Source organism: Ostrea edulis, chromosome 7 (assembly GCF_947568905.1).
Source record: "Ostrea edulis chromosome 7, xbOstEdul1.1, whole genome shotgun sequence".
Taxonomy (NCBI): Eukaryota; Metazoa; Mollusca; class Bivalvia; order Ostreida; family Ostreidae; genus Ostrea; species Ostrea edulis.
The window spans coordinates 19,053,681-19,125,769 of record NC_079170.1 but is presented as its reverse complement, the minus strand read 5'-3'; the positions used below and the strand labels follow the sequence as shown (position 1 = coordinate 19,125,769).

Below are 72,089 nucleotides of genomic sequence, written 5' to 3'. Positions count from 1 at the left end.
AAACAGACTTCCTGTTCTGCATAGCTACGCTAAATTCTAATATCACCAACAGTATAAAACAAGATGTGTTCCTCATAGCACCCACGTTCGCAGAAATCAATCGGCCATTTTCAAATTATTCAAACTACATGTATATAAAGGACGGAATTAGAAATCTATCAAGTTTGATCATCAGACGAGTGGTGAGAATTAAATACACAAGTGTTTGATATGTATACATGGTACGTAAATACTATTAAAGGTAGAACATGAAAACCCGATATAGAAATTGTAGTTTTTTTCTTACCAATTGATATCGAGATTAAAATACCACTCATCCAAAGAGAGGAGACTGTCATCTTCTTCCTATTAAGTCAGCAATGATTTTTAGATGTTGTCGTCAGATTGCGTCTACCAATGTGTAGTTGTTATGGAAGGTTGTGATAAAATTGAAAGATGTAAAAATCGATAAATTGATTGATTAAAATGAATTCAACATGGGTACGATTTAATCATGTGCTGATAAGAACACGGAACACGATGCCTGTCTGTTTAGTACTGTTTACACGGAAAGTAATAAATGTTTTCCAAAATCAAGTTATAAATATTCATGAAGACAAGATTGGGATCAAAATAATGTGTATATAATCAGATAAATGTATATGCATACATGTTTATGATAAGCATTTATGTCATATCAATTCAACACCTTAGCAAACGAATGTATTTACTTTCCAAAATTCTAAACAAATTTATTATTTATACAACTGATCAAATGACTTGGATAATGAACCTGTTCAAAATAGTGTATACGTTCGCTGGTAAAAGTAATTTTAGTGTATACGCTAAACGCTTACTGCCTCTAACGGAAATACCCGAGATGTTGCGAATGATCATTCACTTGACTTTCTAGGCTTACTTTGCAGAGGCAAAACTTTTCCGTGATTAAGGGAAAATGGTTCTCAAATATTTCATTCACTGCAAAATAAGATAAAAAGAATGGAAAAAATATATTGATATGATATTTGACCATATTTGCGTTCAAGGAATTAAGTTAGTTCTTGAGCTTTTGCGCACAACTGCACAGGATGCTACAACTAAGTATTCACTGGTTCAATACTGATTCCATTGGTGCAAACATATTACACATCTATTACAGAACCCAAATCAGTTGTAAAAAAATTAAATTCAAATTTTAAAAGAGTATTGAAGGGACTATATTTTGTGGCAGAAGGATTGATTAATCAAAAAGTTCCAATTCGGCATGATTTTACAGTTTCTGTTTCATCTAATATATCTTCTATTTTTATACCCCTATACGTGTATTTCAGCTTTATAAGTTATGAATACAAGTAGTTGAGACTTGGAACTAGTTCAAATATTGTAATTTATCATTAATTTGGTTGGTATATTTTTCCAAACAGAACACCGATTCTTAAAACAGTTTAAATTAATTCACTCGAAGTTTTATGTAAAAATGCAGTATTTTCGCCAATGATTTAAAAATTTGATCTATAATCCCCACTTTGTTAATTCCATTTTAGATTTTAAGACAAGACCATAAAAATTATGCGAAATTTTGGAAATTGACATTACTCCTCTATCAAGTGCAATTAAGTCATTATTTATTTCCATCACTAGTATTAAACTTTTTTTTATTTGTATTGTTAGAAGACATGATTATGTATCTATTTATGTTGTGTTGACACAAACAGACGACCCATGTTTAATTGAATAAATCTTTAGTCAATTTTAATTGCAAAAAGGTTATGTTTAGAACACTGTAGTTCAATAACAAGCATTGTGACCCCAGGTTTTCTTATTAATTCCTAAATCTCCTTCCATGTAGAAATTAAAAATACCCCCCCCCCCATGACATTACTCCAAATTTCAGGTGCCAACCTCTTCAGCGTTTGTTGAAGATTATCGAAGTAAGAAAGCAGAAATATCGTAAATGTGTGATAATGCCACGGACCAGAGCATAATCACAATAGACTTGCTTAGATAAAATACTGAGCCCTCGTTGTTGGTTGGTTGTGTCTTGTTTAACGTCCCACTCGAGAATTTTTTACTCACATGGAGACGTCACCATTTGCCGGTGAAGTTAGGCCCATGTTCGGCGCTTATGGCCTTTGAGCAGGGAGAGATCTTTATCGTGCCACACCTGCTGTGACACAAGGCCTCGGTTTTTGCGGTCTCATCCGAAAGACCGCCCCATTTAGTCGCCTCTTACGACAAGCAAGGGGTACTGGGGACCTATTCTATCCCGGATCCCCGTTGTAGATTAGACATTATATACATGTAGGTATAATGTATATTAAGTCTGTAATGTAGATGGTGCACGCATTTTGTAATATACCTTATAGTACTAATTGTAAACTATAGCCAGACGTACATTTTCTTAATATTAGATATTTGAAATATTCAGGAACACAACTTGTCTGACGTGTTTCATACCGATTGTTAGGCCGTTCTTGGCACACTGATTTTGACTACGGATAACTCCGTTTACCTGATCAGGATATAGGGCTCACGGTGGGTGTGACCGGTCAACAGGGGATGCTTACTCTTCCTAAGCACCCGATCCCACCTCTGGTGTGTCCAGTGGTCCGTGTTTGCCCAACTATCTATTTTGTATTGATTATAGGAGTTATGAGATTAATTTATGAGAAATTAAAGAGAATATCTATGAGACAATGAAAAGGATGCGGTGAAAAACTATTGAGAATATTTTTGAGAAATAACTGGTAGAAAATATTTAAATGAAATTTTAAGAATATTAAAGTAGGGTTTGGGACATTTTGACATGATACCAATATGTTTAGTAGAAATTTATCTTTTGAAAATTGACTTTAAAAATAAAATGCCTGTGTCGTTTTTTGACCAGATGGGCTTAATTTTGTGCAGTCTAATTAAAATAAGACTTCTTAGATCCGCGTCGTATACTTTGCGTCAGAATAATCCTATTATAGCGATTGTGAGCATATGCTAGGATCTGATTTTAATTAGATTGAATTTTGTGATGTTTTACATTTAAGGGATCTTTGTACAAAAGGGAATAGTAGTGGTATAGAAACTACACGATGCAAACTTATTGGTAAAAAGCTGGTAGAATTTTTTAAAAATAGTATTATCATAAGACTATACTAATTGGTAGAAAATATTTATTTTAAAACACAAAATATAACTTTTTATATCTAGAATCAAATTTAGATTGGTTGCCATGGTAACAAAAATGCATATTGAGAATCTTTACAAGGTCTACATCAGAAAAAATTCACTTTAAACATAATATATAGACGATAAATATTTAAGAAAGCATATAAAATTACTACCCACCGGGCTTTGTTTCCATGGTAACAAAGAATTATTTCATTTATGCGATTGGTCACTTTGTTTTATAATTGTATAACTTTTAAAGGGTGCATCGAGCATTTTCATAAACGAAATACAATCCCAGCCCAAAAATGATAAATGATATTTATATTTATTTGTCAAGTATTCTAGTATCTCATTTATTAGAAATAAATATGCTGAATTTTTTTCTTTTCTTCTAAATTCAATAAAATACAATATTTCCCGGCGGGTTTTCCACGGTCCCGCATCGTCATAAATTCCTTGTTTCGGTAGCCCGAACATGTCTTATATACTATGCCTTTGAAATAAATTCCCTCTTTTTGTTCCATTGCTTGATGTTTGTTTACATAGTTGATCATACGACTGTAACCTTCGCGACAATATGAAGCCCGGTCAGTGGTGGATCTAGAGGGGATGGGGTGTAACGTAAAGTTTGTAAACATGACACTGATAAATCTGTTTTATGTCGACAAGATCCATGGCGTTATGCAGATGTTCCTCAGACAAAATTCAGAATATTATAAGATATACTAGATATATACTAGAGAACTTTTATTCTTATGTCAGTCGCGTTTTCTACATTTCAAAGTTCATGTGATGAATCGCTCGATCGGCGCAAGCAAATTCTAGCTTCGTTAATGTCGAACTTTGTCAAATTTGAGGATACTATTCACAAACAATGATCGATTATAACAGCATCAAAATAAATCCTACCTTCCCCTAGCAAGATTCGCAGAGATTACATGTGATCATGTAAAACTTGTACGGTACCAATTTTGATGCACCAGATGCGCATTTCGACAATGTCCCTTTAGTGATGATCATCTCATGGTTTCACACAAAATATCAGCAACCGGTACCGATCATCATCTTTTACCAGAACCATGCCGTTGTTTACAAACAACTGACTTTCTACAAGTATTCCAAATGCCGATGTCAATTAGGTTCGATTTTAAGGTCACAACATACTTTTAATGGAACTTAACCGAAACGCATACTATGTATAAAAATTCTAGACTTTTATAATATCAAAGAAAATAATTTATAAATGATCATTTGAGAAACAATATCATTATTTTGTCATGGAGATATACACATTTGACGTTTGACAGCGGTAGTAGATAACAAGTAAGTATTATGATATTCCCTATGGCGTGACGTATTTTTTCATTGTGACATCATAAAGCGCGAAGTGCGTTGGAGGACATTAGGAGAATATTTTGAAGTTTTATGAGAAACTAATGAGAGTATTTTATTGTGAGAATATCCCGAGTTAAAAAAAAAAAGCAATTTGTTGTAATAATACTTGAACATTTGAGTAGAAACAAGACTATCATGATCTTTAAAAAAAACCAAATGTAAGACTATAGTTTAAAACAAAATATTATTGATAGCCTAAGTTATGAAATATAAATGCAAATTGCTTAGCATTGCTTATTTTGGTGAGTTCGATCCTTCCTTCTGTAATGTTAACCAAACACTCGGCAGCTAGAACTGAAAGTCACGTGTCTTTCCGATATCACCTTAAAAACGGAGGTCACGTGTCGCAGCAGGCGTTTGCACGATAACGAACCTTCACTGCTATGATCCTGAGCGCTAAGCATAGGTCTGAATTTGTGGTACTTTACCTACAGCTTGTAACGTCTCAATATGAGTGAAAAATTCTCAACGGGACGTAAACAATCAACAACCCGTTATTAGGGCGAATGCTGTCTGACGTATTTCATACGAATTGCTTGACCGATTTTGACTTCGGGTTATTCCATTTACCTGCTCAAGATATAATGCTCACGGCGGGTGTGACCCGTCGATAGGGAATTTTTAATCCTACTCGGCACCTAATCACATCTCTGGTGTATCCAGTGATCCGTGTTTTCTTAAATCTCTATTTTCTATTCCTTATAGGAGTTATGAGATTAATTACTGTTCGCTATCTTTGCCTGTTCATCTGAGGAGTGACTTACCTTACAAACAAGTAATTTTAATTTCCTATTTCACCCATAAATCATATATGCATGATATTGATTATATATATAGAACAATTGAACATTGAAAAATGAAATATCTTGACAAACGTGGATACTAAATTACAAATGTACAAGTAATGTATCTTATATGATTTCAGTATTTTTGACCACCATAGGAAAATTGATCTCCAACTGGCTGTCCGAAACCGTTTTGTTGTCCGTACTGCATTGTTTGACCGTATGATGGTGGTGGTCCTCCGTACTGCGTCTGTCCGAATCCTGATACGCCAGGCTGACCATACTGCTGTCCGGGAGGTGGCACCACTGTAAGTATGCCATTCAAAAGTATGTTTAACCCGATTTTAATGCTATAAATTGATTCATGAAAAGGTGTTTTAGTATTGATGGTACATGTAGATGAGGAATATTGTTGACAGCCTTAAATATGTTTTTATATCACAGTAATGATTCATTTGATTTACAATAGACAGAAAATGTTATCTTCTTATTTTCTTTTTTAAGATATGAAAAACAATATATGAACACAGTCACGAGGGTGAAGAAGGCTATGTCATCATTACAATATCACTCAAATAAAAACTGAACATTTTTACGAAAACCCTTGCCGATCAGTCTTAATGATGACTTCTCTGTCATGTTATCACGATTTAGTTGTCTCATTATCAATTGTACATGTCTTTCACTTAGTTGGGGGTCTTACAGGCTTCCGTAACAAGTACATACATAATCCCGTTGATCATGTGCTGTCTTTCATGCAATCAAATACAAGTAAGTAAGTCAAAACACACACATGTTATAGTGCAAACAATTTTATAGGTCAAGAACAAATTTCACATCATTTTAGGTGGAGGAGCGAGGAAATAAACATCACTAATATTTTCCTTTTTTGTACTTTTAAAAATACTGTTTATTAACAGGTTAACTCGGTGAGCTCAAACGTTAATTAAATTTCTGATCTGTAGATCATACATTTTATCAACAGAATTCACTATCTATTGACGCTTTTTACATCATGACCATAATGTTTTGCCAAATAAGGTTGATTTTTTTCATACCCTGAAAGGTGGAGATAAGGAACAGTGATCAATCTCATAACTCCTATAAGATAGATCAATCTCATAACTCCTATAAGATAGATCAATCTCGTAACTTCTATAAAATAGATCATTAGATTATTACACTTATTCTTTGCCTTCTATGTTTCACATTGTCCCTTCTTAAGCAAGATCATTTATCGATACATCATATGAACAGTGTTATTCTCATGAGACTGTCATATTGACATTGGTTTAAGTATATAATGTTTTTGATTGGTTGAGATATACATTGTGAAACATTCCGTCATGATACTGATAATACAAGTCCTAATAAAATGTATGCTACTTCGCCACATCTGAAAAATATATATATCATGTTATGTGAAAGGTGAAGATAACGAACACAGTTATCAATCTCACACCTTCCACAAGCAATACAAAAGAGAGTTGAGCAAACACGGACCCCTGGACACACCAGATGTGGGACCAGGTGCCTAGGAGAAGTGAGCATCCCCTGTCGACCGGTCAGACTCGTCTTGAGCCATATGTGTATGGTGCTCAAGTGAAAAAAGATTCAAAATTAATTATGTAAGATATGACGCATTGATTTCAGGCTAAGAGATTCAAATTTAAACCAAACTGAACGGTAAAGGAAGCAAATGCGTATAACTTTATCCATCAAGTATACTGAGAGAAACAAGAAAAGTTGACCGACCACTCTAAATACGTAAAAAAAATCAATCTGAAAAGGGACCAACCTGTTGTCTGCAAAGTGTTCGATTGTAGAACTCCGCCGGCTCCCACTGTACCCCTGGGTTTACACAATCCACATTTGACACATATTATGATTGTTATAGGAATAGACAGCATCACAACGAACATGACCACTATTCCAGCGATGAATCCCGCATCACTGTTCATTGAGAAGTTAAAAAGATGAATTAAGAAATAACTTTCTGACCTAAACATAATTCCAGGAACAGAAAGGATGGCTGGGGTAAATTGGCTACAGCTTTGTTTTCGCAAAATATTTCGGACCAATGTCATGAAATTAATATATATATATATATATATATATATATATATATATATATATATATATATATATAACATATAAGCAATGGAAATAAAGGAAATAAATTTAGTGGAGAAAGCGTAAAAGTTACAGGAGCAAATCCAATGTTATATTCAAAGCGTGAAAGTAACCAGAAATAAATTCAATGTTGTATTCATAGCGTGAGAGTAACCAGGAGCAAATCCAATGCTGTATTCAAAGCGTGAAAGTAACCAATAGCAAATTCAATGTTATATTCAAAGTGTGAAAGTTACCAGGAACAAATTCAATGTTGTATTCAAAGCGTAAAAATAACCAGGAGCAAATCCAATGTTACAATGTATATTCAAAGCGTGAAAGTAACCAGGAACACATTCAATGTTGTATTCAAGGCGTGAGAGTAACCAGGAGCAAATTCAATGTTGTATTCAAAGCGTAAAAATAACCAGGAGTGTTATATTCAAAGCGTGAAAGTAACCTGGAGCAAATCCAATGTTATATTCAAAGCGTGCAAGTAACCAGGGGCAAATTTACTGTTCTATTCAAAGCAGGAAAGTAACCAGGAAGCAAATTCAATGTTGTATTCAAAGCGTTAAAGTAACCAGGAGCATGCAAATTCAATGTTGCATTCAAAGCGTAAAAGTAACCAGGGGAAAATTCAATGTTGTATTCAAAGCGCAAAAAGTAACCAGGAGCAAATTCAATATTATATTCAAAGCGTGAAAGTAATCTGGAACAAATCAGTTATATCCCAAGCGTGAAAGTAACCAGAAGCAAATATTAAAATTATCTCCCTTTCTACTAAAATAGTGCTTTATTCTGCTGATATTTCACTTACTCACTAAGACTGTAGTAAGACGTCCGATATCTAGATCTGTATGTACTTTCACAATATGGTATGCCTGAAAATTCATATACAATTAACCATTATGCATAAAAATTTAAACTTTAAAAAATAGAAATATACATGCATGCTGTTTGACGTGTTTCATACCGATTGTTAGGCCGTTCTTGGCACACTGATTTTGACTACGGATAACTCCGTTTTCCTGATCAAAATATAGGGCTCACGATGGGTGTGGCCGGTAGACAGGGGATGCTTACTCCTGCTAGGACCTGATCCCACCTCTGGTATATTCAGGAGTCCGTGTTTGCCCGACTCTCTATTTTGCATTGCTTATAGGAGTTATGAGATTGATCACTGTTCGTTATCTTCACTTTGCATATACGGGTCGTTTTTCGTTTTACATATGAAACTAAATTGTTAGTGACAGGAAAATGATTCACCATATCTTTTTTCTTACTCATGTGTAAAAGAACAAAGATTGTCGTTAGATATTTCCGGTTTATTGATTCTCTGTCTTATATATTCATTCCGTACCTTGTTTATATATTGCTTTTTGACCCTACATTGATTCCTAGTATCATACTGATTTCTAAGCCTAGCCTATGTTTATTCCTAGGTATCTATCGTTTATTTACCCTCTATCGATTCCTAATCTGCGCCAGCATTCATTATGAATTTCTTTTCCCTCAAAATGGCTCTAAAACTTCATTGTTATTTCGGATTTCAAACATTTCGGTTGAGCATCACTGAAGAGACATTGTTTGTCGAAATGCGCATCTGGTGCATCAAAAGTGGTACCGTATAAGTTTTACATACAGTTTATATCAAGTTTTTGAATTGAATCTGTCACAAAGTAATTCGTTTTGTTATTGATGCTTAATGTGTAATTAATTCGATTCCTTTGAATTTCAATTTATATAATAATTGATTTGATTAAAATGAAAACAAAAATAGCGTCGCAGGTGTATATTTCCACGATCTTCCCTGGTAATTCCCTTAGTGGATCCGCCCCAATGACACCGATATTGTTGTATTTAAATCTCTGATGTAGAACACACACAGTACAAAAAAGTCTTGTGGGGTTTAATTCTTGGGATCATTAAAGGTTATCCAAGAGTGCAAAATCATGGACGGATTTCAGTTCGTGATGTCACAAGTACTGATATAAATACATTTACATTACAACATCTGAGTTATAAACTGTAATACACATATTTATCGTCTTAGTGACTTGGATTTATAAAACAATACTTATCCCTTTTCTCTTTATTGCTCAATATAAACCACGGACGCCATCGAGATCGATATTGTATTCCTGGCAGGTGCGACAATAACGTGGATTGACCGAAATGAACATGGAACAAATGTTTTATTTGTTATATTTTCATTGAAATCAAAGTGCTATAGTTATTGTATTATTTTTTTATCACTGATGATTTTCACCACTTTGATATCACTCTAACTGTAATGGAACAAACCTAATTGTCAATCACCCCCTCCCTTTAGAAATCCCTAGATTAAATTCCCTCTAGAAATCCCTAGATTAAAACGAAAATCCCAGATAAATGTACTTACACGTGGCTAAAAATAAAGGAATAACAAATTTCCACGCCATGTCACCTCCAACGTTTGTGATTTCTTTATAACTAGCACTCTTTAGATATTTTTTTAAATAACAATGCACATTTTCAATAGCCATTTAAACTTTCATTGCAAAATCGTGTATACATGTACTATGAAGTAAGTATTAAAATTTTATTTCGAAATTTTTTTTTAAAACTGCGGATTCTTTCTTAGATCTCCAAGTGACAGAAGTACATGTAAAATTCTAAAATGATATATTCATTACTACACAGGGATCTGCCGATAAACTCATACGGTATGTCACGAGAAACTCCAGGCCTAGCCAAGTCAACGCTGTAAGGCACAGTGGGGTAAGCTATACAACAAGGCAGATCAAGGAAACGTCCAAAGGATGGACAGACACAACTTTGCCGACTCAAAGAGGATAGCAGAGGACGAAATCAGATGACGAAATCTGGTGACCTATACACGTGTACGTCCCCATCTCCTTTCCAACGACCGCGCGATCAATGGATAGCCGAGGTAGGGATTTATATTGAATATTTGCTTCGAAGTGGATTTTTGTCCAGGCATATGAGATATCACCGATATTAATGCGATATACATATTCTAGGACTTCTTCCCTGCATCAAAGTAATAACTAAGAGTATATGAGATCCATATGTAGGTGTAGAATTATATTACAAGAATATTTTACAAATAACTGCATTGTACAATGTTATTTGATTTAAGAATTTAAAGAACTTTAATGTCCGTTTGTAAAGATTTATTCTTTATATTCCAGGACACTCAATCACTATAGGAACAGCGTCATGCTTTGTGTGAACTAAGCCCTTATCGTATCCAAAACCTGCAAATATCCGTAAATCTTAACAAGTCGTAGCTCAAAGGATGATACACCATTGATACCATCAATCACCCTAACCATAATCCATTATTCTTAACCTATCAAAACACTTTCCTATGGCCTTAACTTACATGTATCAAAACCTTTCCTTTTATCCTATTACCAATCCATACGTTTTCCTTTTTTTCCTTACCCTGTCTAAACGCATTTCCTGATCGCTTAACCTACTTGTATACTTAACTGATACATTTGTATATATTTTTTTTCCCTTCCTCAACCTTTTCTTTTCTACTTTTCTATATGTTTTCTATACCCAGACATGTGTATGTATTTATCTACATGTATATGGCCTTGATGCTGCCCTATCCCTTTCATAATTTGTGCATAAAATTATTGTAAATTGAATATATAATTAACTTATCATACACTTCCCTCTATCCTTAACTTATTCAGAGATCTCCCTCTATTCTTAACTTATCCAGACATCTCACTCTATCCTTAACTTATCCAGAGATCTCCCTTAATCCTTAACTTATCCAGATATCTCCCTCAATCCTTAACTTATCCAGACATTACACTTTATCCTTAACTTATCCAGAGATCTCCCTCTATCCTTAACTTATCCAGACATTACACTTTATCCTTAACTTATCCAGACACCTCCCTCTATCCTTAAATTATCCAGAAATTACACTTTATCCTTAACTTATCCAGACATCTCCTTTATCCTTAACTTATCCAGACATCTCCCTCTATCCTTAACTTATCCAGACATCTCCTTCTATCCTTAGCTTATCCAGACATTACACTTTATTCTTAACTTATCCAGATATTACACTTTATCCTTAACTTATCCAGACATCTCCTTTATCCTTAACTTATCCAGATATTACACTTTATTCTTAACTTATGCAAACACCTCCCTATATCCTTAACTTATCCAGACATTGCACTTTATCCTTAACTTATCCAGACATCTTGTTCTATCCTTAACTTATCCAGACATCTCCCTATATCCTTAACTTATCCAGACATTACACTTTATCCTTAGCTTATCCAGATATCTCCTTCTATCCTTAACTTATCCAGACATCTCCCTATATCCTTAAGTTATCCAGACATTACACTTTATCCTTAGCTTATCCAGACATCTCCTTCTATCCTTAACTTATCCAGACATCTCCCTCTATCCTTAACTTATCCAGACATTACATTTTATCCTTAACTTATCCAGACATCTCCGTTATCCTTAACTTATCCAGACATCTCCCTCTATCCTTAACTTATCCAGACATCTCCTTTATCCTTACTTTATCCAGACATTACACTTTATCCTTAACTTATCCAGACATTACACTTTATCCTTAACTTATCCAGACATCTTCCTCTATCCTTAACTTATCCAGACATTACACTTTATCCTTAACTTATCCAGACATTACACTTTATTCTTAACTTATCCAGATATTACACTTTATCCTTAACTTATCCAGACATCTCCTTTATCCTTAACTTATCCAGATATTACACTTTATTCTTAACTTATGCAAACACCTCCCTATATCCTTAACTTATCCAGACATTGCACTTTATCCTTAACTTATCCAGACATCTCGTTCTATCCTTAACTTATCCAGACATCTCCCTATATCCTTAACTTATCCAGACATTACACTTTATCCTTAGCTTATCCAGATATCTCCTTCTATCCTTAACTTATTCAGACATCTCCCTATATCCTTAAGTTATCCAGACATTACACTTTATCCTTAACTTATCCAGACATCTCCCTCTATCCTTAACTTATCCAGACATCTCCCTCTATCCTTAACTTATCCAGACATTACACTTTATCCTTAACTTATCCAGACATCTCCCTCTATCCTTAACTTATCCAGACATCTCCGTTATCCTTAACTTATCCAGACATTACACTTTATCCTTAATTTATCCAGACATTACACTTTATCCTTACTTTATCCAGACATTACACTTTATCCTTAACTTATCCAGACATTACACTTTATCCTTAACTTATCCAGACATCTTCCTCTATCCTTAACTTATCCAGACATTACACTTTATCCTTAACTTATCCAGACATTACACTTTATCCTTAACTTATCCAGACATTACACTTTATCCTTAACTTATCCAGACATTACACTTTATCCTTAACTTATCCAGACATCTCCTTCAATCATTTACTTATCCAGACATTACACTTTATCCTTAACTTATCCAGACATTACACTTTATCCTTAACTTATAATGTTTCCCTTGTATAACATATCTAGACATCTCGCGTTATCCTTATCATAACGTTTTTCTTTTATTCTTACACGTCACATATCCAGACGATTCCTTCTATCCTATTCACGTTTCCCTTTATTCACAAACCTCTTCAGACGTTATATATTATCCTTTGACCTACCTGAAAGTTGCCTTTATCCGTATATTGTCCAAATTAACGCCTTAGGTATGCCGCTTCGCCGGGATTGAGAATCGAATTCGAGACCTCCTGGTTGCTACGCAAGTTTCGTTATCACTAGTCAACTGCGACCGTTCCTTTTGACTTTGCAATGCACCTGTACACAGTGAATTTCAGATAAGATCGCTGGGTTTTTCACATTGACCAATGGGACGACCAGTTTCCATTATCAAAATGCTGTTTTAAGTTGTTAGAAACAACTTTCAAAATCTCGTCAAAGATCTATATTGATGTGAAAATCATATTGCTAGAATTCTGCAACTTTCAACGCCATTTCAAAGACAATGGCGACTAGCTGCAAATTGCAATCGTGGAAGATTTAGGTCAGATTGACCGAGGTATTTCTGAGGAGTGGGTTGGTGAAGACTATTTCCTCTTTCATCGCGTAGCTCCTTCCTCGCTCTCCCTCCTTATTCAACCCTTCCTTTCTTCCTTCTCCTTCCCACTATCGCTCTTTTTCTTATCTCTTTTATTCTACTTGCCATCTCATTACTGGCTTTTGCAAATCTTCGAACATAACACTTATCCCAGAATATGCTTTCCCTTTTCTAACTCATTATAATTTACAACAATTTGAAAATGAGTTCATAAAAAGCAATAACCACAATTTGCAAACAAATCTCCAGATATCTCGGGCGTAAGGAATTGAACTTTGAAAATGTGGAAACAAAACAATATTTTTATATATTGATTGATAGTTTACTGTTTTGAAGGTAAATAGATTTTTATCCATGTAATCAGATTTTTGTAGTATTTAATCTGTTATTTTAATTATTAAAGTCATAGACAACGTAGCTCTGGATTTTATTTCCTACATGTATCTCCGCAACGAAAGAGTTCCGTTACACAATAGAAGTGAATTATTAATATGTATATACAGTGTACGTGCATTGGAAATATTTACCTTTCAAAAATTTGTTTATGACATATCAATCAAGCATTTTGCAAGACGTTCAGTTCTATCACCTGCAATCATGAATATGTCTAAGAAATGAAACCTATAATCATTTCCTTGATGCAAGTATCAAAGGAAAAAATGGTCGAAAATCTTCATATGAGCATCGATCAAAATGTTTTCCGTCCAATGTTTTCTTTGATACCTGTTTCAAGAAAAGAATTATAAGTTTCATTTCTTACGATTTAGTTATGTTTTAGATAGTGAAACAAATAGTTTCTCACATCGAAAAGTTTTAATTAACATTTTTGAAACGGTGCGAATGAATACATGTACGTCACAAACATAACAACAACAGTAATGGCTGTGTGTTCATGTCAGACAGAGTTACTAGACATAATTAAATGGATTAGAAGCCGAATTAAAGATGTAATGGTTAAAAGATGAACTAAATAATAAGAAGAGAACAAGTGGTAACTGGATGTATGCTGCATTGTGTTGGAGGAGATACTGAACATTGGTTTGTCGTGGGAAGTGTGAAATGCGTCATTTCAGTATCAAGTAAAAAGCTAAACACCTTGTTCCCAACATCACGCAGTTCAATTTCATTAATATCTCCAAGATCAAAAGTAGCCACTTGCTCCGTCATGTAATCGAACTGGTAAAACAGACGATATATATATACAGATTGATCACTGTTCGTTGTCTTCACCTTTCATCGGTAACTCATGTACCGTGTATCTGTGTCATCACTATATTTGTTGTTTCTTAAAAGTAATTTTGTATATTATCTACATGTTTGGTTGTGTTTATTTTTGGTAGCTATGAAACATAAAATCAAATGCATACATTTTATTTGCAATGATTTAATGGAAATCTCCGTTCTATAAATGGCGCTAAAATTAGAACGGCGAAGACGCATTCTATAAATAGCACTAAAATCAAATCATGGAAGACGCATTCTATAAATAGCACTAGAATTAGAACCGAAAGACGCATTCTAGAGATAATTAGTTCCACGTGCTATGTGTAGATAAACTCCGGACGCAATTTTTTTTTACTAAGAAAGCAAACGAATTTTGCACTCCATCAGCATATTTGTTAAGCCGTCGTTTTAAAGATATGAAGTGATTTGGAAATTCTACTACCATAGTTTCTGATGTTCAGGAGTCGCTTAAGGTCGTGATGTTCTCTCTTCAAAGCACTGTCTCTTTCTACCTTCTAAACTTCATCCCAGCTTCTCCATCCTGCCCTTCTTTCTGTTTTCATTGTCATTCTCCGGGTTGTTTCCTATCTCCATCGTGCTCTTTTCCCCTCTGATATCCACCTTAGCGCCGTCTTACATTGGTTGTCACCTTGCTTTCGTTGCACGTATCCTATTTAGTTTCATTGCCATCTCCTCAGCTCATCGTTTACTGCATTCATGTCCGCCCTGCCTGCTACTTCCCCGTTTCTCACTATCTGCTGCCACCTCATCCCAAGGATTTTGCGCAAAGATCTTAACTGAAATGCATCTTGTTTCTTCACAGTCTTTGTCACCTGCTGTTGTCACTATTGCTACCAGGTAAACAAACACTACCATCTCATCTTCCTCTACCTTTACCTTAGTGTCTCCCTTTCCATTCATCCTCATCATTTATCACTTATTGCTATTCAACCTCGGTCCTACTCTCTCTGCTTCCACTTTCACTCTTGTTGTCCCTGCTATTCAGCCTCAATCTTACTCTTTCCGCTTCCTCCTTCTCTGTTGTTGTCCTTGCTATTCAGCCTAAATCCTACTTCCTTTCCTTCTGCCTTCTCTCTTGTTGTCTTTATGTTCGAACCTTTAAGATATAAGTGCCAAGTCGTTCACAAAAACAAAGTCTTCTAACACTTATTAACTTCCACCTCACTTGTCATATAACTGATTATGAAGTATCTTTCGTTGTGTGTTCGGGATCAGAGTGCAAAGTTGAGGACAGACAAAAGGATGGTATACTGATATCGGGAACACAGAAATACCCTCATCGACAGAATAGAGATACTTATAAGTAAATAAAAGAGAACTTTGCAAGTCAAAATTACAAAGTTTGCCTTTACATCAATCATAATCTTCTATGTTAACAATTATTCGTAAAAGTGGGTTGTCTAAAAAAAAGTTTACTCAAACATATATTATCAAATTTATTTTTGCTTTTAAGTTTTTTTCTTTAATTATTTATGTATTTTTTGCAAATCCATCAAAAGAGAAAACAAAAAGAATTAATCGCATTTCGAAACTGTAGAATTTTCCACTTATTTTCGCACAATCTTGTGGATGAAAGGTGAAGATACAATCTGTATATCATATTTTGTAACAATTTGTGTCTAAATCTGCTGTACATTTGTTCGCAAAGAAACATTGACTGAAAATAACTCCACCATATCGTTGTAAACGTTTATTTCTAAGCCCAGACCAAATCACCCGGACAAACAGATGTGCCTTTCATATTTCGACCCTAATTACTTATAGTTCCTGAAGGAAATATCAGCATTAAAGTGCAAATAAGTCACAACTGATAACACAAGAACAACAACAGGGGTTAGGAAAATGTTCTTAATTAGATTTGTTAACTTTTAATTATTTATATCTATTTTATAGTACATTTATTACGGAGATTTGATTTGATTATGTAATAGTAACAGGCATAGTTGAAACAGCTGAATGATGAATTGGAAGGTCTAAAGGTCAAATCCAATGCAAATTTGCTAATTCAGAAGCACATAAGCCCACAATTTTCTCTCTGATTTCTAATTTATCATATCTGGAATAAAACTCATTATACTATGGTACATATTTATTTTGATGACTATCATACTAAGGCGCAAACATAAAGAAACCCTTCAGAAAGAAGTGAATCGTTTGACTGGATACGATCTGAAGATTGATCACTGTTCGTTATTTTCACTTGTCATATCAAGAGAGTATAAAATATTGTACACATAGAAAGGAAACGAAATTTATTTCAAATGATTAACAATGAAAATCAAATGATTGAAAAATTAAATCAATTAAGTCAAATGATTAACAATTTAATCAACACAACTCAAATGATAACAACCAAAACAATTAAGTTGAAGAATAACAAGTCATATGATAACAATTAAATGAATTGATTCATGTGCCCAATATATATTTATAAATTAATTAAGTCAACTTATTCACAAATCAAATCAATTAAATCAAGTGATTAACAATAAAATTAATTAAGTTAAATAATCAACAATTAATCAAATCAATCACGTCAAATGGGCAGCAATCAAGTATATATAATGTCAAATATTACAATTCAAATTAATTAGGTAAAATGATTAGCAACCAAATCAATTAAGAGATTCACAATTAAACCAATTACGTTGAATGACCAACAATTAAATCAAATGATAAACAATCAAATCGATTAGATCGAATTGGTAGCGGTCAAGGAAGTAAACATTTTCCTGGTTTTATTGTCTGTGTCCCAAAGACATTCTATCTATATAATGGTGTTTCCTAACCATGCAGTATCGCGATAGCGAAACTTTCCTTGCAAAAAGCGTCCGCTCTTTTTTGTGATGGTGAGTGTCATCAAATCATCGCGCTAACGCTTACACAGAAGCTTTCTCCAAAATATTACCTTCATTGACAATCACTGATACTGTACAGCAGTCACCATATACGATGTAAGCCGGCCATTAAATGTCAATCTTCCATTGATATCAAATATACATGTACCTCTACTATGAATCTGAAAATCTACCCCTGTGCGTGCTTTGTACTCAAGTTTAATTCGAATTTAAGCTGTATTTGATATTGAGAGAAACTGCACACTTATACATTTGGAGAGAAGTGCATATATCTTTCTCTCAACCAATGATAGCTCAGTACATTGTATGTGGCATGTGTTTGGGTTAACAATTATTCAATTTAAAGAAACAAAATCCGATTCCTCAATACTTTTCCCCTGTAGATGGGGGGTAGTTATACTGAGAGGGAGAGGGAACAGGTTGGGTCCCCATGTATCCAAACTGATTTCCATTCGCCATCGTGTGACTGGCAGTGGTGTTGTAGCCATAAGGTGCATTATACTGTTGTCCGGGAGCTGTCACCATTACTGAAACGTGTAAGATTAGATCACTGTCACATTCATCGAAACACATTCTCAAATGAATCTTCCAAATTTTAATTGATATGTCATATATTTCACAAATTTAGAAAACGCTTAAAACGTCCCTAAAACCGGAGAAAATTAATTTCCTGATTAAGATAAAACGATTGTCACCTTTCACCTTGGACTACCGTACCGGTTACTAATTAAGAACATACGGACATATACATGTTTAGATCGCCAATGCTCTGTGTTTTTGATGTAAAACTTATACCGTACCAATTTAGACAGTTCAATCTATTTGAAATTCAAGGGAGAATTTGAATATCCGAATCTATGATTTGTATGAATTCGTTTGAAAGAAAAATACCCCCTTGTTCGATTCGATGTTACAATTCAGTAACCCTTACTAAAGTTTCAATTCATGTTTACTTTTTTTTCTTTCTTTTTTCTTTTTGGAGTTTGGTCAAAAGCTTAAAGATAAAAGCAGTGAAATAAGCAATGAATTCTTAAACAGATGATGCCTTGATAGTCCAGTCCTTCCGTTACTTCATCTTGGAATCATCGTTTTGCATTTCATCCATATTTTTTGAACATCTTTGACATACCCTGCACCTTGTGTAAATAATAGATTTGTTGCCATCTTATTGCTGTTTCCTACCTAATGTTCAGGACTCAAATTATGTATGTTCCACGCCACGACAGTTACGTGATTCCATCGCTTATACAATGCATGATAGAGGTATGTATATGTATGTAAAAGATTGAGAGTGAAACTTTAAGTAAGGTATTACATTTAAAAGCAAAGTGTTTATTTGAGAAATAAATTCATTTTTGAAAATGCATGACTTAACGCTTTATGTGAGTGTAAAGCATTCCAGTTTATACCCTTCTTTATTTTGAAAACTGAATTTTATTTCTTATATTTACATTCTGTTCTAATTGATATCTGAATTCTCGTTTCGTCGTTAAAATAGACGTACTATATCCATCTGTATTCATACGCGCATTGATTACATCTGCATTGTATTCGTGTGGAAATGGCTATTATTGCAGTTTGTATAGATATCAAAGGCAAAACATTGGGAATGCAAATTTACAGTAAAGAAACTAGACATTTCTCTACTTCCGGTTCCTACATGTACAACAAATCTCCCTTAACAACACAATTTCTTTATTGAACACGACTATAGTATTTAAGGCATTCAATACACCTCAAATCACAAATTTTCTTTTTCTAAAAGTGATAAATTGGTTACATTATTTTAGTGTCGAAAATTTCCATTATATCGTAGTAGGAAAAAAAATTATACAAAACAATATGAAGTTGTTTACATCTTCTCACATATATTACTTATGTGTGCATGTACATATGTAATTACAGACATTATGTTACGTACCTTGTGGTTGGTTTAGATCATTTCTTTGCTTTACTTTACAACATCCACATTTGATACAAATCATAAGAATCACAGGAACGGCTATGATGGATATACAGCTTATGACGATGATAGCAATCATCCACGGTTCCCTGTGAAGTGATGAAGCTTTATAATAATTAACTGATTCACTACTCCCAAAACAAGAAATAATCAGGAAATATTAACAAACACATGTAAAATCGAGGAGTGTGTGTGTGTGTGTGTGTGTGTGTGTGTGTGTAAAGTCTAACATTATATGATGTTTTCTACATCCTGGTATTGATTACCTAAAGTGAACTGTCTCCATCACTTACATTGAATTACACCCGTCAGTCAAATAGTTCCAATGCATTCAGTTGTCTTTGATATGGTTTTGTTACAATTTCAGAGTAATGTAAACGTTGTGTAATGACACAGTTCATCACTGACCCTGACAAGGTTCTATATAGTGTCATATTTAACCTATGGTCCTGATTAGGTCAAGTAGTGAAACATTTTACCAGTGTGACCTTGACATTTCAATATATTTATCTTGAAGTATTCAAATCATATGTCTAAAGTTAAATGGTGGATATATGGACATACTGAGGGCAAACACAAACCTCTGCGATGCATTCAGTTTTCCTTAATATGTTTTTGTTATAATTTCATATAAGAGTAATGTACAGGATATGTAATGGTACAGATCATCACTGACCCAGGCAAGGTGTTATATTAGACGACTAATGATTATGTCGTGTGGTGGAACATTTTACTATCGTATCCCTGTGCATGTAAAAGGTTTGACTTTGACATTTCAATATACCTATCTTGATGTGTTCAAATCCTATGTCTAAAGATAACAAATTGTGTATGCATGTAGATGGACACACTGAAGGCAAAACATTCTAGATCTAAACGCATGGTGAAATACCACATTCATTATTTTACGAAAAATATCGTCTGGATATAAATTATACAACCAACATTCTACAACGTAAACCATTGCGAAGTACAGTACTCTAAATTATGAATACCATCGATCAATGCAATTCCCTTTCTGAATAAATGGAAGTTATGAAGAGCTGTATAGAAATTGATTCTAATTGATTTATATTGATTCCATCATGGTACATTTTCAATACACACTGCAGAATATTCTGTGATATATTCATAATTTCTTTTGGCAGTATCATGAATCATGTACGGCCAATTGAGGTCAGGGTATTGATGGATATCCAAAGACTGAAAGGTTGAAGAGTTGAAGAGTTCAATTTGTGTAAATACAACCGCCGATAGTGTTTCATTGACACAATATTTTAAAATTCCATTATATGAGTTTAAGATACGTGCTGCAGTTTATGACTGTAAATTTGGTACAAATAATTATGGCACAGGAACAATTATTGAATTGAATTGTTGAAAAACTATTTTTGTCCTTTTTGCAAGGAAAATAAGAAAAATTTTACAACATTTAATATGCTAGCGATAATGATTCAAATAGGGAGAGACAAAGTGATCAAATCTAACTTAAATTTATTCTTTTTCATGGTACATGTACAAGTAAAATTATAGAGTTATTGTAATAATGAGAATAAGCAATGCCGTGTATCATACATACAATTCGAATATCCCTGAGCACAATCATTACTATGAGTTATAACTCTCATCTAACGATCGATAACTTTTTGGATTCCGAAATTGTCGAATTTGAACAATTGGAAGATATCGGTTGAAAGTAGAACTGTTAACGAAAGTGTGTCATTACACATGGAAAGCCGCGCGTTCAAGGTATGACGTTTTCGGGACGACCTGTCCCTTCTTCAGGACGATAGGATATTTACATAGAAAAGGAAACTAAATTGAAAAGGAAACTATTTAACTATATAACTATATAACTCTATATATATATATATATATATATATATATATATATATATATATATATATTAAACCGGTACAACAAGGATTTGAAACGTGCATTCGACGAAATGAAGAAACATTTTACAGTTGTGTACTCAGTATTTCCTTAATTTGCGATGAACATGACACAATAGAAAATGAAAAAATCATCATTCTTACATTCCCGGGGAGGAAGAATATGTTCTCCGTGATCTGTACGATGCAGAGTCTACACCCCAGAAACCTGAAACATATGAAGATATAATATTCTTATTTATATCTGTTGGTAAGCTGCTGCAACTGGCTGTAACCAGAAAACTCTATTCGTTTAAATCTTTATAACGACGAGGGGACTGTGCAGGTGTTTTGTTTTGTCTGGATTTATTCTCGAGCGAGCACATAGAAGCATGAGAAGTTAGATCCAACAATCCCTTTCTATAAATAGCTTACAAGCAATTACACGTAGATTTATTAAAATCGATTTCCTTGGTTACAGGCACTGCAATGGAAGCAATTGGTTTAGTCAATAATCATGTGATATCGGGTTTACATGTGATTTGTAAGTGTTCAGTCAATAATCATGTGATATCAGGTTTACATGTGATTTGTAAGTGAACATGTACACATATAGTCCCCGTCGTTTACATGCATTAACATTTCCGAAACATCAATAGAATTTAGCAAACCACTGATTGTAGGCAATGGTTTGTGGGCGGCTGAAACTCTTGATTGTAATTTACAGAAGCATATATTGTTATACAAGAAAATAGACATAAGCAAAGAATGAAAGCGTTGATACTTACAAATCATCAGTATTAAAATCATGATCCATGTTAACACTTTTCCAACTGCCATGTTTAGTTTTACGCACGATCTGCAGCCCGTATTGCACAGGTTTCGAAATAGTTCTGACCTAAATGTTTCAAACCTCAGGGGTAGATCGTGTTTCTGTCATGTTGATATGAAGTATCAGAGTACATGCATTGTAAATTCGCCTTTGTTGGAAGAATCCGACTCATTAAATGCAAGCTGAGGTTCATCGCGCAACGGTCATTTGACTCACGGCTCTCTGTTTACGTTTGGTGCAGTTGCCCTGAGTCAATGGTGAATGGATTTTTAACAACACAATTCGTGATACAATTACAATGCCTATTATCATAACTATTCTGCTTTAATTTGTCGATTAGAGGTATCTTTAATATAAATCTACATCACAAGGTGTTTAGCGTGGACAATTTTGACCTGTCCATAATAATTGTGTGGTCGACTATATTAGTGTTGGTGTTTTTGATGATAAGTTTAGCAGATACGTAATGAATATGTTAGTGCGGCAAACATTTTGAAATGTCAGACTTTTCAGACACCACTTGTTCAGTAGTCGAAAAATACGACAAAATCAGATCATTCATTTAATACAAATTGCAATACTAGTATATCATTACGAGTGGGTGTTGCAGAGCATTTTATGATGTATGTGTGCATAAAAGTCACGATTCATATATATCATTGTGTTAATGTTTAATCATTATCTTGATTATTATTCGTTTACATTTTCTTTTACCACAAATCGCAAATTTCATTGTTTAGTAAGACACACATGTTGTTTAAAGAAATATAAAATCATCTTCGCGTTGAATCTAACTCTGTATATCCATGTCGTTCATGAACATGTCCTAAATACTTTGCAATGGTAGAGAGCGACTCTCGCCGAAGAAATGTATAGAGCCATGGGTCTATCACAGCATTTAAGGCAACAGTTCGCAGAAGCCATACCTCCAACCATTTCATCTTTCTTGGATCACTTTCTGCTACTACCATAAGTACCTACAAAATAATTATTTGTCGAGCTGACATCAACACCTGATAAAAATGGAACACCATTTACTTATTATAAAGATGGGGCGAACAAGGTAAAACTGAACGGAGGATGAAAAGGAAAAGAACTAGGGAATAGAAGTTTTAAGAGCGAAATAGGTTCCCCTTGACAGACATTCCACTTTCATTGTATCTTTAATCATTTGAAATTCATAATAAATTCATGCGTGGTTTCTTGTACTACTTCTAGTACATTTTGTCACTGCGGGTTGAATATTCTCTATATTTCCTAAAAGGTTATAATACAGATGGAATGTCTGTATTATTGCCATTGAGACAGTATGTGTGGATTTCAATTGTTTTGATTTTGATATCAAGGAATGGTCATTTCTGAAATCTTCTGTGTACGATACGTGAATTTGTTGCATAAGTAATTCAAGCCTGGTTTAAGGAACAAGATTATGATGATTGCTAACTGCGAAGTATTGGGGAATCGCATTTTTATATCCACAAAATTTCAGCATTGTGTTGGATCAGTATATAACATACCCCAATCCCCATCACCATAGGATATAAAATGAAATAGGGTTTGTTGGAGGAAGTGGGGAACTTCATACCCAGACATTCGTTTCACAAAGCAAGCGATCTACCAACTACATGTAAGTTATATCTTTCTCCTGAAATTTATTGGTTATTTGAAGAGATCAGCTTCAAAAAATGTGTTGTACGGCGTGACCGTTGAGACGAGCGAAGCCCATTAACATCTTACAACACGACTTATAGACATTTTATCTGCCTCTTCATTTAACGCGGGAAATATAACGCGATATGGATGTAAACAGTTACATTACTATTAGTTGCAATGTTTTTTTCCTTATTTCAAACCAAGCAAAACAAAACGTTTAAAGTCATGGGAAAGCTTGTCTAGAATTTAAAACGTTTAAGGTACTTTCTAAACAATCTAATTATTTCAATTACGGGATTGTCAATGAAGTATACCGCAGAGACGGCGACATTTTTGCAGAAGCATTACGGGCAATACCCATCTTCTTTCAGCTGATGAAGAGCAAATCACGTGACTCGTATGTGTAATCATTGGAGCGGGCTGGTCGCGACGCTTTGCGACGCTAGAAGCTATAATTTTTTCAGATTCTCTAAACATTTTTTCTTTTTCGTTTTGCGGATAAACCTTAATCAAGACGCTCTGACTTATATCAAATCCAATGGAATAAGGGTTAGATGAGGTAGTAACAGGAAGGTAATAAGGTAAGAGCACCCACATCCATTCTACCCATATGAAAACTATTTCAAGCGGTACTTTATCTATCCTATTTGAACATTATCTCATTTCTGCTATTACAAAGCATGTTGAAAAACTGAAAATTAGATAATTTTATCTGAATCTCATTTTAATGTTTGAATGCAATGAGATTCATTTATTGCAGATAACGCTTACTTTATATGATAAATCTAGTAAAATTTAGTCTCATCATAAATGGTTTTAAAACTATGTCGGAACTTATATTTACCGTTCATGCCTTAATAACTATTTCTAATATTTCTACACATTCTTGTTCACTTGTATCATATCAAAATAAAATTTAACAAACAAAACTTGATAATCAAAGTTTTAATATAAAAAAATCTTTTTATATTATAGCTTTACAATTTATAAACCTAAAGTGGAATTTCTACTTACCAGAAATGGTGTCCACAAAACAATAAATACCGCAGAAATCGTCATCACAAACACGTTCATATTGGAGCAGCACTGGTTTCGACCAGTCTCGTTATACCGTGCACTGGAACGCAAATATGGATTTTTGTAAAATTTCCAAAAGGATAATACGTTGAATAATATGATTAATAATATAAGAAGAGTTCCGATTGACACCACAAAGTAAGACATGTCGCGTTCTGCCGTGGTCTGACTGATAAAATCCAGGTAACACCAAGTCCCTGGATAGAAAAGACGGCTTGAACCCAGTCCTGTGACATGGAGAAGGGATATTGATACGGATGCAGCCAGTAGAACGACCACAATGATTTTGTATCGCTTGCCATTCCTTCTTTCAGAGCTTCCTGTCTCTCCAACTTCATTGATAATCAAGAACTGGTCGAAAGACATCGCACAGATCAGGAACGCGGACGACAAATGATTGTTCACCAATAAAAACGAATTAAAATCACACAAAGTTTGGCTGTAACACCATGTAAAACCAGAAGCATACCTCTTAAAGATAAAAGGATATGCTAGAATGATACTGAGAAGGTTTTCTAATGCAAGACCTGCGAACATTGTGTCAAATGGACGCCATCCATCGTGTCGACGACTCACCCACAAAATCACAAGAGCCAGGATGTTTCCAATGGTTCCTAAACAGAATTCGATACACGCAGGTACCCAAGACGAATCAACGGGATCAATATATGAGCAATTTACCTTCATTTCTGAAATGTACTAATATCAATGCAAGTGTTGTTTAGTCTATATGATATTACATGTGCTTACATATTTGATATATGTTGTATCTATTTTTAAGTAAACAATCGTCAGAGTATCAGTGATAATGAAATAACTATAAATGAAAATATCTCATCATTTAAGATAACGATTGAACGTTTATCCAACGGTTTACATTCTCATTGATACTCGATGGACAATTGGGTACTGTATCAGCCAGTAGGATTTAGTTGTCTAATCCGAATATATTTGTTTATCTTATATCCGATTGAAAATATAACTCTTCCCTTTTCCTGTTTAACGTTTAAAATACATATAAATGATACGTTGGGAAAGCTAAAAGGTAGCTAAATAAAAGAATATATGGACCTATATTTCAAAGTAATGATGAAGGCAATTCCCTGGATCATTCTATTTTGTTCATGAAAGTCAGAATTCTGAAAAGATTTACATTTATGCTAAAGGTCCAACATTGAGTACCGATTTTCATAGATACGAAGATCACCGGATTCAAACATTAAACACAGATTTTCCATATAGGGGCAGTGATAATATAGAAAAATTTGGAAACATTACGAGCCCACATGGGCATGTGAATAATGTGATTATGATAAGACATTTTAACCATACATAAAACCATAAGTATAGTGATGGACATCGTTCATACCAACAAATTAAATTTAACCGATGTCTCATTATATTAACTTTCACCTCGCGGCGGGTGTGACCGGTCGACAGGGGATGCTTACTCCTCCTAGGCACCTGATCCCACCTCTGGTGTGTCCAGGGGTCCGTGTTTGCCCAACTATCTATTTTGTATTGCTTGTAGGAGTTATGAGATTGATCACTGTTCGTTATCTTCACCTTTCATCAGACACCACAGAGTCGTCCACTCCTGCTTCATACTTAAATATTTTTTTTTATTGAAAGTAGATATTAGCGGCAAACTTTTTACTCAACTTTATGACAAACGGGATGATTTCAGCTTCTCCAATGTCAACTTTCCATATCTATTCAGCAATATTCCATTATCACGTGTATATGGTGTTTATATCTCTTCAACTGATTCGATACGCAAGAGCTTATTTTGCACATGGTCAGGGTTTTTTTTTTTTTTTGCTATTGACAAACAAATTGATGGTACAGGGGTTTCAACAGTCTCGTTTAAAGTCAGCATTTCACAAATTCTATGGTCGTTATAACGATATAGTTCGTCAATACAACCTATCATTGGGTCAAATGCTGTCTGACGTGTTTCATACCGATTGTTAAGCCGTTCTAGGCACACTGATTTTGACTGCGGATAACTCGGTTTACCTGATCAGGATATAGGGCTCACGGCGGGTGTGACCGGTCAACAGGGGATGCTTACTCCTCCTAGGCACCTGATCCCACCTCTGGTGTGTCCAGGGGTCCGTGTTTGCCCAACTATCTATTTTGTATTACTTATAGTAGTTATGAGATTGATCACTGTTCGTTATCTTGCATCATTGCGTGAAATGCTGCCTGACGTGTTTCATATCGATTGTTAGGCCGTTCTTGGCACACTGATTTTGAATACGGTAACTCCGTTTACCTGATCAAGATATAAGGCTCACGGCTGGTGTGACCGGTCGACAGGGGATGCTTTCTCCTCCTAGGCACCTGATCCCACCTTTGGTATATCTTGGAGTCCGTGTTTACCCAACTCTCTATTTTGTATTGCTTATAGGAGTTATAATAAGATTGATCAGTGTTCGTTATTTTCACCTTTCATCAGCAAACAATTAGGTCTACATCATACAGTGGCGGATTTAAGGGGGCGCAGCCGGCGCCCCCCCCCCCCCCCTAAAATTTTCAAATTTAAGCTAAATCGTGGCACATGTATCTTGTCTACAGCCCAATAGCTAATTACTTCGTTACTAGCTTGAAAATACGGATGTATATTTAATTGCTGCTATAAAATTTAGAAATTCATTTCAAAATTAAGGATTATCTCCCTCACGCATAGCTCTTATCCTTAGACGAATTTGACTCCACTTTTTTGGCACACTGTTTTTCCCTATAATAGCTCTAAAACTTCATCGTTATTTCAGATTTCAAATATTTCGGTTGAGCATCACTGAAGAGACATTATTTGTCGAAATGCGCATCTGATGCATCAAAATTGGTACCGTACAAGTTTTACATTATGACCCCTGGGTCGTGGCCTCTGCTGGTGGACTGTTAGTTCCCGAGGGTCTCTACAGCCCAGTAGCTAAGTACTTCGTTATTAGCTTGAAAATACGGATGTATATTCAATTGCTGTTATAAAATTTAGAAATTCCTTTCAAAATTAAGGACTATCTCCCTCACGCATAGCTCTTATCCTTGGACGAATTTGACTCCACTTTTTTGGCACACCGTATAAGTTTTACATTAGAAAGATGTACTAAACGATAAAAGAAATAATAATTTCTTCCACTCCTTGAGAAATAAATGACAAAATCTTTTGATTTCTTGAATTGTTTCATTGGGAGAACGTAATTTTTTTCCAAAAACCCTTACAAAATGACACCTTATAAAAAATGATTAAAAAAAGAGGAGACATATTTCAAGCCCTATAAAATCTGTAAATTAGAGGAGCTTCCGGGGGCTTCGCCCCCTGGACCCCCACCAGGGCTTTGCCCTGGACCCACTGGGGGCCTCATGGTGGCACCCAGACCCACTGACTCATAAAGTGGAGCCCCCCGTAACCGCAATTCCTGGATCCGCCCCTGTCATACTTGCATTCTGTTCCTTGGAATGTTTCAAATAGTTTATTTGAAGAAGCCAAAACAAACCCATGCTTGGATATTTCAATCTAAAAATACAGACTGAAATCTATGATTATGGATGTTTCTCCACCAATGGAATACATGCCGTTAAAATAAGGAACATTATTGATCATAAAAATGTTCACTCTTGCATTCCATCATGTTTCAAGTTTACACCCTGTATTTCCTGCTAATATGTATACACTATTGCATCCAAACTTTAATTACAAATAAATGTTACGATACCTGATAAAGACCATATTACTGGTGATGTAGATATAGTTGACATTGACGACCTGAAGTCACTCATTTTAGAATGTCGACAACTCTGAAAGTCCTGATCTTTAAATACCTGATAGGACTTTTGTGCAAGATGAAGATAACGAACAGTGATCAATCTCATAACTCCTATAAGCAATACAAATTAGATAGTTGGGCAAACACGGACCCCTGGACACACCAGAGGTGGGATCAGGTGGCTAGGAGGAGTAAGCATCTCCTGTTGACCGGTCACACCCGCCGTGAGCCTTATATCCTGATCAGGTAAACGGAGTTATCCGCAGTCAAAATCAGTGTGCCAAGAACGGCTTAACAATCGTATGAAACACGTCATCAATTCTGGCGAAGATTATGCCAGACTCTGAGCTAGATACACAGAGGAAGAACTTCAGACTTTGTCGGAATGAATAGATGATATTACATTTGCAAATACAACCTGTCAATACGTCGGATGACTCTCATGTGCTTCTTACCAATATGTTAGACCGTTCTTTACATATCAATTCTAACTACAGATTATTCAATTTACCCGATCAGGATACAAGGCTCACAATGAATATGACCGGTCAAAAGGGAATGCTTACTCCTCATGGCCACCTGATCCCAATTCTGGTGTTTTCAGCGCTCCGTGGTACCATATGCTCAATTTTCTATACTTCGTGTTTTTTTTATGATTGGTAACTGCTCTTTAACTTCCTTTCGTCATTATATATATGTAAGACTCCAAAGTGCGATGGTACTCCAAAGTGCGATGATCCCGCCAAAGTGCGATGGTCTGCGCCAAACCCCGATGGTGTGGCACGCCAAAGTACGATGGTCCTCACTCATACACCAAAATGCGATGGTCTGACACGCTAAAGTGCGATGGTGTGACACGCCGAAATCCATTGGTTTGTAAACGACACAGTATTTTGGTACAGACTGAACCAAACATGTGTTGTTTCACGAATTTAGCAATGCAAAATCCATGCACAAAAATACCAATAAGAACTTATTTCATTACCATCTAGTTGTCGTGTTATTAAACACAAATTTTTTCAACGCGAAATCGTATAGAATGTTTTGTATTATAGCATACCCCCAGGAATTTAATATGTGTACGTCAAAGTAATAAATGATCATGAATCATGAATTAAAGAATGTTTGGGCGAAGAAGATAGTTCGACAACAAATGTACTTTGCCGTTCTCACTATCCTCAACAATGTAAATATTGCTGTTGTTGTCGTCCATGGAACATTTCTTTGGTTTTATTTTGAAAGACGTTAAGAAAGACGTCACAATTACGTGACGTCACAAACGTTACTGAAAATTGGACTTTGGCGTGGCCATCGCACTTTGGCGTTCGTAACGTTAACAAACCATCGCACTTTGGCGCAGACTATCGTACTTTGGTGTGACCATCGCACTTTGGAGCGACCATCGCACTTTAGTGTCTTATTTTTTCTAACCACCTTGAAGTGCATTCTATAAGCCGTGAGCCCTTTATATATATATATATATATATATATATATATATATATATATATATAAAGAGAGAGAGAGGGGGGGGGGGGGGGTCCACACAACCACACAATGTGTTCGTAATTCTGAAATGGTTATATAATATGCCCTAGAATTATAGTCATTCCTAAAATGTTATTATCCTAGTGATACCACAGGCGACGGGAGCGTTCTAGTAATTTCTGCTACTGAACCATGCTTATTGAATAGCTAGCAAAGTATACTCGTGCTAATTGAAAGGTATGTAAATCATAATAGATGAGTTTTCAGTCAACATCAATGTGCACGGTGTCGCAATCAAGAAAAATTTTCAATAACTGAGAAACCGAAGTTCAACTTGCACGGTCATACGACAATATATAAACATTCATCGAATTGCGGTTACATACGTACATAGAACATGACTGCACACGATCACTAACACGTTGATCAAAATTTTGAAGAGGGGCAAGTGTGTAAATTCTGACAATAACCTGAAATATGGCAGTATTAGCAAAATTAAATGCTGGTAGTTTTACCAGGAGTTCTGAATGGGTAAACTATCACAGATGTGATAGAAAGAAGACATAAATACAAAATCATGTACGTGTATTATCAGCGCAATAAGGATTACACCCCATTCATAACTAGCAACCTGTAACTGATGAAACATCCAGTTTGTTTTAGTAATACATTATGGTGTTGGACCAGAATTGCCAGTGCATTGATTCCAAACTGATGCCAAAAGGCGTTTTGTCTCTTCCGCTCAAAGCTTTTAGGGTATAATCAATGTTAATCTTTGCATGTATTGCACCAGCAGACATTAACGGACGGATGGACGGCACAAAAAGTAAAAGCCTCCAAATTCTGCTGAATTCAGTCATCCATAAAGATGGTGACATTTTTATATACTTTAACGAAAATCCAATTTAGGTCCCTGGAGTTGAATCCAACGGTGCATATCCTCTCCGGCTTTGTATACACCGATGTACAATTCTTCCGAATGCCTCTCGTCGAAGGAAGATGTAAAGCCATGGCTCTATGACAGTATTCAAGTTTGCAATTCGTAAAAACCACAGTAGAACCTCTTCGTCTAGTGCTTCAGGTACGATCATTAATACCTGCAAAATCAACAAGAACAGATACTTTTATTACGGGTACACGTAAACTCATTGTTACTAAGTAATACTGATTAGCAAATAGCGTAATTCTTTTTCTTTAACATGTAGATTTCATCCTACCTAATGCAAGGTGAAGATAACGAACAGTGATCAATCTCATAACTCCTATAAGCAATACAAAATAGATAATTGGGCAAACATGGACCCCTGGACACACCAGAGGTGGGATCAGGTGCCTAGGAGGAGGAAGCATCCCCTGTTGACCGGTCACACCCGCCATGAGCCCTATATCTTGATCAGGTAAACGGAGTTTTCCGTAGTCAAAATCAATGTGCCATGAACGGCCTAACAATCGGTATGAAACACGTCAGATAGCATTTGACGCAATGATATCTTGTATTGGCAAACTAGATCGTTATAACGACCATAGAGTTTGCGAAATGCTGACTTCAATCGAGACTGTTGAAACCCCCTATACCATCAACTTGTTTGTCAGTAACTTACCTCGATTTAAAAACTGATCATACGCAGAACAAGCTCTTGCATATCGAATCAGTTGAGATATATATTGTATACAGTGTAATCAAGAAGTACAAGCAGATTGTCGTAGTACATTTCAGATAACGAAATTTTCTACTAACTATAGTTTGGCGGAAAATACCAGACTAGCTACGCATATCATAAATTATCTCCGATACTTGTGTTGCCCTTGTAAATTTTCCAAACGTTTAAATGTGACATTTCATTCGATAAAATTACATCCATCTTGATATATGATTTGTTGAACAGACAACTTTGTCTTATGTCATTAATTCATATATAATGTATCTCTGTTTAGACTTGATAATGAACAAGAAAATGTTAGTTTGGGTAATAAATATTGAGAATTGAATGAAAGTTAAAGATAATCTCATAACTCCTATAAGCAATACAAAATAGATAGTTGGGCAAACACGAATTTCTGCATTTATCAGAGTTGGGATGAGGTGCCTAGGAGGAGTAATCATCCCCTGTCGACCGGTCACACCCGCCGTGATGCATCAGCAACAAAACAGAAACCAATGTGTTGAATCATTTTGTTAAGTCATGTAAGCACATGCGCATGCACTGTTACGATTCCCACAAGGCCCAGGCATAATCGTTTAAACTACATGTTTTATTTATGTCTTGGGTCTATGACATGTATTCTATATTTATTATTATATCAACTATCCCAGTATCTATGGCAATTTAACAGTATGTGTAGTTGCCTACCTTCTGAGAAATATCGGTGTCTTTTTTTCATAGTTGTCAATCTTCTTTTATCCATTGGAGGGGTGTTTTTTCTGTTAATTTCGTGATTCTCTCTCTCTCTCTCTCTCTCTCTCTCTCTCTCTCTCTGTGTGTGTGTGTGTGTGTGTGTGTGTGTGTGTGTGTGTGTGTGTGTGTGTGTGTGTGTGTGTGAACATATCGAACATACTTTCAATCTTTTTTCCTCCTGTTGTACTTATTCGTTTTTCTTTCACTAATTTTAATTGATTTCATTTTTTCTTCTCTTTTGTATGTCGTTTATTTCCAATTAACCACCCCACATTTCTATTTTGTTAGTCTATTATTCATATCAAGAAATCGCCTTATATAATCATTATATTTGGAATGACTTATTATCCTTTTACTTCATATCTATATTATAATTTCTTGTGTGCATAATTATGTACACTTTACCTTGTACCTTAAAGGAGAAAGAAGGCTTATATAGGTCTTGCCTGCTGCGTAATCCATTATGATTTTCATTATACATAACATAATATGGATTACGCAGCAGGCAACGCCTATATAAGCCTTCTTTCTCCTTTAAGGTACAAGGTAAACGATCATTAGGACGAACATCATAATTGTATACCGCTTGCCTTCCCTTCTTCCAAAACTTCCGGTTTCCTCTTCGAATTTGCGAGCAATCAAGAATTGGTCGATGGATATTGCAAAGATCAGAAAAGCGGACGACAAATGATTGTTTACCAATAAAAACGAATTAAAATCACACAACGTTTGGCTATAACACCACGTAAAACCAGAAGCGTACCTCATAAAGATAAGATATTATACAAGAGGCCCAGGGGCCTTATAGGTCACTTGAGTATCATGTAACAACCTTCCAATGTTTGAATTAAGTTTGTGTTTAAATATAAGAATTTTACTTTTGGATGGAAGAAACATTGAATAGCTATGTGGTCAGCCCCGCCTTTGCACCAGAACCCCTGACCCAGGGGCCATAAATTTCAGTTTTGAAAGAAGCATCCTTGATCATCATTATCATACTATTATTTTGTTTACTTAATACCCAGCAGCAGAGGAGAAGATTTTCAAAGAAATAAAATGCATTTTCACTATATGATCAATAGGGCCCCACCCTAATACCAGAACCCCTGACCCAGCGGCCATGAATTTCACAATTTTGAAAGAGGCATCCTTGCTCATCATAACCATGCTATTGGTTTGTCTACTTAATACCCAACGACAGAGAAGAAGATTTTCAAAGAAATAATGCATTTTCACTATATGACTTATAGAGCCCCACCCTAGCACCAGAACCCCTGATCCAGGGGCCATGAATTTAACAATTTTTAACAAGAGGTACTGTGAGCAATGCTCACTAAGAATACCCCCCGCTTACCCTAATCTCCCAAAGGGTGTTGGTAATAGGTATAAACTACCTCTTTTCTGAGTGTTGCTACTTCGATGTCCAGTGCGCATGACCTTTGACCTTTTGACCCCAAAATCGATAGGGAACATCTTCATCCCATGGGTAGTCCATATGTATGATATGGTGACTGTAGGTGGAAAGGATAACGCTTTAGAGCCCGGAAACCATATTGCTACTTCAATGTCCAGTGCGCTTGACCTTTGACCTTTTGACCCCAAAATCGATAGGGAACATCTTCATCCTATGGGTAGTCTATATGTATGATATAGTGACTGTAGGTGAAAAGGATAACACTTTAGAGCCCGGAAACCATATTGCTACTTCGATGTCCAGTGTGCTTGACCTTTGACCTTTTGACCCCAAAATCGATAGGGAACATCTTCATCCCATGGGTAGTCCATATATATGATATGGTGACGGTATGTGGAAAGGATAATGCTTTAGAGCCCGGAAACCATTGCGCCCCACCCTAACACAAGAACCCCTGCCCCAGGGGCCATGAATTTCACAATTTCGGTAGAGGGCTCAACGCTCATTATAATTACGCCCACAGTTTGGCTTCTTGATGTCCAGGAGTAAAGAAGAAGATTTTTTAAAATTACACTCATTTTGATGGTTTTTGCCCCACCCCTCGGGCCCCAGGGGGGCAGGGACCACGAATTTCACACTTTTTGTTCCCCTTCACCCACAGATGCTACATGCCAAAATTGGTTGAAATTGGTTCAGGGGTTTCAGAGAAGAAGCTGAAAATGTTCAAATGTTAACGCACGAGGAACGACGACGGACAAAAACAGATAGCAATAGGTCACCTGAATGAATTCAGGTGACCTAAAAATGCTGTTTAAATCATATCGAACACACAAAATGGTACTCACAAGAAAAGGCGTCCATAAAACAAAGAACACGACGGAGATGACCACCACAAACACGCTCATGTTGGAACAACACTGATTTCGACCAGTCCGACTGTACCTTGCCATGGAACGTAAATAGGGATTTTTGTAAAATTTCCAAATAGATAATACATTGAATATCACAGTTAGCAAGATCAAAGAAATTGAAAGTGATGTGAAGATGTAAGGCTCTCTACAGATGAAATCAAGGTAGCACCGTGTCTCTGGATAGACAAGACGGCTTGAACTCAGTCCTGTGACATAGAGAAGGGATATCGATGCGGATACGATCATTAGGACGAACACCATAATTGTATACCGCTTACCTTCCCTTCTTCCAGAACTTCCGGTTTCCTTTTCGAATTCGCGAGCAATCAAGAACTGGTCTATGGACATTGCACAGATCAGAAAAGCGGACGACAAATGATTGTTCACCAATAAAAACGAATTAAAATCACACAATGTTTGGTTATAAGACCACGTAGAACCAGAAGTATACCTCTTAAAAATAAAGGGGTCGGTCAACATTATGCTGAGAAGGTTGTCCAATGCTAGTCCTGCGAACATTTTGTCGAATGGACGCCATCCATTGTGTCGACGGCTTATCCACAAAATCACAAGAGCCAGGATGTTTCCAATGGTTCCTAAACAGAATTCGATACACACAGGTACCCAAGACGAATCAAAGGGATCATATTTTGTACAATTGACAGTCATATTTCAGATGCCATGCTTCTAAGGTACATAGATGCTGATCGACGTTTAATGTTGACATGTTTTGCCTCGTCAAAATAATTTATCAGTGATAACAATAAATACAAATTGTGCAACAGGTGATAGGGACACATTTATCAAACGCGTCACGTGGCTATTTGGTGATGGGGATCTTTACTCCCTAAAGACATTAATATTGTCGGGTTGTTTTTTTTTGTGTGTGTGTTTTTTTTCCTTTTCACAAACGTTCTTTAACGAATGTCTATAGTAAATTCTATCACTTTGTTTGATCTCTGTGTTTAGTAAAACTGAACTCACTAGTAAAGAAAAGAAAAATAACTCCTGCTAGCTTATAGCGTGATATGATTTCAAACTGAGACTAATCAAACTAATAAATAATCTTCGTTTGTTTGATATATCGTTAACATCTTTTACACTAGCAATAATTCCAAAGCCCCGTTCACATGCGCCCATTTACTGTGATAGGTGTAAATTTTCAACATGTAAATTTTACTCCTGGTGTATGCGCTAGCAAATTGTATGTAAAACAGTATTAGGTAGCCAAGTCCAAGCAATATGGATGTACTCTGAAGACCATGAATGAGATAGATATTTCTTCATCATGTGACTATAAGTTTTGCCATTTCTTGATCAAATGCTTTTAAAATGATACTCGATCTCACTAACATAGCAGAAGGCCGCTGGACACGATACAATCTTCAAGAAAATTATACGGTGTTTTATAGACAATTTCAATAATTTGTTATTTGTGTATATGTGTTGCTATGCGTACACATGACTGAAGTTACTCCAAAAAGTAAAATTAATCGTATGTATAAGTTAATTACACCTAGTCTGACTAAATGTACATGTAAATTTTTCACTAGGGAGTAAAAAAATATTATTCACGTGCAAATCATACTTAATCCCCCCCCCCCTTCTTTCATATGCACCAAAATATACCGGTACAAATTTGCGTACATGTAAAATTTGCACGCTGTGTGTAAAAAGGTGTATGTTAACGGGACTTAATACGTGTACAAAAAAGATATTTCTATTTCTGATCTGCAATTTGTGAAATTGCAGTAAAAAAATGGAAATGCAAATGATAATAATAATGATGATAAAATAAAATTAAAATGATAGACAATATCGTAGATTTTTTTAAAAAGTAGATAAATGGATAATGTCTATATCATTTTTTTCAAGTCTCAACATTTCTAAGTAGGAAGGAGGACTCTGCAATCAGAGCTACATGTATCGATTGTTGTTTCGCCCAAATCCTGGTTTTAATGGCGTGGGTGAAAAATACACATTTTGGAAGAATGTTTACTACATAGGACTAAAAGTGAGGATATAAGTAGTGGAGGATTACGATACTGTTATTTTTTGTTAAACAAAATTTATTTAATAAAATGTTGGGATTGAGCTCTCCAGCCTATACGAACTCTCTCCCTGAAATAATGCTATTTATCGATCAGGCTGTATCGGGGGATTATTAACTGGGCAGATACACGGCCAACTGTCATGTTGTGATTTTTTTTTTTTTTTTTTTTTTTTTTTATACATACATCTCCCCAAAAAATTCAACAAATACAAAAGGATCAATTTTTTTTAGACAGCCCAGGTTTCCGTTAATATCTACCAGCATTCAAGGTCTCTGTATTCCTGACACCAGCGTGCTGTTGTTAGTAATCTTACACAAATTTTTAGTATTCGTTTGTTTAATGTTTTAAGTCCCACTCGAGAATTTTCCACACGAGTAGGGATTAAATCTTTAGATTTAAGTTTGAATAAAGCAATCCCAGATATGCAATAAAATAAAAACAAATTCTACCATCCATTGTGTCCAATTACTTCACACAAACAATTTGTCTCTTAAAAGTAGAATATATTACAATATTGGCTATTTCATCAAAGTTTTCCTCAGAATTTTTATTCTTCATTAAATGATCATGTCTCATAATCGGGATATCTATTAGTAATTATTTATTTTTCTGTGGATATCTATTAGTAATCAATTATTTTTATGTGAATATCTATTAGTAATCAATTATTTTTCTATCAATCATTTTTCTGTGGATATCTATTAATAATCAATCATTTATCTGGGAATATTTATCAGTAATCAATTATTTTTCTGCGGATATCTATTTGTAATCAATCATTTTTCTGTGGATATATATTAGTAATCATTATTTTTCTGCGTAAATATTTTAGTAATCAATATTTTTTCTGTGGATATCTATCTATCTATCTATCTATCTATCTATCTATTATTATTATTATTAATCAATCATTTTTCTGCGGATATCTATTAGTAATCAATTATTTTTCTGCGTTGTGTAAGACTACACGTACGCTATTGGAATGTGATAATTCTCTACATGAATGCAGTACAATGAATAGTGGTTTGTCCGTGTGACCGTCTGTAAACACGATTACAGATCTAATGATCGGTTTAGCTTCTTTATTACTTTGAGCAATATCCCCCGTACACTGTTTACGTACTAACTTCTAGACACAGCATTCAGCGTACACATTATACCAGTGTAGTGGTAATCATATCATAACTTGAACATTTCCCATTCAGTGGCTTATATATATACAAATTATCTATACATACACAGTAAACAGAAGTCAAGTTTACTGAAAAGTGGAAAAATGTTACATTGATACGACCTAATAGTAATGCATGGACAGAATACTGCATCCCTTTGTTAGTTCATAGCATATGATGACAAGAGTAAATTACATATACATATATATCAAAAACAATATTTATCGATACAATTAACAAAAAGATCTTAATTAACATTTAATGAGTATATAAGTATTTCAGCTTTCTGTAGGAATTTCCTTAAATTACTTAATTCGCTGATATTTTCAGTAGACAATAATTGTAGAAGTTTGTACATACTTGGCCTATACCAGTATTTTGTTTAAATATGTAATTTCCTATACACGTCATAAAGTGAACAATTCAAAAAAGTGGTACTCATCTTCATCTCCATATAAGTTAAGCCCTCTAGGAATATGAGTGATTCGCCCCTTGGTATAATTCATCCAGTAAAACTTAAGATATTCATAAATAAAATAAAATTAATACATCATAATCATATCTCCATGAGAATAGAAAATACATAATATAAATATTCACCCCCAACATGTATATATGTACGTATATAGTATAACCACAGTATTACTACAATATATGACGTAATAAAGACAGTGTACTTACATGTACAATGTATGCCCATGAGTTACAGACCATATTTCTTCTCCTTCGTCCCTTGGGGATCCGGTTTAGAATAGGTCCTGGTACCCCTTGTTTGTTGTGAGAGGCGACTAAATAGGGCGGTCCTTTTGGGTGAGACCGCAAAAACCGAGGCCCCGTGTCACAGCAGGTGTGGCACAATAAAGATTCATCCCCGCTCAATTGCCGTAATCGCTAAATTTTGCAGCCTTTCACCGACAATGGTAACTTCTCCATTCACTGAAAAATTATTGAGCAGGACTTTAAAAAAAGATATGTAATCATTCAATCAATCTTCTTATTCATGAGCTACGTGTAAATAAAAATGGTCAGAGGTGAAGAAACTAAAATTGTATGGATACAACCCCTCTACATGTGAATCAAGGAATACCTATACCATTACCCCCACCGATAATCCTGCTTTGATGAAATGCTGGCTAATGATTGGCTTTACGTCAGTCACGTGAATGGAGGGTAACATTTATACCGTCACTAGAAATGCAATACACAGTCAGCACCTATTATGACGTCATGAGTGATAAAAACAAAAAAACTTGCAGACCTGTCACCCATTTGAATCAAAGTACTTAAAAGTACTCGTGGGAGTTGAACATTGTGGAAATTCAGTTAGAACAGATAGCACTGGAAGGGTAGGAGGATAAATGACTGAATAATATCATGATTTTAGATACAAATCAACTGTTGTTGTTTTTCAAAGCGTTACAACAGCAAACATGGATAATGGAAGACCCATGGGCCACAACGCTCCTCGAGTAACTGAAGTCGTGTTGTTGTTTTCTAGAATTTCACCCCTTTATATTCTCATGAAAAATGTGACCACATATTATGGCCCAAACATTCAAATCAATATGGTTATCAATGCCTTCCAGTTATGAAGAAGTTTTTTCCCCCTGTATATATACATTCAAGTTTAATCCTAGTTGTAGCTAATTCTAAGGATTCATTACTTGAAAAGGTAGTCCAATATGCTAAACTGTCACCTGAGTATACTACAGTCCTGTAGAGGATCAATGGAATGGTAAATAATTGTATAATAACTCAAAATAAATGAAATGCAAAAAAATTAAAAATTGTCCGGCATCGGAAATGCACAAGCCGAGTTGCGCAAGGAATGGGCATAGAGGGAACCGGCAGAAAAGTTTGCAAGAATTATCAAGCAGGGAGCAAAATTTTGCGTACATAAATTTCAGCCGACTTAAATCCTTTGTAACCTTGACCTTTAACCCTTGACCAAAATAAATAGGCTTCTTTGTCTCATCAAGGGCGATAATCCATCTAAGTTTAATTGAGATCCTATAATTTGTTAAAAAATTATAGTGCAGAAAACAAAATTTTCTCCAAATTTCAGTCTATTTATAGCCACTGTGACTTTGACCTTGTGACCCCGGAATCGATAGGCTTCTTGTCTTACTTAATCGATCTAAGTTTGATTGAGATCCTATAATTCGTTCAAGAGCTATGGTGTGGAAAACAAAATTTTCTCCAAATTTCAGTCTATTTATAGCCAGTGACCTTGACCTTGTGACCCCAGAATCGATAGGCTTCCTCATCTTACTGAGGGTGACAATCCATCTAAGTTTGAATGAGAGCCTTTAATTTGCTCAAGAGCTATGGTGCGGAAATGAAATGTTGATGCGTGCCCGCCTGCCCACCCAAAGGCACTTCATCAGATCATAAGCCGAGTTCGACTTCATCGCAACTCCGCTAAAAATGAAACACTAGTCAAATAATGTTATTTATTGCCAAGGTATTTGGGATATTATACTGTGGCTCAAACAGGGGGTGAATGAACCTGACAGTATGGGAAGCATATAGTGGAATCAGACTTGTGATGCTGGAAATCTATAGTGATTAATAAACTATGCATGTACAAGATCCATAACTATTTTTTTTTTCAGTTGGTGAGGGAGAATCCTCATGCCTCTTTCATTTGTAGACAAATAAACAATGTGTTTTGACCAGAGCAATTTCCAATCCTTTTTGCAGCATAAATTCAACATTGTGGCAACTGGGTTAAACTTTGATAGTGAAGTCATACATGGCAGCACCTTATCCCATGCTCTTAAAATTTCTGTTTGACACACACTCATGACATCCACTCAAACATTACAGAGTGCAGCAAAATCCCATTGTAATAGGGGATTCAAAATGGATAACTGGTACAAAATATGGTACATACTATTCAAAAAGGATAATGAATTTGACATATTGATGTGTTGGAAAAGGAAATTCTGACATTGCATCGGGGCTCTAAGCGTTTTCAAACATTGTCATTTGATAAAAGTGTTCTACATTTTCAAAAATAGAGATTAATATGTCTTTACATACATAGGTGAGAAAGTTTCCATTATTCCTAGCCGAGACATACCATGTATGCACAAAAAACTCATAAACAAATATCACGCTACTCACGTAGCTTAGAAAATGTGGACCTTACCGTCATCAAGCGCAGCGAAACACGCCATTTCGAGATTTTCGTCGACGAAAGCTCGGTAACAGTAATGAATAAGGTACACTCATTTTGTATCTATTTTGTGACTTTCTTTATTAAAAGGAACAGTTCTCTAATGTGTAACGTGCAATTACTACGTAATTCAATAACTTGAAGCAGTTTCATTTTGCAACCGGATACGCGGATATAAGAAATTTTATTTCGTATTCCGATCCCAATCGAAAGTTGTTGACTAGGAATGACGTGTTTTAATTCAATATACATGTAACATCAAGCATTCTTTATATCACATTAAAAAACAAAACAAATATATACACATACACAATGTTGTAGAGTTATTTCTTGTAAATTTTCTGAGGTTTCGCCACGGTGTCAATAGGTCTTGTGTGCAGTTGTCGTTCGTTTCCCTATCAATGTTTATAGGTGACGCTGCGCTACAACCGACAATTTTCAACCTTATCTTTTATTTTTCTATGTATATCAGTATCAATTTGATCGAAATCTTGTATTCAAATTGATTTGAATACAATATCATTGCATTTACTTACATGTCAATTATCAAAATTAGATTAATTCAGAAAAGTTACATGGATTATTTAATGGCGGATGTTTATAAAAGTTTATGTTGATTTACCTAGGAGTAAATCAGCTGACACAGAACCCCCGTTGACGACCACTATACAAATCAATACAAATTACTGCGCAGAAAAGTGCGTGATGACCCAGGGAGATTGAACATAGTTCAACTCCCAATTATAAAATCCTTAACTATATCTGCATGTTGACATCGGTGGGATACATTCATTTCACCCATTTATTAATCGGGTATGAAATTCGTTTCGCCGAGTATGAAATGTACTAACCAAGCATATCATACCGTACCCGATCAATAAATGACTACATAATAACACAGTTTAGATACACGTATATGGAGGTTCTGATACATTTGTATAAGGATTTTTTTTATACATGTGTAGATAGAGTTTCTTTTAGTGCACTTGATTGTAGAATATTATTCATTTTTACAAATAACAAACATCTTTATGCCCCCCCCCCCCAAAAAAAAATGTTGGTGCATTGTTTTATTCCAGATCCGATGGGTGGTGACGTATATTTAAAAGGACCTGTGAAAAAAATCCTGTTCAATGATATTGCTCATAGTGTCCCTACGTGGTACGCTTAATTATAAAATTCTATCACTTTTTGTCTAACAGATTTTAAACAGCTGTTAAAAATATTATCTTTATCAGTGCTTTGTCAAATATTAGTACACAGTAGGAAATACACAAGACCTAATGTTATTAAATTTCATGAAATTATGTCAACCAGCAAGGATAAAACACTTTTAAAAAGACTATGTAGGTTTATCTCACAAATCTATGATTTAGTCTGAACATATTTTGTAAATATTTTTTTCACTACTTGTATATTATGTATTTTGTAAACACTCTGACCTTATTCGTACTCAAATGTATGTATATCTAATGTGCCTCATACACCATATATAATGTGGTTTGAGCGAATAAATGAAACTTGAACTTATCATTAGCAATGGTTACATTGCATATTTTGTAGAACGTTCACACATAAACTAGATAATAACGAGTTTACAGGTACGAATGTGTTAGAAACCTTTGCTTAAAGTGCATTTAGATCAATTATAATCTATGTTCTAAAAACATTCAATAAACAATCAAATCTGTTATCAGACTATTGCAGTCTAACCATAGAGATACAGGGCCTTGTTAAAAGCAAAAACACCATCTTCTTAAGACCTATATATGCGCGTAATGTGATAGCAGATGTTTACTTCATTGATAAGGCCCTGTCACTAAAATCAGAAATATATATCAATGACATGCTCATAATCGCGATATATTCGACAGGGATCCTTCTTTATAAATTTTCGGAGACTTCCGTACAAAGTCTCGTCGAATTCACGTCGTGTGTGTCCTCTAGACCACAATCATAAAGGTAATCAAACAAAATTTACGAGACCAATTTCTGACCGGCAATTGATCGATCGTATCTGTCTAATCGAACACATTCAAAACATGATAAGCTGTTAAGTGTACAGCCCGAATTGCCTTTGGTCACACTTTAATGACCCGATGTGTTAGCATGTGTTCTATTATTAATTTGATTGTGTTTTATCAATATCTTTAATACAATAACACGAGTATATTTCAGCCTTGCGGATCTGGAACTGTTCATCTAGATCATATATCAATCATTTAATTTGTAATTTGCATGTATCACTGTCCGTTCCGTAAATTCTAAAAGTGCACTAGAAAGAAGCTTAAGAAGCCTGATAAAACACGTTCTCTGACCTTTCCATTTCAAATGTATACAAAGCTATCGTATAACTGTTTCCTTATCTAATCTAACTAATCAAGTTTCTTGGTTTACACGAGGATCGTTTATATAAAAATATAATAGTTACATGCGCTACCTTTAAATATCAAGTAGGACTTACGAATAGCAGCAATGTCGTTACGATCAATCAGAAATCGTCAATATTATGACGATCCCAGCGTAAATACGGTTATAGCCTTGGTAATGCCGCACGCTAAATTCGCACCTGCGTCGTAAAACAATAGGATGAAAGGAGGCGGTGATAAGTTTAATCGCATGTGTTATGCCTGATCATGAACGGTCCGTGAAAAATAATCTTACGGACTGCACGAAATGAACTGGTTGAAAAATGTTTACGACAAAGTTTGTTTTAATTTCACGGCATAATTAGAAAATACCCCACCAATTTCGAAACATAATGCAACATGTTTGTGTTTAAACGGCGTGTACGGAAAAGAGAGTATTTTCACGGTGGTGCTATGTTGATACTCCTTTACACTTCGTTTCCTCCTATTTACAAAATAAAGTGGAAGAAAATAAAACCCGGCTGCGTGGGTAAACTATATTACGCACTCTTATTTCAATGAAACACATCATTCAAAGCAATATTTATTTAACTTTTTCTCTAATTCAGTCATAACGTCACGTGACGAATACATTAACCAATGACGTTACCTGTAACACTGCAGCGTATCCTATCTATAGAGTTTGGTAAATCCCCCATGCATACTAAATGACGATAAAGGTGCTTCGTGTATCAGTGGCCCCGGTGACACACAAAATCATCTCCCAATGTATCGATATCGAGTGCTCGCGGATATTAATTGTTTTAAACACTGGATTTCTTTAACGTGATGACGATGAGTAGGAAATCTGTCAAGCCTTTCACTTGCATAACACAATTTGTTCTATTGGGCTGGATGTTTATTTCACCGTCATATACTTTCGGGAATTGGATGTAAGTATCATTTATAATTAGTATGATTATTATTATCATTATTATGAGTAATATTTTCATTATCATTATTGATTTCGGTAAATTTATTTAACATCAAAATTACCAGTACACAGAATCAATTAGAAGTCAGACTGGTGCATGTTTTTGTTGCGTTTTAGATAAGAATTTCAAGAAATATGAATTTTCATAGGGCGTCTAAACGTCAAAACAATCAATAACTATAATTAATAGGTTTATTTGATTGATCTCTTGAATATTCGCAACAATAAAAAATAACAAAATACACAATTTGTGAGGGTCTTCTTTTTCTTTTTCTTTTTCTTTTTGGGGCCGAATAATTTAAGGCACGTGAGCGCGTGTATAGGGCCTCTTATTGCTAAGTACCCTGTTTACCCGTCTCGTGCGGAAATTCTTCACTTTGTCGACCCAGTCGTTTTACCCAGCCCTTAGGGTGCTGGCAAAACATGAAATCATTAATCGTTAACATGAATGGTTTCAAGTTGATAAATTTGACAATTTACGGGTAAACTGACAACGCGTGTAAGGGCTTAATATATTTTAAGTCACATTTCGGGTGCTAATAATTGACACTGGAGGACTAATTTGTATCTTTCTTGACATCAACTGTAGCGGGTATGGAGATCGGAATAAAGTGAAATATGCAGAGTTTCGCTTGTGTGCTTATGTCTATCGTTGTTTTATAAATTTTCTGCACCAAGTGTTTATTTTTTGATTGCAAGTGATACTAGAGACCAATGTAAGGGGGTTTTTTTCGCTGAAGAACCTATGTATTTCAGCGTACATTTTACTTATCAGTTGATGTGTTTGTCGTAACGTTAATGAATAACAGGTGTTTAGTATGGAGATATATAGTAAGTCACTGGAAACCTTATTTCGCATATTTAGACACGGCTAATTCACTTTTATGCAAAAGATAATGATTGAAGATCTGTGCTTGTTGTCCCGGAATTTGACAAGTTTTCTCGACTCGATGCATCGAAAATTAGAAAAATAAAAACTCGCAAATAAATGCACGTAAAAATACACCCTGTGCATATCAAATGTGCACATTTACCTTTTTAAAGGAAAATTATAACTTTCTTACGGAACAAAAACGCAATCATTTTGAATTCACGGTCTGCAGTCGACTGACATCATTAATATAATTTCAGCATGGGCTCGGCTTACAAGCAATGGAAATTGATTTGTTAATGTGTCCATGTATTTGACGAAAATATACATTTGTTATCTGCATTTCACAATAACATTTTACACAAATAAACTCAGTGTCTACATAACCGTGAATGCAATTTACAGTGTGCATGATATCTTAATTTCAAAACGTGCACTTAGCACATGTCACAAGAGAACTTTGATGCACCGCGACAAGTAACTGTGGTGATCTTATCAAGCATGCTCGATCGATGTAGATAAATATGAAGTTTCTATGTACATGGAAATAATTTTCAGGGATTTTACATCAGTTTTGAAATTTCATTAAAGATTTGGCAAATATCTCAGGATAGCATGTATAAGTTGTATTATGTAATGACGTTTTAATTTATAACAGGCTTCTGTAAATGTTCATGATTTGGGAGGGGTGTTTCTTTTATCATTATAAAGGCTGGAATTTTTAGTATTATTTATAACGTTATATGTGATAATGTTTCAACAGTCTTAAAACAATATCTTAAAACCGTCATTCGTTTAAGAAATAAATTTCATTTTTGAAAATATGTTGGCGTATAATCTTTGATGCTTCATGTCGGCAAACTTGAAGAAGCGGTAGCCCTTCGTGTAAAAGTACGCAGGTTCGAAGCGTTGCAATTCATGCGCTCCTGTATTTTCAAAAACGTATTTTTTCCCCTTATATCCAGCCGTTGAAATAGACATACGCATGCACTATATTTATCAAGATCAATACGCGTTGTTTACAACTGCAACGCATTTATAAGGAAATACTTGTCACTATAATTTGTAAAGATATCAAGGGCAAAACATCGGAAATTTCATTTTGATGAAATATTTTTTATCTTTAGGTACCTTGGCGTGTCTTCGGTAACAGCACCAAAAGATACTTTCTGCAGCAATTTCCCTGGACTGGTGGACAAACAAAAGACGTTATGTGTACAGAACCCCCAGGCGCTGCGAAGCGTAAGAGAGGGGGCCAAAAAAGCAATTTACGAATGTCAGGCGCAATTTCGTAACGAAAGATGGAATTGCACACTTAGTTCAAATTATTCCATATTTGGACATGTATTAAGGAAAGGTAATTTTATATAGTTGTATACAAATCATATATGTTATAATTAGAATTTCCTTTGAGTTATAATTACGTGTAGTAAAGTTACACGCTGTGGGTCGCTTTCAGTTGCTTTGTGTAAACGCTTGATTCCAAACAGACAGTCGGTCCACGAAAAACCGGACAATACGATCTTTTTATACCCTAGACCCTGGGGTTATGGCGGTGCCACAGTAGGGGTTGAAAAATTTACATAAGAGGATGTAGTAATAGTCTTTAAAAATCTTCTAAAGAACCGAAAGAGCATAATAAACATCTTCATGTTGTGCGAATTCAGGTTTGTTAACCTCATGACTACAGGAGGCAGGCGACATGAAAAATGACAGTTGTAATCATATGATTTTCTGAATATTGGAAAAAGATATCATTATCTCGAAAATAAAGAAATTTGTAAATAACATGTAGCATATTTGTAAGATATCTCAGAAAAAAAATCATTTTAGATCCTCAGGTACAATGCATGGAGATAAATACACTGTATATACATTTGTATATGCTACATTTCCCACGCTGTTACCTCTCGGGTGGGGGTGATAGCTAACTGTTTATATGCTTACTGTCAGAGTCGAATGGGAAAAAAAATTGCAAGTATTGGGATAAAAGGAACTTTTATTTGCTTGCGAATAGACAAAGTATTCCAGCTATTTAAACTTTCTCAACTTTCAATAAAAACATATTTGACCACTTTTTTCTTCACTGATATTTAAAACAAACATGGGTTCTCGAGTCCCCGGGTTGCGAATCTTTGATGTAGAATATTTCGGACATTAAATGCTGTTCTGTTGAATTGGGGGCTGGTGGAAAGGGACAATAAACGTCCACGCTGGCGCTCGTCTCTCCCCCCTTCCGCGCACCTGCCAGCCGAGTAACGACTCCTGCGCAACAAAATGATGATTGTTGAGGAATGTCTCCATGCAGTGAAAGCTTGGTCTCTGTTTGTATCAGCCAAATATTGCTTTTCGGGGCCATGTAGGAAATGCATTATATATTGACTTGTCATTCTTGTGTACAGCGACAAATTGACCATAAAAGCAATTTCTCAAGTTTTATTAGAAGGTGAATTGTGCCAAATATTTTGAGCCTTTGTATGCAAGTGTATAAAAAGTTTTAACAACTTGACTTTCTTTTTTAATGATTTTAATTACTTTCACATTAATTAGCTCTATTGTTTAAAACAAGGCCTAGCTGATTCCCCGACTGTATGTGCACTGTACGTGGTTATATATATTTATAATTTTTTTTACGTTTTAGCATCTCTAGTAAATATGTATGTCTTTTTCTACTCCGTCAACTTTAATCAACCCCAAACAACAAATAAGGTAGTGGAATATCATAATGAAGTTACTCAAATAATGTATAAGGATGCTTTCAATTGCGAGCAGAGAATGTCATCCATCAAGGAATTTCACGTGTAGCATGAAACTACAGTTAAAATCAACTTGTATCAGATTCTAAAATCCGCCTTGTCACTTCAGAATTAAATGAGCGTGATTAATATTATGCATTTCAATCTCCAACTTTCGTTCACTTTATCCATCATCAATAGCTAATTTGCATAAATTAATCAGGCGTGAACAAAATTGAACTCATTGACCTGTGTCATCGTTGGGTCTTCCTTTTTGGCATCTCTTTGCCGCCATATCCCTCCGCTGTTGAAAATAATTCACCTTAGGTGTTTGTTTCGGGTGGTACATTTTTTATTTATTGAAAGCTGAAGGAATTCATTTATCTAGTTCGTTGAATATGGGGATCAGTTGTTATGTAAATAAGACTCGCTTCAATATAATCAAGTAAATTTACGAGACTGGCAACCCCGCGACACTTACTTCTAGCAGACGACCTGCGTCCTTTGGCGGGAATTAATCTCTTACAGCTACTGATAGCAGACGTAATACACCGAGACGCGATTGTAGATCAAACTCTCAAAACATCGTAAAACTGTTACCTTTTATCACACCATGTAAAATTATCACCACGATTTTGAATTAGAAAAATGAAAACAGTAGAAAAAACAGTGTAAATCTCAAAGATATTTCATTCGTTAGCCATAGCATTCATTTGATTGTATATGCATGTATATTGGTTTGTGCTTGACACTAGCTATGTTTGACGGTGTACAGTTCAAAAAGGTCCAATTGTTTATCAGTGCAAATGGAACTAGGCATCACGCAGTCATTCAATACAGCCCCACCAACAAGCGAGCTAACAAAAAAGATGTCTAAATCTTTGTTATATTCTGCCTAACATGGAAACCCTATGCTCCTTATAACACTGACATATAATTTAGTCTAGCCTAAAAAAACATTTTGACCTTGACCTTTCAGCCTTCGATCAAGGTTTCTTCTCGCCAACTACGTAACAGTATTGTATGTATTGGTACAATTTCTCACCAGAGGGCGCCCTACGCAAGCTTCACTCGGAGCGTAGCGTAACCCCCTCTGGTGAGAGAATGGTATTGGTAGACACTGTGAGTGTGTGAGATCAAGCTCGACGAGAGGGAAAATGAAACCTGATGAAGATAAATGAATTTGTTATGCCTTAGTCCACCTTAAACACATTCTCGGATAATTTTGTTGAAACCGGAGAAGTTGAAGATGGTTCATCAAGTGACACCTTCGATTTTGTTGCAAAAATGTCATTTTAGATTTGGTAAAAAATTTGATACTACAATGAATTCTTTTACCTATGAATTGCGTTTTTATCAAGTGCACTGTACATCACAGTCAAGTCATGACAGAGTAAGAAAAAGATTGGACGAAAGAAAACAGGGATGTGGGCTAGTTTTCAATGATATCGTTGTGTATAACCTACTCAAGGTCAACGTTATGAATGAAGTTTAAACAACAGATGAAAGTGAAGAGAATATACACTGTTAAGTAAAGCATTGTGGTTAAGTGAGACTGATCTGAAAACACAGTCACTGCACATCGTCGGTATATACATGTAAGCGAGACATGAGGGCCAGAGACGAAATGAAAGTAAAATATAGTCTGGACAAGCTCCCTGGGGGCACAGATGAACAGACCAGCAAATGGCGGATGGACGTTCACGCTATGCTAAAGAGATGTGCAAAATGTACATTTTGCATCAGGTTCCCCTTTCCCGTGTTTCCTCGGGTTTTATTTTATTCCCTAATACGCTAAGACAAGTACTCAAGGAATTTCTCATTTTTGATTTCCTAATACATGTGTGTTAGAATAAGTCCCAAAGGATTTTCGGTGTTTGATTCCCCATATCCCTTTTTTTTTAAAAAAAGTTTATGGAGTGTTTGGTCCTCAAATTCGCTGAAGATACGTTTCAGAGGATTTTTTGTGTTTCATCCCTAATACCCTGAAAAAAAGTTCCAAGGGATTTCTCCCGTTTGGGTCTTTAATATGACGAAATATAAGTCCCGAGGGATTCCTCGTGTTTGATACCCCTATACGCTAAAAATAGTTCCAGGTGATCCTTCGTGTTTGGTTCCCAAATACTCTAAAGAAAACGCCCATGGGTATTTCCAGTTTCCGTGTTACGAAAAAGCAGTAGGGACAATCATAATGTGACCTAGCATGGACCTGGGATATTTCTCCAGCTCTCGGGTGGAGGATGAGAAAGCATTATCCTGTATAGGAGGAGCGCTTCTTGCAACTTTTTAAATCGTAAAACATTCGCGAATTTGACATTTACATTCACAATTCGAAATGAGCTGGTGTCGTTTGTCTGTGACTGACATTAAATTCATACGCGGTAAATTGAACACGATAATGAGCTGCCTTCTCTTTGGTGTAGATATAAAAGTTAAATGATTCGTGGACTGATCTGTTTCTCATTAGTGTGCGAATGTTAGCAGAGGTAATCCTTCTCAATAAAACTCTATTCATATTCGGTTTGCAATTGTCGTCATAAAACGTTTTAATTTCCCAAACAGTGATGCATGAAATAGAATGGAGAAACAGCTTTCCGAAAATTCATCATCTTTGGTAACGTTTTGTAAGAGAAGATTATTATCAATTTTCACTCTGACCCATGAAAATAAAACCGAATTTATGGCGATCTGTTGTATAGAAAAAGAATGGATTATTTATTTATTGGTGTATACTAAAGTAAAACAAATTACGGGCGGAAGTACCACTAATTCTGCAGAATTGAGAAAAATTTTGTAAGAGGGGACACGTTTAATTCATTGGAAATGGTTTCAGCATCTGAAAGAAACACAAAGTTTCTTGTATTACTGAAAGAAATGAAATCATGGTTAGTGCATGAAATAGAATGAAATCCAATGCTGGAATGTTGAATTTGCAAAGACTTTTTGCAATGTTTTGTGAAAGAAAATCAAGCAATCTTTGCTGAAGAAAAACGTTTTATCGGTCGACGATAATAGTACCTATGCATGTGTTTCTTCGAGAGAACACCGACTTTGAAAAGGTAAGGGGAAGAGGTTTTCGGAAATTCTAGATCTTTTTATCTCTTCCTAAAAGACAACAGCGAAGAAAGGGGTCTATCACTTTCAAAGTAAAGCAGAGTCTTTTGTACGATGCAATGACGTAATTCCTGGACTGCTATTATTTAAACAGAAAATTGCGTAACATTTGTCCATCAAAGAGAAAATACTAAAATAATATCACTAACAAAAGTGTTATGTTCTCTGTGCGTCCTTTGTATATATACACAAATACATATTTACTCCCTTTCTATAAGAAATAACTCTTGAGGATAAAAAAAGCAAAAAATATATCTTTCATTTTTTTTTTCGACCTGTTATCAACGAGAGATATCATTTTAATGTATAGGTTCACAGGTCTTAGAATTTATGATGAAAGTTTAGTTTAGCGTTCATCTCCCAGAAAGTGTTTGAATTGCAGTAAAATATAAATCCATAAATTTCATCGGAGCTTATCATGTAAATATATCTCGTTAGATGGTCAAAGGATGTTTTGATATTTTTCCTCACCAATAGTCTGAAGAGCGTACAAAGATGTTTTCTTCATAATCACTATAACAATGTCTTAATTTTCTCCTTTATCATAACAATATTATGTGCTTGAAATATCTTAGATGCATCTCCTTTTTATAAAATGCAAAGATGATACATGTTGATTTCATCTCATTCCTTTCCATTAATCACAGCAGGAAACAATTTCAGGCGGTTTGATAACGGTTTTAGTTTTTTCTAACATGAATATTTTCATAACTTTGTTCTTTTTGTGATTTGACGGAAAGTTGCTCCCGAAAGCACGTGGTTCTTATTAGAGCTTGTATGTTACCGTTTGACAAGTAATTTGATTTTCATCTAATTCAGAGAGAAATTAAGGAGAGAAATCGTTATCTGATCAGCATTATGCAAGGAGAGCTGAACAATGTGCAGGCGGATACACAGTAGGCATGGGAGAATTTCTGCAGAACATATGTACTGCAGGATTTTATGAGGATGTATGATAAAATAGAATCAGAAATCTTGCGGTTTTTTGTTTTATTAAGTTTGCTCAACACCACTGATTTAATGCAATTAGTTGAAGAAATTTTATATTTACTCCAAGATATAACACCTTTTTTTTTTGGAAAAATAATTTGATGCATACGTATAATGTATATACATGGAATATTTTTTGCATAATTTTAAACTAATTATCATTTTGTGTGTGATTACGTAGTTTTAGTAAATATGAAAATCGCCAAATTCCCCTGTAAAAGAAAATATAATGATAAAAAAAAAAAAGATTATATATTACAATTCAGAAATTGAAAACAAAATGTTGTCTATACACATTTATGTGTTTGAGCTTATGTACATTTTGTTTGTTTACTTATAGGTATTTATATCTAACGATATGGGTTTATAATGAAGATTTAGACAATGCTGGGTCATTGACTTAATATGTCCTTGTTTTGGTAGTACTCTAATAAAAAGAAGTAAAACTTATTTTGATAATTAACAGATAAGTTAAATCGTGGTATCACATATTTCTTGTGATACGACTGTGTACATCTGTCTATACAAATTCTTTACAAACTTTTAAAGATTTTAAGTCCTTGCAAAGTTCTAAATGGTTTAGCTAGTAGATAGATAATGTTATCTTCCCTGTGAACATTTAAAGGAATAGAACAGCCTTCAAGCTTCCTTTGAAATAACGTTCCAAAAACAGAGAGGGGACTAGCTGTGGGTATAAATCACTAGGTCTCTGATATACTAGTGATATCTGACAGAGGTGGATTAAGGACAAAAGCTTTGGAGGGTAGACCACCCCGAAACGAAATCAGAGCCATTATCAGACAACAAACACCCCTTAACAAGTTCACACGCCTACCACAATAGGCGGATCTCGAAATTTGTCTTCAGTAAACTACGTCTTACAATGGGTGGATCATATTATCGGTGTGGTGTGATGTTTGTATTGTGAAGATGCGATCGTGTTTAGTTGTATAGTAGTTGGTAGAACAAACTGTATACATGTCCCGTTGTCTGATATAATACTATATCTATGCCTTTCCCCTTGTTTGATACACCATCCATTCTCTGGTTCTGTTCCTCTCATCCAAAATACTCATCCATGTGACATGCATTACCCATCTTCAAAAAGAAACTTAAATTAAAAACTACTACCGATACAAACGCGAGGTTTTGATATAGGGCAAATTAACGGTAAAAATTCCCAAACGGGTCGGTACCAATTAAATGCTATATCAACCTAAAATCAAAAGAAATTGATGTAAAGAACTTTCTGAAGAGTCTGTAACCATTACCATGAGGAATGCTTTTCGAAAAATGATATTGGTTAACATATGCTCCATACAAATATAATATGCATTCATTTTCACTTGATGCATATCGTATTTGTTCCTCGCTTGTTATTGAATATGACAACACTGTCTGAACAGGATGACCCGTTTCCCAGAAAAGTATCTGCTTCGATTTACAGCGCATGCTTTGGTTGTATTTTATACATTGTATTCAGTTAATCTCCCTCTTTTTACTTTTGCACAAGTGATAATATATGTATGTGCACGATGTATACCAGGCCTGGGGGTTATAAGACCTTTACCGTACTCAAACTCAGTCATTTTTTTTTTTTTGTGTTGTTTTTTTTGAGTACAACTCTGAGCAAGCTTCGAAACATAATCGAAAAATCCTGAGCATGTATTCCATTTGAGTGTGAGAATGATTTTATAAAAAGTTTTATAACCTTCACTTTTGAGTATGAATACGATTTACAGCACAGAGGTAGAGTTTGAGTATGAAAAAAAAAAAACGTGCTCAAAAAGATTTTATAACCTCTAGACCAGAATTACATGACCTTTGGAGTATCTTGGCATTATCCCATTCTTCATTATACATGACCTTTGGAGTATCTTGGCATTATCCCATTCTTCATTATACGGAATATAGTGCTAGTTACGGAAACCTTCAAAAGTTGTTTCCGCCGTATTGCATTCATAAAGATTTGTGTTTCAAGCAACATGTGTAATCGAGATGAAAACCCATACCCTGGCGACTGAGCGACCTAGCTTTGAAACCAAAAATGTTAATTTCACTTGTTTATTATTTCGGTATTACGACAGCTTAACCGGTCCATATTCCGGGTAGCAGGTTTGACATAAAGTTTGGCTGGAGCCGCGTAGAAGGCTTACTGTCGAAAGCGCTGATAAATAGCGAAAAGTTAACATAGAACGAGTTCACGGGATCAAGAGAGATTAGCATAAATTAAGGTGCCAGACACCACGATCGCAGTGTTAAGATCAACTTTAGCGGAAGATTAGGGAATTAACACAAAATAACAAACGGCCTACTTTATAGGGAATGCCATCCCTTGCTTTAATTTTTTTTAAAGATTTATAGGAACATTGTATTACAAAACCCAGCATGTCATAAGAAATGTTATATAGTTAACACGATCCGGGTTCTGAAAGTGTGATCTCAATTTATTTTGATGGATATCAGGTTTATTTTCTTCTTGCATATTGGAAGCATATACACCACTCAAGCTATTGCACTGTATTGCGTACAAAATACGTGTATAATAATAATAATTTATCATTAATTAATAATTAATAATAATAATTATTATTATCATTATAAATTCTTTCTTTTAGACAGAGTAGCACAATTAATTAGTGCCAAATGATTAGTTTACACTGTGGTATTGTCTACAACATATCCACAGACAGATTAATGAAGAATAGAAAAATAGACAGTGTAATATAAGACATATAAGTAAGATATATACACGACATCACGTGGAAAAAAATAAACCTATACATCTCTATATATCACTTGTTTCCGTTATAGTAGTTTTAAATACTATAGATACTATTTTTCGCTGAACTGAACTTCCAGGGTATCGGGAGTGACTAAACTGATGTCGATCTTAGACCAGATTTTAATTATGTTCTCAATTTCCTTACTTTTGACCCTTCATTTTGTCAAAGTATCTTGACATGTTTATATATTGGTAATCCAATCTACTCCTGTTCCGCGGTTTGTGGTCAATTTGATGGATAATGTTTGTCATCCTACACAATAAAATCCTGTAATGCTTGTGTGCTTACTGTTCATAATTCACAGCGCATCGGCAATTTCCTCCCTTAACCTTACTGAAATGCAGTAAATTAGGTGAAAAACAGTTACAATGATATGTTTTAAAATTGAATTTCAGCATATATCAAAAATATTTTATTTTTTAGGTACGAGAGAGACAGCTTTTATATACTCAATTCTAAGTGCCGGTGTCGTGCATTCTGTGACGAAAGCGTGCACGGCGGGAAATTTAACGGCATGCACGTGCGATGTGAGTGTACGTGAAGGCGAACATTCTGTGGAGGGCTGGAAATGGGGCGGATGCAGTGACAATGTTAAATACGGAATTCAGTTTAGCCGACAATTTGTGGACGCGGAGGAAGCGATACGAAATGAAAAGTCTGCCAACATCCGCAATAGAATGAATCTCCATAACAACGAGGTGGGACGAAAGGTAAATTAAGCTTTTTATTATCTTTTTTTATTAAAAAAAAATGGAACATCATATTTGTTTAAAATACCCACGATTCATCGAAGTTTGATTTTCTTTCTTGAACTCTGAAAGGATGAAATTCGTTCTTGTCAGAAACTGGTTTAGAATTTTACATCTATCCACCCATATACCGAATCCTTTAAACATCATATCGAGGAAAATGGTACAATTCTACGATTAATTATATCATTTGATAAATACGTATTGACAAGGAAATATGCCATAATCTTGACAGGTGTCTAAATATCCTGTTCTCAAGGTGACTGAAACGAAAATCTGATATCACCATGAAAACCATTATAATACCACGCAAAATAGGTAAAAGTAATTACACTTCCGAAAAAACGTCCCACTGTACAGAATGAAAATACGGTGTTTATGTCATAAAATTGCCGAAAGCGCGAGTTGTCTGGAAGAGATCAACTTCAACTTATGCAATATAGTAAAAATGCATTCCTTAAATTAGTTTATGTAGTTTTAAGCGGTTTTATTTTACCAGAGGGTAAAATATTTCTTGATATTCGATTTTTCCTATAGGATGTTTAACACAGCGTCTGTTAGAAAACATCTCTAATATCATGCATGTCTTTGTTCAAATTTTCAAAATTCAAATATATCAAACACATTTTGAGTCAAAATAATATTTTATGCAGAAATCAAATTATATATAATACTTGCGTGCATACAAGAATGGATGCAAATTCTATCTATCTTCTTAGGCATAACGTTTAAATACCGCTGATACATTTTCACAACTCAGGTCATGTCGTACACAAAACTTCATTCGGGGGGAACCTTGAAAATGAATATATAGTCAAAGATAGAAACGATGCATCTTTTATCATATTTCAAATATTCCAAACGCTTACGTGTATGTAATTGTATGAGGAATATATCTGATGATTTTATTGTTACAACCATTGCCTTTATACTTGATGTCAATCTTGAATTTCTTTGATAGACTACCTTACAGCTAGCTGCAGAACTGTAGCTCTTTGTAAAAAATATCTGTTCCGTCACAACATTTTTACAGAGCTACAGTTCTGCAGGTACGTTACAGCGTATGTATTTTGAATTATGACGGAGTTGTCAATAGTTAATGTGATTAATTCTATAGTGTATTAAGAAGGGGTGTATTGCAGGGGGGGGGGGGGGGGGGGGGGTAAGGATGGCCCCGATTAAGGATGCGTGAACGTGGACTATTCACTTCCTGTTCATTAACTCTTATCTGACGTGATATCACAAGGATTTTTTATTTATTATACATGCTTTATTTATAGTAAATGTTTGTTTAAGTATGTTACGATCAGGAAAAGATTACTGATAGGTAAGAGGACTCAAAGGTCAAGGTCATCTCGAAATAACGACCTCTACATTTTCTTTAGAGATTTTGCGACAGAAAAACTTGAATATAATTTTCCATCACATTGCGTAGTAAATATGTGATTGGAAATTCTTCAGAGGAAAGACATTTATGGTATTTGAGTTAACTACATGTAGGTCAAGGTAACACAGAAAATGTGACTTGCATTTTATGACACTACACCACCATTAATTGTATGGTCTGTGTACAAAACCCCTCCTTTACAAAGCTAGTCACAATTTTGCACTCATGACTGGCATTACAGAAGCAATTTTTCTTTTCAATAAAGATATCCTTGATCTGGTCATTTTCGTTCATAAAGAAGATATTCAGCATCGAATGTAAGAACACAATGAGTGGTGTTTTAATGGGAAATCCTATCATTTTCAATGTGTAATAAAATCTTGATGGTTTTGTTTCTTCCACCTGGAACAAGTATATCTCATGAAAAAAAAGTAGATCTTTGAATGAATTTTATCTTATTCCACGTTAAGAATTTCTACGGCAGAATCAGTAATAAAAAGTCTCACGAGATTCATTTTTTTTCCCTAGTGTAGCAATGCATTGCATGGCAAAAGACGTTCAATGGCTTCTATGCTAGATGCATCATTTGTCTGTTGTAACGTTGGTAAATGGAACTTGGAGGAATGATTTAATTGAAATCATGAAGATTGTACAGTGTATTCATAATAGAAAGTCGTTATGACTGTCCGGGCTGCGCTGTGTCCGGACAGCGATGTTCCACTGTTTCAGACAATACACATTCACAATAACATCACGAAGTGTTCCTATGCAGTCAGTGCTTAGTTTCTGATCGCTAGCAAACTCGTATCTTATTTTTTTATTTAATTTTCAATGAAGTAAGGTGTGACCCTAAATTACGACGTAGCCCTTTTAACACTTCGTGATATCACACGACGAAACCTAACTATGTGGCAAAACAGTTTTGTCAGAAGAAATTAGAAATTATGTGTAAATCTTTTGGCGCGATGGTATTAAATTTATAATTAAACACCTTAAAGCAAGAAATCTGTGGTATTTTCTTTTCTGCAGGGGATTACAGTATTTACAAATTTTCATTGAGTTCAAATTTTCTTACACAAAAATCTTCATGAGAAAATATAAATCCAGGCAATAAATTACCGAGAACAGGGGGCAACAATACCGTGAAATGCGAGGAGGGTAAAATATCGGAGAGGCGGTCCGCCGGAACAGATTGGGATTTTGTGATTAAGGTCCTAATAGTACCCTCGATTGTCCGCCTTTTCCTCGTTAGAACAACCTGACACCCGAATGCTACCGTTCCTGGGTCAATCCGATACATATAATTATCTGTTTTGTTAAGAAACTGATATCATATTCAGCGTGGAGAAAGAAAGGGGGTTCGTTTCTGATGATGTCTGTGTAACGAGAATTGCAGTACGTATATCATTCCTAGATAGGGGCTGCTTGTCATCTGGGGGACCACTTAAACATTCAGACTCAATTCGAGATACTCTCAGTTAAAAGCATTGTCGCAGTTTGATGTTATCTAAGACTGTGGATGAGTTCCTGCTTAGATAACGTAATTAGTTCAGGAATCAAATCTCGATACATATATGGCATAAATAGACGCGATTCAGTCATACACGTATATTTTCCTACATTGAAAATTGCCGTCGTCCGTCGGACGATTGAACAATTATGAACATACATGTATTACATTTTTTCGCAACATCATCAAATTCTATACGGGGTCGTTAATTGGTCTGAAATCTCATCAATACTCTTCTTGTTAGGAAAATACATTAGACTGTCTGAAAGTCTTAAGGTTTTTTTTTTTCTAAGTGAAAACTATCTTTTACAAAGGACAGTTTCAGAGAGATCACAAGAGATGGCTGAATGGGATTAGATTCTATCATATCAAAACCAACCGACCATTTTTTTTCGTCTTCTTTTTTCCTGATATTTTAATACTAATCTCCGTGCAATTTACCAGTCGGGTTCGATTTATCATTTTGTTTAAACGTGGAAATGATCAGAAGGATCTCATCCGCTCAAATCCAAATGCACGGGTAGTCAAAAACATGAGAGAGTGTTGAAGACGAGAGATATATATCGGTGAACAATTACAGAAGTGTTTGAAGATCTCCAGATAGAATCGAACAACGAGGTATTTGTTAGGTATCGTCAAATCATCTCTCTAAACACGTGTCACATCTGCTACGGGTCAAAGCATAGTTGTGGTTACTTATAGGATGAGACAGTTTGGAAAAAAAAATGGCTCTTTTCATTCACTGAACTTCAATTGAACTTGCATATATTCATACGTGACTTTTTCAGTGTTATCATTTTAAGGACTTTTTTAATGCTCATACACATTATCAAACGGTTCTATAATGTTCTGTTTTACAAATGGTTTTTGTGGTCAACGAAAATAAGAAATTCAAGTAACTATTTCAGACTTGAAATGTTTTTTCAACAAAATCACTGTCGGTTTAAAAAAAATCAAAATTAAAATATATTTAAATATGGGCAATCCTTTGATGTGTCCTACCAAAGTCATTCATATCTTGAATAAAAACGCTATTTACACCGCCATTCATAAAATAGATTCTAACAGGCTATTAATAATTTCCGGAATTCAAATAAAAGACATAATCAAATATATCACATCTACATGTATATTACTATCACCAAATACATCTGAACTCTTTTCAGGTATTTTTCTGAAACACCAAGGGTTAGGTTAAATTATCAAAAGCACAAAAGAGCTTTCATAATAGGGGAGAGAACCCAAGTGTTTATTGGTATGGTGCTAAATATGACATTTTACACGCCGTCGCGTTTCTAAGGAGGCATGCGGTGTTCATCCCCATATCGCTCCACAGGGACACAGACTAAGTCAATTTGAAAGATGAAAGGGAAAATATTTCTATTTAACAGAGTTATAAATACTCGTAAAATAGCCCTGTATAGACGGCGATAATTCGGACTCAATCGGTGACCAGTAGGATAACTTCAGACCATTGATTAGGGCTTTGGGGAGATTTATTTTGCTCCGTTTCTATACGTTGCAGTTCGTAAGGGTCAAAAAGGGAGATATGCATCAGTGAATTAGAATGATTTCAAATATTGCTATTGATACATTATATGTATCCTCTCGTGTGGCCCCTTTCTGGGCCCGATCCATCTCCTGTTTGATAGATTGGCACAGAGGCGCTATGTTTGATTACCCGTATTTGTATGATAATTAGGATTCCGAGACAAAACGGTAATGTCCATATTCTTTTCCTTTAAACTTCCGTTAATGTTGAATTTGTATGTTATAAAAAAATATATTACAACCAATAGAGAATAGAAGTTTGAATATTGTTTGTATACCCCTTTTCATGTTCTGCAGTATAGAGAGGTGAGGGGTGCTATCATGTGCTTGTTGCCAACAATAGACCAAAGATCAAATAAAGTAGGCAACCATAAAACTCGTTTTAATTATTGAATAAAACGACAGTCCCGTCTGCCAATAGTTTTGCTCGGAAATTTATTCCGTCCGGGAAAGCTCGTTTGTCTGGTTCTAAATTATACATTGGCGAATTTATGATCTATTGGGGTAGAAAACACGCAATTGGCTGTAGACACAGTCAAATTACTGTAATTTCAACGATGAAATCTTACGCAACTGAGTATCCAAAAGCCCTTTAGAACTAAACTGCATCGTTCCTATTTCGCTAAACGTTTTATAATTATAGAACAAGATGGATAAAAAGGAAATTCACGATTGAATAAAGACAAACTCCAACGTTATGCATTTGTTATTCTTGAAATATGTGTAACTCTGCACCGTTCAAATTGTTCAACTTCCTGTAATCTGTGGGTAATGTCGTGATTAATACAATCCTACAAGGCTTCGCTTCTTCATCTAGGTCCAGCGTCTTGTCCATTTAAGTTTGCAGGCGCCTAGGGTTACAAATTAAAATATGTTTGCTTTTGCATTGCAAGGGCATATTTCTGCAGACGATATATTCATGTACATACTGTATGTATAGTTAACGCTATTTAATTCAGACTTTCTCCGGCAAAAACAATAGAAGTGCAAATTATTCTAATACAAGATATTTCATTGACCAACCAAGGGCCCTGGAAGGTATTGTTAACAAAGTAAAGTATAATTTAAATATTATTTCACAGAGATTTAACTATATTGTATACTATATAATCATAATCAGGCGTCACCGTACACATGTACCAGTAATAATTCAGAGAGAGAGAGAGAGAGAGAGAGAGAGAGAGAGAGAGAGACTGAGAGGGCGAGAGAGACAGAGACAGAGAGAGAGAGAGACTGAGAGAGAGACAGAGATATGGAGAGAGAGAGAGCATGTAAAGCGAGTTACATATTACGTATACATGTACCTATATATCATTACATTAGTTTGAATGCACATATGAAGATGAACGTGGATGTGTGATGGATTTGGGTGGTTGTTCGTCTTCAGAAACACGTATTGAGTTATCATCCATTTTCTTAATTTTTGTTTAATCTGTGCAGACAAATAAATTTGAAACTTACGAAAACCGCCCCTTATTGTCAAAAAGTGCGAATTACGCAAGGCGTGCGAAAGGCATTTAACAAATGGAAATTTTAATTTATTTATTACTGCACTCCGCGGACCCTTGCATGCATGCTTCGAGTGGGATTAGAATTGTTGTTTACCTGGGGGAAAAAATCGACAGGAATTTCCAACATTGTATTGATCATCATGTCTTAATCTCACTAAATTATCTGCATATTTAAATTACTTTAGAACAGTTAGAATCATTGTATTCATCCGCGCGTCAAACTGATGAAGGTCACGTGGTTCACCAGGAAAAGAAGACATACCGTTTCCTGTCTTTATCAACAATGCCATTTCTTGTTGGTAATAAATCCGTGATGTATCGATATGTCGATTTAGAATTTGAAAGTAGAATATGATCAATTTTATATTTTGTTGTTTATGAGAAACACGCGGGAGGTCACCGCAACATTTTGAAATAAACATAACCACACACGGGACGAGGGTAGTGATTTGCCATTTCGCTTTGTTTTATTGGATTTTTAGTATCCATTTTAAATTCATGATTATGGATATCTAAAACAAAAGAAAAATACTTTCAAAAAAATTAACATTTTTTTGTTTTAAAATTCAAAAGGCAGTTATAAAGAAACAATAATCAGAAATGAATCTAAAATGAATATATTTTTGTTGAAAATTTATCTGATTTACTATCAAATCAATCATAAATATCAGTGCGCTGATTTGACTAGGGAAAGACCCTTAAAAATTCTTGCAAGACATATTGTAAACAAACATAATCTCATGAAAGAGATATATATTGGCAGAAGATTCTGAACAATTTCAGAACCCTTATTATCAGAGGTTACATGTGCGTGAACCTTCCGGATTTGTACAAAACCCACCAATCTGACGTGTTGGGTGAGTCACACTCGATTCACACAAACAAGTATTCCATCTTTCAATATCTGATTATTCATTCATATAATTATCTACCGTATAGTTGTTGCACAGTGATTTTCACAATGTATTCAGCGAAGACAAAATGAACTGGGCCTTTTTTCACCTTCAGACTTCATTTACATGCTTGAATACATGTGGAACATACATTTTGTTATTATTGTAAAAACGGTATTTATAAGAGAGACACTTTCTACAACAGTTCATGCTTGTTTTCATATGTATTCTGTATAACGAATTTTGATGAACATCCATGTTAATGAAGACAGATGATGATGCCGGTAGCTGATGCCACTTAAGCGTCGTCAATTATATTTGTACATATATAATTATATGATCCACTCTGCGGGTGAATGGCATCTTATAAGGTATCGATAATACCGTTACGGTAAATATCGAAATCACATTGATGATACGTGACGGCATGTCGAGGATACGTAACATCAAATTGATGATATGTGACGTCACATCGATGATGCCGTTGTCATATTGTAAATTATGTGCTTACTTCCACCCAGTAAATCTAAAAAGTACCATATGAAACCTTGTCCATACATATCGATATACCAACTGTGCTGTTACAATAGATATCGAAATGACATTGATGATACTGTTACTGTAGATATCGCAACATATATCGATGATACCATGCTTGTAGATGTTGAAACGATACAATGACTGTGATGGAAATCGAAATCTTTGATATCGTTACTGTAGATGTTGAAACGACATTCATGATTTAGTTGGAAAAGATATCGATGATACCGTGACTGTAGATATCGAATCTACACCGATGATCATTAGTACAATATTGTGAATTGATAACAATTGTCGAGGAAACTCACAGTATGGGTCATATGTCTCCAGAAATCAGATGATCGAAATTTGTCTTTAATATTTCAAAGTGCTCTTTCTCTTGAATAAGGACAGGGGTTGAAGAATATGTGAATACTAAGCCCCCTTTTGGTTTTCTTCTTCTTCTTTTTTTTTTTTTTTTTGGTTGTTGTTGTTAAATTTGCATTACATGAATATTTCGTTCACAAAATTCTTTCTTGGTTGATTTTTCTGAATAAGCGAAGCTATGTTTACTTTTAATAAATTTCGTTTTTGAAAATTCATGAGGGAATGAACTGCGAGTCTTCACGGCGGCATACGTTTCACTGAAGCACTAACGCTTGTATATTTTTAAATTTACATTCTGTCTTCATGTATGTACGGATTTCCAAGAGTTAAAATCGAAAATGTTTATCAGGATTCATTCGCGCAAGGTTTACAACTGTAGTGCATTCATGAGGAAATGAATATCACTACAGTTGGTAAAAATATTAAAGGCAAAATCATTGAAAATCTAAATGTATTTTCATTAATCAGTTTCATTGAATGTTAGCTCGATATTGTCTCTCTCTCTCTCTCTCTCTCTCTCTCTCTCTCTCTCTCTCTCTCTCTCTCTCTCTCTCTCAGAAAATAGCAAATGAAATTTAGACAATTCATCACTTTGGAAACCACGGCGCATGTGAATCGTTTCATGCTTTGCGGGTCGGGTTAATTTCTTTGATACAAGCTATTTCTTTTAATGTTTTGTATGACATAATCCCCGTTTTGTTATTATTTTGTTTTCTTGTTGAATTACTCGTGATCTTGCAGATAGCTTCTTTGGCTTCTTAATCTCATTTCCACAAAGTGATTGTGAATCTAAACCTTTGAATCAAAAGACATATAAAATTTGATAATGTTCATGTGTTGTGCATACAAACAAGGGCTTTGTCTCTTTATTCAACATAAATAAACGTTACTGTAATCATTCGTCATGTAATTGTGAACAAGACTAATTTTTCTTCTTAATCTCTTCTTACTTCTTAACAGAAAGTCACGTGATAAAGATTACGTTTTCGTTAGTTAAGTGCGACAGTATCATGCTATAATATCTACATGCATTGATATTTTGAACCACTTTGCAATATACGTTTTCACTTTCTATGAACAATATATCATCAAGGCATTCAATATATAACGATCATATTTCATAAACAAATAAATGGATGGTTCAATTTTTGTAACCATGGTATTGTTTTGAAGAGTTTCTCAAATAGAAATAATCCACCATGGAAATTTACAGGATTTTGATTACAGCTTGTTAGATCTTGCCTTGCATTTTACATTTAAGTCTAAAAGCCTGATGTAGGTCACCTTAGTGAAACGGGGGACCTTTTGCTATTGGTCTGCTTCCGTTGTTGTGAGGTGCCCATTAACAATTGAACATTTCTAACTTCTTCTTGGTAACTACCCTTCCAATTCTGCACCCGCGGGGTCATAGGGACGGGGCAAAAACTGTCAAATATTTACCAATTTTCAAAACTCTTCTCTAGAACCGCAGATCTGTAAGAAAAACCAAGGCAGTCATGAAGGCCAGGACGATTTCGAACTCCATCAAAATTGTAGATTTCATGATCTCCAGGGTAGAGGTTCTGACTCCAGGGCGGGACCAAAATTGGCATATAGTGTTTATGTGCAAAACGTTAGATACATATGTAACATCTTCTTTAATGCTATTGATACTAAATTGAAACTTAATGGATATTTAGAAGGAGCAGATATCCCTTTGCCAACACTGTGAATTTCGTGATATCTGGTGTGCAAAGGTAGGGTTCATAATCTAGGGCGGGTCCAGAATAGTTATATAGTGTTATATATATATATATATATATATATATATATATATATATATATATATAGTGTTTCATGCCGATTGTTAGGCCGTTCTTGACACATTGATTTTGACTGTGGATAACTCCGTTACCTGATCAAGATATAGGGCTCTCGGCGGGTGTGACCGGTTGACAGGGGATGCTTACTCCTCTTAGGCACCTGATTCCACTTATGGTATACCCAGGGGTCCGTTTTTGCCCAACTCTCTGTTCTGAATTGCTTATAGGAGTTGTGAGATTGATCACTGTTCGTTATCTTCGCCTTTCATATAGCGTAATATGTAGTCTTTCTTCATTATGGACACTTTCAGTGCCTTTGTATTTTTTGTAATGTAAGAACACATCTTGTTTCATACTGCTGCTGATTATTAGAGTTTAGCTTAGATAATTTAGCTTAGAAAAGGAAAATTATTATAAATTTTATAGCCTTTGGGCTAGTTATATTATGAACTAATACTCAGGTTACCGATAAGACCTGTAGGCCTCTGGTATCAAAATATATTTGATAGAAATTATATTTTCATACATTCCTCTTTATACAACTATGAAATAACTTTGATTATCAACAACATATATTTCAGGAAATTATATTTTCTTTTCATCAGTGGAGGATAACTCTTCCAAAACGTCTCAAATGCAAGAAAGATTGGATTCTAATCATTTACCACTCATTTGAATTTGATTTACGTCACTTACATCACTATTTAACAATAAACATTTATCTTGATTTAAATCATTTAACATTGTTCTATGCCCTTTCGTTATATAAATTGAATAATTTACCTTTATTTTCAGAATCCGCAAACACCACATTTTCAAGAATTGCCATAGAGGCGCTCTAATAATAGTATTCCACATATTTTTGCGATGGTGTCTGTTAAAGCAAATTAAACGTTTCTCTTCTTTCTACAGATAAAGGACGTAATCTAAATTTTGATTGATCATTTAGAAAATTTAGCAAAGACCAAAACAGTAGTGATGGATATGTATCAGAAAGCGCTCGCTTTCTTTGTATATACATGTATCTACTATATTCACACTAAAATATCTTTTTTTCTGGACATCTACTTTGCAGTTTTAATTTTTTTTTTAAATGTTTGTTTTTCTTTCTTTTTTTCAACAGATTGTTGCAGAACTCATGAAGTTCAGGTGTCGTTGTCATGGTGTTTCGGGATCATGCGCAGTTCAGACATGTTGGAAATCTCTTTCTGACTTCCGGTCCGTAGGAGACGCTATAAAGAAGAAGTACGAAAGGCCAATCCAAATTGCTAGACGATCTTTGCGAAAGTTAAAAAGAGCGGAGAAAACTAAGAGAAGAGTGCCCATATCTTACATGGAACTGGTCTACGTCCACAGATCACCAAACTACTGCAAGGCAAACAAAAAGAGAGGGATTCTGGGAACGAAAGGACGTGAATGTAACAAATCGTCGTCGGGTTCAGACAGCTGTGACCTTCTGTGTTGTGGGCGTGGCTATAATACTCAAGTAGTGCGATTAGTTGAACGATGTGAATGCAAATTTATCTGGTGTTGTTACGTAAAATGCAAAACTTGCGAAACGCTCCTCGACAAGCACACGTGCAAATGAAGCCGAATCCCAGTATATTACATGTTTTGTGATCAAAGCAATATTCCACCTGAGATAATGTAACAGACGTCTGGCCATATCGCGAATTTCCTCGATAGAACGTTTGTTTCCAATGAATCATCCAAGTGAAGGTGTCGTTACAGGCAATCCATAGTATCCGAATTTACTCGGTAGAATTCTAAATTCTCACAGAAATCGCTGCCTTGTTCAATATTACGCCTAGAAGTAGTATTGGTCATCATGAAATAGTTGTATATTTACAAACCATTGTGACTGCTTTGTGATTTGTGAAACTTTCAACGCTAATTACATTGATATAGATGTATTTTGCTTGATTGGTTCGATTGATGATTAAAATGAAATGTTTCTCAGGATGAACTCATATATTCTACAGTGAATATCACAATATTTATTATTTTCACATTTTGTAATATATTGCTTCCTATTTTCATATTTACATACATGTAAATTACAGCGCTGTTTTAACCTACATGTGTAAATGACAAGCCATTCTAATTGTTACTTCAGCGAAAATTACACTTTCATTTTGCATTGGCGTCGAAGTTTTTGAAAATCTCCATATTGATATGTACATTTTTTTGCTACATCGTGTATTTTTTGTTACAGTTTTATCACAATTATACAATCATCTTATTTGTATGACAATAAATGTGCTTGTGAGTACAAGTAACATTTCCCCTGTTAATTCGCATCTCTTTATTAATGTTATTTACTGTTATAGAGGGCAGTGCATATTTACTCTCATGAACTTGTAATCCCACACTCGCAACATCTCGGGCCTTTCTGGTAAGCTCGGGGGGAAACACCTCGAATGTATTACGTTCACCGGATGTACAACGTTTACAAAATTGATACGTCTTGACCATTGTGTTAGTCACTAATTAGTAAATTAACATGTTTCCAACATACATGTGCTATGGGGGGGGGGGGAGCTCTTTGTTTCTGCCAGTTGGCAAATACATATTCTAAGAAAGACAATTAATAAGTTGTATCTTGATTTGTTAGGAAATATAGGTTACTATATAATACATTGAGTTGGAGATTGTTCTTCCGTTTGCCGGAAAGACCGGGAAAGGCACGATTGATTGAATATGTTTTAAACGTCCGTCTCGAGAATTTATCACTCATATGGTGTCGTCACCATTGCCGATGAAGAGCTGAAAAATTTAGACAATGCTCGGCGCATACAGCATTTGAGCAGGGAGGGATCTTTATCGTGCCACACCTGCTGTGGCACGGGACCTCGGTTTTTGCGGTCTCATCCGAAGGACCGTCTCATGTAGTGGCCTTTTACGACAAGCAAGTGGGTACTGAGGACCTAATCTAACCCGGATCCCCACGGGATTGCATAGTCCCGATCAACAAGTAATGCTGTGACAGTTGCGCAGACGACAGTGCGCTCTTGTTGTGAGCAAGGGACCAGGACTTGAGTCTAGTCCTCGATAAACATAATTCATGTAGATACGTAGGAACTAGCTTGACCTGGACAGTCGCGTGTCTTTACAATTTTGGAAACCGAGGTTCTGTGTCGCTGTAAGTATTGGCAGGGCAAATACCCCTTAATGCTGGATTTCCATGGATAAAAAAAATTGTAGCAATTCTTCCAAAGCTGGAGATGTTTCTGTAGACTGTAGAATTATATTTTAGAAGAGTTGCTGTACGCTAACCTTCCTCTAAAAGCGTGGAGCTGTATCATAAGACCGAGCTGTTTGGGGATTGAGCTGGGGACTTGTGAACCACAAAGTGACTTGTTAGTCAGGAGAATGAAAACTTTTATTCAATATCAATATTATTGCATGGCTCAGGTGTCATAGTTTGATCTGATATTACTTTGTGTGACTGTAATAGATCATGTTTATTATTAGTCATAAAGGTGTAAAACCGGCTTTTGGTCTTTTCCGCAAATTCATTAAGTATACGCGAAGATTATTTGATCGATACTAGACTTTGCTTCATCTTCACAGCAAACGGGGCGCCGAAACTCAAAAATTGATAATTTTAGCAACATCTGAGAGAATTTACATAACGTTTCGAAAGTAGAATAGAGTAAATAATCTGGTATTTTCCATTTGTTGTGACATTAAACATGTACTGCTATAGGGAAACATTGTTTTAGTCTGCCAATTTATCAGCATGATTGACAATTTATGACATTAAAATCCATTTTCACATATGGAAATGGTCATCAAAAAAATCTAGGGCAGTTTGACACTACAACATCAATGAGATTATAAAGAAGGTGTAAACTAACAGAACAGGCGATCGTTCGACATCCGAAATACGTAACCGTATTAGCACGGTTTTCAATGCAATATTTTGAACATAGGATTATAGATTATAGATAGTGACAAATTGTTAAGGAAACATAAGAGATCGATAGATATGTTACCCAGATTCTAATCAATTAGTCGATGTAATGTATATGTTATTGTTTATCACGGTTACATGAAAACGTCACTTTATTTATGGTTTGGAAGTCATTTAATTAAGGAAACCTTTGTCTAAATTTAGCATTTCTAAGACTAATCGCTAAATATTATAATGTACAGAGGAATGAAGTTCCATCACTTAAACAAGTTACAATATGTAGTCAAATTTTTCTTTCGTTTTGGACACACATTTATGTTTTTTGTTTGTTTGTTGTTTTTTTTTTAAACGATGTAAAGATCAAAGAGTTTTGTATGTGTGTCAGTTATTTGACACATGGTGCCAAAGCTCCTATGTACTTAATTAATTACTGCAATACGTTGATCTATGATTTATTTGATCGCAACGGGGAAAGCTAACTCGATATCCTGATAAATAGGTTTACACAATCCTTAAAATCAGAAGAGGGAATGGAATTTAAAAGACAATGGGTTTGAAACATATCAGACAGCATCCTACTTAATGACGTTACGTATTTGCAATTAAGATCATTGCAATCATTGCAGATTTTGCAAAATGCAGACTTTAAACGATACTGTTCAAACCGCTATAACATCAACTTATTTGTCAGTAACCTGCCCCGATTTAAGAATTGATCATACACAGAACATGTTCTCGCATTTTGAATCAGAGCTACTTGTTAAGATTATCCGAAGTGAAACTGGCTTGGTTTCTACTAATACAGTTTGTAACCCCACCCCCATCATATCAGTATATATGTTATTATAGACATTAAATTGTAACACCGCCCCAGTATATCAGTACATATGTTATTATAGACATTAAATTATTGTAACCCCGCCCCCAGCATATCAGTATATATGTTATTATAGACATTAAATTGTAACCCCGCCCCTCACATATCAGTACATATGTTATTATAGACATTAAATTGTAACCCCACCCCTCACATATCAGTACATCTGTTATTATAGACATTAAATTATAACCCCACCCCTCACATATCAGTACATCTGTTATTATAGACATTAAATTGTAACCCCGCCCCTCACATATCAGTACATCTGTTATTATAGACATTAAATTGTAACCCCACCCCTCACATATCAGTACATCTGTTATCATAGACATTAAATTGTAACCCCGCCCCTCACATATCAGTACATATGTTATTATAGACATTAAATTGTAACCCCGCCCCTCACATATCAGTACATCTGTTATTATAGACATTAAATTGTAACCCTGCCCCTCACATATTAGTACATTTGTTATCATAGACATTAAATTGTAACCCCGCCCCTCACATATCAGTACATATGTTATCATAGACATTAAATTGTAACCCCGCCCCTCACATATCAGTACATCTGTTATTATAGACATTAAATTGTAACCCCGCCCCTCACATATCAGTACATATGTTATTATAGACATTAAATTGTAACCCCGCCCCTCACATATCAGTACATCTGTTATTATAGACATTAAATTGTAACCCCGCCCCCAACATATCAGTACATATGTTATTACAGACATTAAATTGTAACCCCGCCCCTCACATATCAGTACATATGTTCTTACAGACATTAAATTGTAACCCTGCCCCTCACATATTAGTACGTATGTTATTATAGACATTAAATGGTAACCCCGCCCCCAGCATATCAGTAGATATGTTATTATATACATTAGATTGTTTGTCTGTATTTCATGATAGTTAAGTGAATGAATTCAATACTGAGGTGTCTAATTAATGAAAATGATAAGAAAACAGTGTCTCAAATTTCCAAACAATCGACCGATTTTTGGATATGTTTTTACAACAAAAATAATGTTTGAAATCATTCCTTTGAATAATCAAAAGAGGGTATGGCAGACCTGTTTTCCTACATGAAGGGACATGAATGTTTATTCGAGTAAACAGGTACGTAACAGTGATTGAAAATGAAAGTGACCCAATATCTACTTTTAATTTACATATTCACTTGCTTATAATGAAAATGAAAGTGACCCAATATCTAATTTTAATTTACATATTCACTTGCTTATAATGAAAATGAAAGTGACCCAATATCTACTTTTAATTTACATATTCACTTACTTATAATGAAAATGAAAGTGACCCAATATCTACTTTTAATTTACATATTCACTTGCTTATAATAAAAATGAATGTGACCCAAGATTTACTTTTAATTTACATATTCACTTGCTTATAATGAAAATGAAAGTGACCCAATATCTACTTTTAATTTACATATTCACTTGCTTATAATCGTTTCATTAAACATCATCAGAGGGGTACGCCTGACATGGTGAAATAATTAAATTTCTGGATTATTTCCCTCTTCAAGCACATCAAAATATCGCATCGGTTCTACTTCAAAATTGTGGAATTTAATAAAATGATTTTGATTAATTACAGGCTACAGCATTAGAGTTGGACCAGTTGATTGTTTTTCCATGTTCATGAAACGCAGACAAATATTTT

General features: G+C 35.1%; 5 protein-coding genes across 8 annotated transcripts in view; 1 reads left to right on the top strand and 4 right to left on the bottom strand.

Moving 5' to 3' along the window:
* LOC125653867 (uncharacterized) overlaps positions 1 to 441 on the bottom strand; it is an 8,854-nt gene extending 8,413 nt beyond the window's left edge. Inside the window, exon 1 of the mRNA XM_048883550.2 lies at positions 287 to 441. Coding sequence (XP_048739507.2) covers positions 287 to 338 — 52 coding nt within the window. The 5' untranslated portion in view covers positions 339 to 441. The remainder of the gene's footprint in view (positions 1 to 286) is intronic.
* A 4,908-nt stretch (positions 442 to 5,349) lies between these two features.
* Positions 5,350 to 9,895, bottom strand: LOC125653870 (uncharacterized). Its single transcript, XM_048883554.2, has 4 exons — positions 9,838 to 9,895; positions 8,254 to 8,317; positions 7,120 to 7,274; positions 5,350 to 5,627 (listed from the first exon to the last, which is right to left on the bottom strand). Exons 1-4 carry the CDS (start codon positions 9,875 to 9,877, stop codon positions 5,458 to 5,460), a joined length of 429 nt encoding a protein of 142 aa, XP_048739511.2. The 5' UTR covers positions 9,878 to 9,895; the 3' UTR covers positions 5,350 to 5,457.
* Positions 9,896 to 17,043: 7,148 nt separating this feature from the next.
* Positions 17,044 to 26,314, bottom strand: LOC125653853 (prostaglandin E2 receptor EP4 subtype-like). 2 transcript variants are annotated; one of them, XM_048883531.2, is made up of 5 exons: positions 25,002 to 25,833; positions 22,291 to 23,311; positions 21,668 to 21,731; positions 19,586 to 19,716; positions 17,044 to 18,191 (listed from the first exon to the last, which is right to left on the bottom strand). In XM_048883531.2, the coding sequence occupies exons 2-5, from the start codon at positions 22,340 to 22,342 to the stop codon at positions 18,028 to 18,030; spliced, it is 411 nt and encodes a 136-aa protein (XP_048739488.1). In that variant the 5' UTR covers positions 22,343 to 23,311; positions 25,002 to 25,833; the 3' UTR covers positions 17,044 to 18,027. The 2 variants fall into 2 exon arrangements, with proteins under 2 accessions (XP_048739488.1, XP_048739487.2); XM_048883530.2 differs by lacking the exons at positions 17,044 to 18,191; positions 19,586 to 19,716; positions 21,668 to 21,731 and having other exon boundaries at positions 22,884 to 23,311; positions 25,002 to 26,314.
* Positions 26,315 to 30,893: 4,579 nt separating this feature from the next.
* LOC125653857 (prostaglandin E2 receptor EP4 subtype-like) lies at positions 30,894 to 44,565 on the bottom strand. 3 transcript variants are annotated; one of them, XM_056143619.1, is made up of 4 exons: positions 44,470 to 44,565; positions 38,952 to 39,206; positions 34,979 to 38,785; positions 30,894 to 31,420 (listed from the first exon to the last, which is right to left on the bottom strand). In XM_056143619.1, the coding sequence occupies exons 3-4, from the start codon at positions 35,711 to 35,713 to the stop codon at positions 31,229 to 31,231; spliced, it is 927 nt and encodes a 308-aa protein (XP_055999594.1). In that variant the 5' UTR covers positions 35,714 to 38,785; positions 38,952 to 39,206; positions 44,470 to 44,565; the 3' UTR covers positions 30,894 to 31,228. The 3 variants fall into 3 exon arrangements, with proteins under 3 accessions (XP_055999594.1, XP_048739493.1, XP_048739492.1); XM_048883536.2 differs by lacking the exon at positions 44,470 to 44,565 and adding an exon at positions 43,916 to 44,056; XM_048883535.2 differs by lacking the exon at positions 44,470 to 44,565 and adding an exon at positions 41,425 to 41,628.
* Positions 44,566 to 44,612: 47 nt separating this feature from the next.
* Positions 44,613 to 67,892, top strand: LOC125653848 (protein Wnt-16-like). The gene is made up of 4 exons (XM_048883525.2): positions 44,613 to 44,752; positions 46,792 to 47,021; positions 55,713 to 55,999; positions 66,722 to 67,892. Exons 1-4 carry the CDS (start codon positions 44,649 to 44,651, stop codon positions 67,184 to 67,186), a joined length of 1,086 nt encoding a protein of 361 aa, XP_048739482.1. The 5' UTR covers positions 44,613 to 44,648; the 3' UTR covers positions 67,187 to 67,892.
* The last annotated feature ends 4,197 nt before the right edge of the window (positions 67,893 to 72,089 follow it).

Bases quoted from the DNA above. Each gene is read 5' to 3' on its own strand.
- LOC125653857 (XM_056143619.1), bottom strand. From the start codon at position 35,713: ATGACTGTCAATTGTACAAAATATGATCCCTTTGATTCGTCTTGGGTA. The intron at 31,421-34,978 runs GTGAGTACCATT...TTGATTTTGCAG, and splicing joins TTTTATGGACGCCTTTTCTT to GTATTAATGATCGTACCTGA.
- LOC125653870 (XM_048883554.2), bottom strand. From the start codon at position 9,877: ATGGCGTGGAAATTTGTTATTCCTTTATTTTTAGCCACGT. The intron at 8,318-9,837 runs GTAAGTACATTT...ATGAATTTTCAG, and splicing joins TCCTTTATTTTTAGCCACGT to GCATACCATATTGTGAAAGT. The intron at 5,628-7,119 runs GTTGGTCCCTTT...GCATACTTACAG, and splicing joins GAACACTTTGCAGACAACAG to TGGTGCCACCTCCCGGACAG.
- LOC125653853 (XM_048883530.2), bottom strand. From the start codon at position 25,751: ATGAAGGTAAATTGCTCATATATTGATCCCGTTGATTCGTCTTGGGTA. The intron at 23,312-25,001 runs GTAAGTAGAAAT...ATTATTTTGTAG, and splicing joins TTTTGTGGACACCATTTCTG to GTACTTATGGTAGTAGCAGA.
- LOC125653848 (XM_048883525.2), top strand. From the start codon at position 44,649: ATGACGATGAGTAGGAAATCTGTCAAGCCTTTCACTTGCATAACACAA. The intron at 44,753-46,791 runs GTAAGTATCATT...TTTTATCTTTAG, and splicing joins TATACTTTCGGGAATTGGAT to GTACCTTGGCGTGTCTTCGG. The intron at 56,000-66,721 runs GTAAATTAAGCT...TTTTTTCAACAG, and splicing joins ACAACGAGGTGGGACGAAAG to ATTGTTGCAGAACTCATGAA.